Genomic DNA, 68,653 nt, shown 5'->3' on the forward strand with positions numbered 1-68,653 from the left:
GAGGATATTTAATATTTTATATTATAATATGGTACAGCCTGGACTTGTTGTAAATGGTGGGCAAAAACCATCTTTACGCAATTGGATACATTTTTATTTTTATTTTTGTACATTTTGATAAGATTTGAGTTTCAACTTTATATTTTTTATTCAAAATATATTTATATTGTGGTGAAAATTTTAACCAATACTTTGCAAGTTGACTGATGTAATATGCTCAAATTGGCAGAGTGATTGGGTAAGCAAATAGCAGTATAACACGTGGATTAATATTTACGGCCTAGATATTTGGCCAGCATAAACGGTTGAAAATAAAGTATGAAATCTCAAAAGAATTTGGAAAAATAAGGTATTGTTATTTGCTTTTAGCTTTTTTCACAAGTTTTTTTCAAAACTCAAATTAAATGTATTAATTATAAGTTGATCTATCTTCTAAAATATAAATTAAAGAAAGTGATTTTCAAAATAATAACGGAAATAATCTCCCAAAACTGAACCAGAATCTCGATCTTAATTGTATTTTTAGGCTATATTGGACTGAGTTGATCACATCACACCAAATCAGAGAAACAGTTTACAACTGTCCATGCACCCACTAAACGCATTATTTCATTTACAGTTTTTTTTTTTTGAATAATAATAATTCTATTACATTGTAATATATATTTTTATAGTTTTCTTTTTCTTCTTTTATATTTATCTATCATGTTCATATCTTATTCTTTTTAATTTATTGAAAATTTAGAATTAAGCAAGTCGAGGATCAACACCCAACCAGTTGGGCTGTTTCTCAGCCGCCCAAACTGACCGTCTCTTTCTCACAATCTTAACCTATCTCCAACTCTTCCACTTTTTTATATATTTTTATACACACCTTGGGTACACGTGGCTTCACACGTGTTGATTCCGTATCTCGCCACGTTTTGGCTCCCCATTGGTAGGTGCCCACTGTGGTGGTCCACGTATCTTCGCCCGGTCTCCGCGTCACATTGCTTATCTCTTTAGAAAGATTCCACGGCCAACCAGCGGGACCCACAAATAATTTGATTAGTCTAATCCTTAAAATTTGTTTTTGTTTTTGTTTTATTAATTCAAAAAATATTATACGCCACACGACATGCTTTTCCCTCCTATTTTATGTATATATTTAATCTGATTTATTTATTTTTTATTGAACAAATATTATATGTTTTAAATTTATAAAATAAAATAGTAAAAAATTTATGCATTTCCATATACACCACATAAAATTTCTGCTTTAATTTATTCGGCCATTGTTGGTTCTGTGGAAGGAGGTATTTATGTGGGGGGTCCATCCGGGGTGGGTCCTACTATTTCTACTTTTACTTCTTCCATAGCAAACATGCAATTTGCACAAATTGATAGTTTCAAATTCTATTCTCTTACTTTTACTTTCTAAAGTGACAAATAAAAATTGATTATTTTTATCATGTGACTCTACAAAAAAGTATTTACATCAAGAACATGTGAGATGGAGTAAAAATCATATCCAGATCAATAGGAGTTTCGTTTAACAAACAATGAGTTGTTTATAATGGTTTAGTCATTTATCAGGTAACGATTCATAAGAAAATTAAATTATAAAATGTGATTACTCAATTTTTACCACGGGTTTTGTGAGAATTGTGTGGTCTTGTTTCATGTAATGATTGGTTAATTTGACTGTAACGGTTTTAATGCGAGTAAAAAAAAAAAAAAAAGTGATACATTTATTGAGCAAGTAGCCCAACAGGAGACAGCCAACTAGTGTGATGAAAATGCATGTGGGAGGGGAGTTCACATTCACATGCTATATCCATCTTCATTTTACTACAAATTCATTGCATTTCTGCGGCTGTGACATTCAACAAAGCTGTCACCGTACTGCCTTCGTTCAATGTTACTGTCGTGGCCACCCCGGCAACAACTTGATCGATCAACTCGCTTAGCTTGCTTTCATCCATATATTATTATTTTATAATTAATCCCGGCCCATATATCACAGCTAAGAATTATAATTCGATGAAAAAAGAATCAATAGTTATGTCATGAGTAAATTATTGTGTGGACCAGTCCACACATCCACACAATGTTGTGTGAACTATAACAAAAAGCACATTTTTAATATACTAAATGTACATTATTTCTATATTGAATGTACATTATACAATATAATGTGACCCACACAACATCAATTGATTTCAGACATCATTCTACGGAATTTTCAGATAACTTAGTACAAAAATAATGTACATCCTCCGAGTACAATGTACATTTTTAATATACTAAAAGTACATTATTTTACAGTATACAAAATATGGTCCACACAATAATGATGGTATACCATGGACTTGGGTCTAAAATACACAATTTATGTAAAATTGTGAACATTCATTGTATAAATAGTAAACATTAAATATATAAATTGTGTATTTTTATATCTGAGTCCACCTTGCAAGGTGAACTCGGGCCCACAGAATAATTTACCAAAAAGAACAAGGTAAAAATATCGTAGGAATTCAAATTACAAATTATTAGGGATGAAGGGAAGAAGTGATATAAAGACTAAAATATCATTGCAAATAATAATAATAATAATAATAATAATAATAATAATAATAATAATAATAATAATAAAGGGCAAATATGTCAAAGATTATTTGAAGCAAATTTTGGATAAACAAACTGCTGGTATATTGGTGCCACTACATTCGAAGATGAAAGCACAAAAAGCCCAACAAGCCAGAGTACAGAGGACTTGAGATCAAACCAAAGTATAATCCCCACACCAACAACAAATAACATAGAATTCATTGATCACTAGATGCCATATCAAGCCTAGACTACCTTCTTTCTCTCACCATTCTAGGCATCTCATAAGTCACTACAGAGATATCACCGAAGCCACGATGGAAACGACAACTGGGATGGATATATAGGAGTTTGTGAACACTCACTGTGAAGTGAAGTCGCCTGGCTAGATCTTGTCGAGTTTTTCAGCCTTAACGACCGGGTTGGCTTTGGCTATTGTGTCCTGAGCTGCCTTGTGGTAGTCGAAAGGGCAGTCGTGCTTGTCTGAGTAACGATGGGCTGAACAGAAGAGATTTCCACAACGACAAGTGAAACCTGTTAAGCCAACACGCTTCCTGCAACTGCTGCATCTGCTTGGACCTTCCTTGGGCTTCTCCCCATTGACATTCTCCAACAACGGGGAGGATGTTTGGGTTGGTACCGCCAGGGTCTCTGTGGGACCATCCTGTGCAGCTAGGGTGACACCTACTGGCTTCGCACTGGAGCTGGAGTCGCCATTCATTATACTCTCGAGCGAAGAAGCAGCAAGTTTAGCTTGATCTTGTTTCAACATCGCATCTTTATAGCACTTGGAACACATGTTCATGTTTGATGGAGTTCCAAAGAATCCACAGTTATTGACGCAAAGCGTAGGAGCTTGAGGAGTTTGGCACCCAGCACCGTTTTGTTCCATGTTCTGGACTTTCCTGTATCACAATTGCCAAATGACAAAGATGGATTAAATCATACAAACCAGAATTGTGAACCAAAGCTTATACAGAACAGCCATATTGCAAATAGAGTAATCCAAGCAATTAAATGCACATCATATATGACATGCTTTAAAGCTAGTACAAACAAATTATACCACATGAAGGCCAGTTTGTGATGGTAAACCAGTGCCTTCATACACAGATGCCCTTTTAGGCCAAGGGCACAGTGCGCAGCATGTCCCTCATTGGACACACTCAGAGATGGCTAAGGCATGCCCATATTATTTTGGGCAGTCACGCAAGGGCACATGCTTATGTCCTCAATCCAGTGTTCAGGTCCCATGCTCTTGTTATTTTGTTGGAAAGATTTTTTTTTTTTCTCAATTTAGAGTGACCACAGGATTTTTTTTTTTTCACAAGTAATTTTTCGACAAAATATTTATGCCAACTTTCACAATTTCAGGTGACGCTAGCTTTCTAACATCAGAAGATTCAAGGCAGGGTAAATATTGACTTTCTAAGCAGTTCACTGCTAATGGAATGTTGATTGATCTATGGATGAACTTCTGTACTGTAGGGTTTGTATTTGATTACAGAGCACACATGAACCCAATTTCTAAAAGAATGCCATGAAATGATATTTCCAAGACATCTCTAAGTTTGCATCAGAGTAATTTTGATAGGAAAACAAAACTATGCAACCAAAACTGTGAAATACAATCCAATAAAAACATGCCTATAACAAGAAGAAGAACGATACACACTAAAAAGAAAAAAAAAAAAAAAATTAGCTCAAGTAAATCATTTATAATGATATCATTCCATAAACCAGATAATAGGAAAATCAATCGAATGACTCTGTTACAACAATATAACATATAGCTCAATAAGAAAAGTTTTTACCTTCTTGCTTGACCCATAGACACACCTAAAGATAAATATTAAAAAAAAATGCACTGCTAACACACTGAACAACTTTTAGGTTGCACAGGGACTTCCCATCCTTAACAGAGAGATGACATAAAGAATAAAAATGAAACTCATCAAAATCCTTAATAAGTCTATTTTTTCAGAGAATTGTAAGAATAATTTCAAATCAACAACTCTTCAGCCACTACATATCACTCGATCTCAGCAAAATGGTGTTATATCCTTTTAGCAGGCCACTAAATAGTAAACATACCTCATGAATTCATAAATAAACAAATACACACATGCATATGTATATGATGTTAAGGAGAACCATTACAAAGTGGTACATGAAAACTAAAGATGTGTAATTAACATAAATCTAAGCACAACCAGGATAAAAAAAATTGTAAAACATATGCAAAAAACTTTCTAATGCAAAATTCTCAAACAAACAAACAAACAAAAACACAAACCAAGAAACAGGAAAAAGAGAATAATTCTCATCTCAGTCGCAAAAACGACAGTAAGTACTATAATTCAGTTCCATCTATAAACAAATTCACTTAAACCAGAAATCGAAGAAAATACCAAGCTGACCTGTTCGCTGAGGAGATTAAAGATGATTTCTTTCAAGTGTTTGCTTCCTATCCCTTCAAAAAATAAAAATAAAAATTACTATTCAACAGCTCAAACAACCGCGCCTCAAATTCATACCATAAACTAGCAAAAATCGAAGAAAATTTTGAAATTCTTACCAAAATTTAAATTAACAAAAAAAATAAGAAACATAAAACCGAGCGCACCATAATTCGCATATATCTACGAACTATAGGTAACCATATACGGAGAATTCAGAGAGAAGAAAGAGACTAACCCTAGGAGCGAACAGGAAGGGATCCGGACAAGTTCAGAGGAACGAAACCGCAGAGAGAGAGATTTGAAGCTTTATTTATGTACTGTATAAATAAATAAAAAATAAAAATAAAACCCAGTGAGCGTATCAGATTTTATTTTTTAAGTATTATTATTTTTTTCCTTGGTGGGTGCATCAAGCCTGAGCTGTACTGTATATTTATTGAAGGTCCAATCAGGAAATAAAGATTTCATGATTTTTTTTATTGAGAATATATCTATAATAGCAAAAATAACTAAATAGAGCAATCAAATTGTATAACTGTGACTCTTCTAAATGGGAGGAGGTTACAAATTTGAATCACAATGAGATATTGACTCTTTTACATATTTTCAAAAAGATAATTTTAAAGTGCAACTGTTCATTTACCATATAAATACTTTCAAAAAGATAGTTTCTGCTCATTTTTTACCATATAAATACTTTCAAAATACTTTCAAAAAGATAGTTTCTGCTCATTTACCATACAGATTTCTCTAATTAACGTATTGTGTAAGTTTTGATTAATAATTCACTTTAATTTTTCATTAACTTTTTAAATTATAAAAAAAATGATATTAACTCAATTCAGCTTAACCCGACCTACCATATATATCTCGAGATATAACTCGATATATTCATATGTTCACGAGACTAACTAGTTATCCAATTTAAAACAAATTTGAGGAAGAGAATGTGGAGATGTTCAGGATTGGGGTAATGTGCAATCTTTTTTATACATTTTTACTTAAAGAAAGGAATCATGTACCAAAGAATATAAAAAGCAATCAAATTTTCATATTTTATAATTGAAAATAGGGAATTAAAAGATTATAAAATTTTTAAAAATTGATAAATATTCTTTGCAACTAAACAGGTTCTTACATCTCTTATTCTCTTCTATGGTAGATTGCTATATACCCTCTATGGCCAAATAAGAAGCTTCTTCAATGGCATAAAATACACTTTACAGGTTTATGTTTATACTATCTATACTAAGCAGTTGTTGGAACTTGGAAGCTTGAAATCCAGCATCTCCCTTACGTTTAATCAAATCGAAGGACCCATGGATGAACACACATGGGCACTTTTCCAGTACAACACTTTCGCGCCCAATGGCTTGTTTGATTCTACTGATTGCTGTGAATTAAAAGGAATGGAAAGCAAGTTGATTCACCATGATCATGTGGGAAGTAGTCTTGTGTTTCGATGAAGAAATTAAGGAATTGAGAAGGGAAAGAAGGCGATGATACATACCACTGCTGCAAGAAAGTTTTCGAGAAGGTCCTCCTCTGAGAACCTGACTTTTCCAAAAGGCATGTGTACAATCCCGGTTTTATCAGCCCGATATTCAACTTTGCCCTTTTTGAATTCCTCTATAGCCTGCAGAAAGGAGAAGATATCTGTTTTAATTGGTTTGATGGTGTATAGCAGCATATTATTGAAACTAGGAAAGAAGATTTCAATATGTAGGCTCATTTCTGTCTCCTATACCTGTATTTCTAAATTGTTGTGTTCCCGTCATGCATACATTTACATTCATACAATGCATATTCCCATGTTTTGGTCTCTTCATAGCGTATAACTAACTCAGTATCGAGGTTCAACATCCAGCCAGAATCTTGATATTCATTCCTTAAATAAGTAAATAGAAAGGTATGAGACATTACCTGGGGTATATTTGTCGTAACTGTACCCGCTTTTGGATTTGGCATTAGTCCTCGAGGCCCTAAAATTCTTCCTAGACTGGCAACCTGATGCAAGTAACACGTTGTATAAAAGCAAGTCCAACAGACTCGGGGCAAGAAGGTTCATTCACATTCCCACAAGCAACAGAACTAGCCACAAAATATATAAGATATCAGCAGTCTCAAGTGACCAAGACCAGGAAAAATAAAAAATAAAAAATAAAGAAGAAGCCAAAAGGGATATGGTAATAAGTTGCCAAAATATAGCACAAACACCTAAACTGATAGTTGGATTGTACGCCCCTACGCCCCTCACGTGTGCGGTGGGTTCCAAGCAACACGGTAGAGATTCGAACACATGACCTTTGGTTTGGCTCTTATAGCAAATTAAAGCATGTGCTCCATCTCAACTAAAAGCCTATGCTGATAGTTAGATTGCACATTAATGGTTATATGCTCAACAAATAGGTTCCAAACTAGATTGTCATCACTAAGTTATAAAATATTGGCTATGATTCCAGAAGTTGCAGGGTGATGATCAAGAAGAGGCTAAAGTTGAGGCAAATATAGGGAAGATGGTTGATAAAATTTGGAGGGGAGTGGTGTAATGACTAAGCAACAGCATTGACAATAGCACTCAGAACATGCTGCAGTATCTAAGTGTTCAGATTATCATATTTTGTCGGGTTTTCCAGAGGAGAAAAACTAAGCACAAAATCATGTTAAAGATAAAAGATCAGTCAGAACAATTGCAGAGAATGGAAGAGTAAAGAAAGCAACACCTTAGGCATCATATCTGGCGTTGCAATTAATTTATCAAAATCCATAAAACCTCCTTTAATTAGTTCTATCAAATCCTCTCCACCAATCAGATCAGCCCCTGCATTTTTGGCTTCATCAAAGTTCTCACCTGTGGACATTTAACTGCATCATGATTAGTCAACAAACAACCTACCAACTTTGCAGTAGTAATGTGGTATAATTCAGAGAAGTACACTGTATCTAGTGAAGGGAGATGGCATATTCCTAATACAAATAAAACACATAATGATAATCTAGGAAAGTACTTCAATTGACATTTCCAGTGTATGTAAGGTTGAAGTGAAGAGTCTGAAAACATATTTTACAGGGTGCAATACAAGAGATACTGCAAGCAAGGAGCTTCTTCCTTTGTGATGAAGGGGGAAAAAAACATGGTTTATATAATGCATATCTTTATGGCAGTATGTACCTTGGGTAATAACAGCCACTTTAACAGGCTGACCTGTTCCCTTGGGCAAATTTACCTGAAAATTCAGTCACAGAATCATGAAAGAAGGTGGAATTTGAACTGTCTTCTTCACTAACAATTAGCAATTAGCAATTAGAAAACTCACAGTTGCCCTTAGCTGCTTATCATTATATTTTGGGTCAAAATTCAATCGGAAATGAGCCTCAGCTGATTCAACAAACGTTGTGCAAGATGTTTGCTTGATGAGTGAAATCGCTGTTTTCAAGTCATACTCTTTCTTATTCTCCCTCAACTTTTGAATCTCCAAAAACCTCTTCGATCTCATCTGGTTAAAACAGTAACCAATAAGACCATGCAAACAAGTCGAGAGAGGCAGAAATTGGTTTCAAATAAAGGAAGCATTGTCGTAAGCAAAAAACAACCGCAATTCAATACAACACATTAATTAAAACAAAACATACTCCATCGTTCATGCGAAGAAATGCAGCCTTGCCTTTGTTGGGCTTTGTGGGAGTAGAGGCAGGTGAACCTTCCCCATCTATCTCTTCAACAACAGCTTTTGCGGCGGCTGAAATGGCTGATTTTGGGAGGGGTTCATGTTTAGGCGAGATGAAATGGGATAAGTTTCTGTCTTTACAGCGGATGACGAGTGGGTTAAGAGATGAATTATTGTCGGCGGGGAAGAAAAGAGGCTTGACGGAGGGGGAGTGAGTGATCGGATTGAATTCCTGGTGATGAAGAAATGAAGAGGAGATGGGGATAGTAGAAGGCGCGGCGGAAGAAGCCATAATTTTGGGTGATAAGGCTTTCATTTCATGTCGACCGCCATGCCAAGTGTTTGTCTATCGATTTGAAGGAGATGATAACTGATATGAGAGAGAAATTCACTCTTTATGGGCCTCGGGTCGATCAAGGAATTGCAGATGGGCTTCTCTTGATTGGGTGGGATGCTGGTAATCGTTATAAGGTGGACACTGGTCTTAAACGACGTAGTCCTCACTAGCATAAACATCATCCTCTGAGAACAAAGAACTTGTTACATTTTAATTTATGAAAAAGCTTATAGTCGTTATTTGAATGTGCGTATGAATGAAACTCGCATTGCTAATCACTTAAACCGAGACTATGATTGAGCCCAAGAACTTGTTACATTAATACGCCTACTAGCAATAATAAAACTTACTTCACTGTACCTCTTTTAAACGTCAATAACCGGGAACGAATATCTTAAGAATAGACAACTCAGTCTCAACGTCTTTATATGTAATTATTTTGTTAATAGTTTATATATAGTTTATATAATTTATAAAAAATACCAACTCCAAAAGGTACAAATTTGCGTTTTTAGATTATTTTTTTTTTGCATAATATTCTGTATCTGCATTTTCAAGATGAGACTAATTCAATTAAGTCTTCTCATTTCCAAGAATATTGCTACATACATATGAGTGCCAAAGACAAGTTCCTAGATTTTCAATATGTAGGATTCCAATAAGATATTGAACTGAACAAGTAGGTACTAATAATGCATCTCAACAGTTAATACACATGCACATGATATACAGCTCTGGAAATGCAAAGGTTGCATGGGTCAATCTGTTAATCTGTCAGCTTGAACAAATGACAATAAGTGGGATATATCAAGCGACAAAGCATTTGGAATGCGTCTCATGTTGTGCCGGAAGGATTACAAGATTCCATGAGAAAAAGAATGTTACTCGGTTGTGACACTCTTGGCGAGATTCCGAGGTTGATCGACATTGTATCCGCGGAGAACTGTCAGATGATACGCCAATAACTGTGTAATGCAGGAAGACACAGATGTTAGTTCTTGGATTCATGGTTTACGGTTCTTGTGAGCGGAAAAGGATTGTGTGCCCAAGGGAGTGAAGTTAGTAAGAGGGGAGTAGGAATATGTACCTGTAATGGAACTATGTTGATTACGGGCTGCAAACAGTCCTCAACCTGAGGAACTTCAATGACGCGGCATGATCCAACACGAACAGATGCTGCATCTCCTTGTGTGCACATCACTATTAATCTGCCTTTCCGGGCGTGAAGCTGCTGAATGACCGACTGCTGTTTGCTGCACGATGGATGGATGGATAATAGTTGGATGTGTCAGTGTAAATCAGATAAGAAGATATGCAAAGTGGTTGCTGTCGTTCTATGGTGGAAGATGTACCTGAAACAAGCATCGTGTGTGGCAATTACGAAAATCGGGAGAGTTTCATCGACTAAAGCTAAGGGACCGTGCTTCATTTCACCGGCAAGGATCCCTTCACTGTGCATAAGAGACACCTCCTTAACCTTCAGTGCACCTTCGAGTGCTGTCGCGTAGTTGTAACCTCGGCCAAAGACGAGGAGTGATTGCTCCGCAATCAGTTGCTCAGCGAGATCTCTCATTTCCTGGTCAAGCTTCAGAACCTCTTTCACTTTTGCTGCAATCAAAAGAAGGAACATAGATACAGGTGGCCTTAAGAATGATGTGCAATTTCAAAACATAACATGCATAAGATTATCGAAAGAGAATACGATTAATACATACTAGGCAAGTCAAATAGACCATCTATTATTGCTTCTCTTCTTGCTTGACTAGAAAGTGTGTCGCCTCCAATTACAAGTGCCAGCATAGCCATCACTACAATTTGGCTTGTGTACGCCTGTGGATCAGGATGATAAATGACAACTGAAATTGATACGGGATAAACTAAGCAAAAAGGATAATCTTATATACCTTGGTACTCGCCACGCCTATCTCACAGCCCGCGTTTATATGAACACCACAGTGTGTTTTTCTGGCAATTGCACTACCAACAGTATTTGTAATACCAACACATAATGCACCATTTTCTAAGGCATAATCTAGTGCTTGCAAAGTATCAGCAGTTTCTCCTGACTGACTAACAAAGACAGCTGTATCTTCCCTGTATATTGGCCCTTGCCTATCAACCAAATCGCTTGCAATCTCCATTGTGACAGGAATACCTGAAAGACAAAAACTTAATACACAAGTAAAAGAAATGCCAAATCCTTATAAATAATGCCCAATCAATTACTAACCAGAAAGTTCTTCAACAATTGATCTTGCAGCTAAAGCTGCATTATAGCTTGTGCCGCAACCAATGAAAACAATCCTTCTGCTTCTCCTTATAGTTTTGAGGTGATCCTTCAAGCCCCCTAACAGTACACTCTTGGCTTTACATGATCCTCCCCGTATCAGCCTCCCTCTCATTGTTGTTGTCAAAGATTCTGGCTGCTCATGGATTTCTTTCTGCATATAGTGCTCATATTTTCCTTTATTTATCTGCTCCACTTCCATCTCAAGAATGGACAAGGCACGTTGAACAGAACCAGACCTAGTAAGAGTACCACCATGCTGTTTCTTGGTCTGGTCAAACTTATAAATTGACACACCTCCATCCTGAAAAATCCATCATCAAAAGCTTTAAGGGTCCCATGCATTAAAAAATGATTTCCATGGAATTCGCACTTCACATCTATGTGAAGCAAGGGCAAAGTGAACAAGGTTTGAAGAAATTGACTAATAACAGCAGGTAGCACGAGCATAATATTAATGGATTGTCAAGGTTATCAAGACAAGAAAAACAGTTTTGAAGTTGAGATAACAATATGAATGCACCGAAACTGATGTTTGGTATGATATGGCATAGATATTTACCAGGACACTTACAATACAATGAATATATTGCACATTTTGTTTATATATATCTAGCAAAGCATGCATTTTGAGTATAAAAACTGGCATAAAGATTGTGGAAGCTTTTTGAAATTTGAATGAAGGGAGGGAAAATAGGCAGCTTAGGAAAAAGTAAAAGGAAAAGTCTCATTGGCACAATTATTTAAAACAAACAAAAAAAAGTTAAACAAAACAAAAGAGGGAAAAACAAGAAAAACAAAATAATAATAATAATAATAATAATAATAATAATAATAAGGCACACATTTTCTGAGCACCATGAAAATTAGGAATATCATAAAATATGTTTATGTATCTTCATTATATTCATCTCCCAAGTCCCAGGTAACATAATTTCCTCATTGTACTTGAAGAATAAACATAGAAATTGAATGGTTAGTTCTCTTACAATCCTTTTGGGTATCCTTTAGAAGAATTTTTACCAATAACCATAAAAAGAGAATGGAAAGAAACTGCATACCAAGTTGTGTAGGATTTTTATTGACATAAAGGAAGGGAAAAAAAAAAAAAAAAAGGAAAAGCTTTCCCCAAAAAGAATATTTGACCATGGTCAAGTGCACTTGCTATGTATATCAAGCGATCCCCCTAAATACTGAAATGATATTACAAGGAATGGTTTATTCATGGAATACAGCCTTCAATCACAAAGTCAAGATTCTACAAGTGCCATAAAGAGAATGCTAAATGATCATGAACACTAGCAAACTGCATCTAACAACTATATCCCCATCAGTGATTGACTACATAATTCTTATTCTCTACCTACTTTTGCATGTCCATATAATTTTATGAAGTAAATGAATCTATCTCATATGTGCCTTAACATGTTCTCCAAAAACTCCAACAATAGTATACTAAAAGAAACCAACTGGACCTTATCATTAGAAAGCTTCATAATAGATGGCTAGGTATGAAAAATTAAAACAAGAAAATCAGGATAACTATTTAAACAAAAAGGTGCCAGATAACTCATAATTCTATGATTTCTATCTTAAGTCAGTTTGGTTATCATAAGTTATTACCTTAGCTGCTCAAAGTTGATTAATTATCAGAAGACTAATATGACATATCAGCAGTAATTGAATAAGAGAGTACCTTAATATGAATGACTTCACCATCCTCAATTACCAAGACCTTCTTGGTGTGTTCAACTAAAGCATTGGCATCACTAGACAAGAATAACTCTTTTGGTTGCCCATTGCTTGAGGGAAATTTAGGATCACTAAATGATGCTCCAATGGCAGCCTCTTCTTCAAAGTCCTAGAGAAAAGAGTATTCATGTAGATTTGTATATACAATATGCACACAAGAACCTAGAATCTCCATAGGAAGAATCAAGTGAAAATCTAACTACCTTTATGTGGGAACACGTGCAAATTAATAGAGAAGATAATTGCTGGAAAATAAATTAAAACACTCTGAAACAGCAGTTGCATAATCTATGGTAAGGATGGAATAATTTCCTCTGGTGCTAAATGGCAGTGCATATTTTAAAATATCCAATAGCATCCTTATTTGGCAGGTGCATGAAATAATTTTTCTATAAACCTATAACATAGGTTCTTAAAATCTATTTCAGGATTTTCAGCAAGATATAACTTACTTTCACACCAAGAACAAGTGGACTACCACGTTTGCAGGCAATCAACTCATTTGGGTAATGCCGGCTTTTAAATATGAGAGCATAAGCTCCTTCTAGATGTCTCATTACTTCAAGCACAACTTGATTGAATGTCACACTTTCAGCACCTGTGAAAAAATCAGACCATCACTATGCTTCATTTTTCTTTTCTGCATGACTGGCAATTATTTTGCTCCTATAACATCAGGCAGTAAAATTTAGCTTTTAAAAATTTTAGTTTAGACCATTTAAAGTCATTCAATATATATCTGAACTTGTGTTGAGGTGAAGGACGTGAAACAATAAAATCAACAGGTATAATCACACTCTTGGTTTTCATGGTGTACCAACCTTCTTCATTAGCTTTATCAAATACAAACTTTGCAAGCTTTGGAATCACCTCTGTGTCTGTTTCTGATTCAAAGGTGAAATCATGTCGGATTAGGGTCTCTTTCAATGCCTGCAGAATAAATGCAAAGCTCACAAGGACTGAAATAGACAATTTTTGTGGGACCAATTTAGCAAAAATCGCATGCAGGATTATGGTATCTCATCAACCCACACTAAGAAATGACACAAGGCATTCCACTTTTACTTGATGAAGTAAGTATTTGCAAGAAAAATAATAAAAATAAAAATTAACCTCATAATTGGTGATAACACCATTGTGAACAACCAAGAAGTCATTTCCAGCACCAGAGGTTTGAGGATGACTATTCCTAGGAGCTGGCTCCCCATGGGTGGCCCATCGAGTATGTGCTATCCCAGCATGAACAGAAAATGATTGTTCCAAATTTAGATCTGTAGCTGCAACATCTGGAACAATAAAATAGACATTAGTTTCACACAACATTGATGTGAAATTAAACTCCTATGTCAACAATGAGGCAATCACTAGAAAGCACAATTAGAGTAGATTAATTTTGAAACAAAACACCAACTCCTCAGAAGATATGCCCCTACTTGGTTAAGCTTCATTTATCAGTGATTCCAGTAACTCATTCTTGACTAATACAAACAAATCGCATGACGCAGTGTATAGAGAATGCATGTACTTCACTAAGAATCCACTCCATTAATTAATACAACAATAACATAAAGACAAAAACGAAAAACGATGCAAAATTTCACAATAATATAAACTTTTAATTAATTCTACCATTCAAAAAACAAGCATGCCGAAACGCATGAAAATGAAAAGAATCGCAACAATTAACAAACAAGAGTAAGGAATTCAAAGTTCCGTAGAAATGCATTACCGTGGTAGACAGATTTGACGAGGGACTCAATATTGCCCGCCTGGCGGAAGACGAGAGGAGCAGGGGCAGAAGCGGAGCACGCATCAATGGAAATCCCGGCGGAATCGTAGCCGCGGTACTCCAAGCGTCGCAGGCCATTGAAGAGAACTTCTAGAATGTAGCGCCTCTCTCTGCTCACGTTGAAATTCAGGTAGGCGAATATTCCGCACATTTTGTAGGTTGAAGCCGCGGGGATTTCTCTTTCCAGGCGCGATCGGAGGGAAAATGAAGTCGCGGAATTTGAACTCCGAAGAGGAATCAGTACACGAATATATATGTATATAGATAGATGGGGAGAAAGGGAAAGGAGAAAGAAATATCCGGGAATGGCAAGGCGCCGGATTTGACTAATGACTTCTGACTTGTCGTATTGGGATTTTACAGATCACTTATCAGTGATGTAACGTGGGTGACATGTGTGCATATTATTGGCTGATGCAACTTGGGTGACATGTTAACATGATTACTCTCTTCTTTTATTAAACAAGAGATAAATTGCACATGATCTTTTTATAAATAAGAGATAAATTGCACATATTGACAGACTCGATCGAGATAGTGTTGAAAGAACATGTACAACATGCTTAACTATAACTTTTAAGTATGATGATCATACTACACTTACTCGACAACGACTGTCAAGACATATGCGTCTATTCTCAATTGGCATATAAAATAGGCTTTGCATATCAAGACTAAAGAGCATGTATACCAGTCTCTGCGTGGTGGAGACGTTGCTGCCCAGTCGGGTGCGTTTCTTCTTTACGTTTTTTTTTCTCTAATTCCGTGTCAAGCTTCTCCCATTTTTTATTTTTCTTTTTTTTTTCCTCCCTCTTCTCACTCCTATTTGGCACATAAAAAGCCACACAAAAAACATATACAATTGTGGATGCTCAAAGAGGGGTGGAGATTAAAAGGACAATGAAAAATGGTTGGGGAATGATGGCACAAGAAAATTCCTATAACCAATATCCATCAATCCAGCTCAGCAATCTGAGAATAGTATTAGGATTACAACATATGCTCCATAATTCCCAATTTAAGAGAGACGGAGTACATAGGAGGGACCAAAATACAATCATATAAGAGGTTGACTCAAAATTATTACACATCCAAATAAACAAAATTTTCAATTCAGAAGGAGATGTTCGTTTTGCATGATAACAAGATACAATTTCCCTGCAAGTGCAAAAATGTATAATCACAATGGCTCCTTGCACTTCAGTGGCTCACTTTACATCGACAATCACTGCGCCTTCTGTTCTGGTGGGCCGTTCTTTCCTTCTTCATTTACATGCCCAGAGCAACACCCACCACCGTGATGATGGTGATGGTGATGGTGATGGTGGTGGTGGTGTTGGTGATGTTTCTTACCCTTCAGTTGCTTCCGCATATCATAAGCATCTTCACCGTCTGCATAGTACTTTGCTTCGACATCATGAATCTTGTATCCTAATGTCTCCGTGTACAACTTGAATGCGGCCCTGTTACTTTTCCTTACATGTAGTGACACATATTCAGCCCCAAACACCTACTAGAGAGATGTGTGAGTTAGAAAGTGAACCAAAGATGAACCAGAAATTGGTTTGATATGACAGGAAAATATGTTCCAGCGCAATATAGAACACAGGCCATCTGCATGGTTTCACTTCTTGTTCTTCAGCTCCAAAATTATACAACCACAAAACAATAAGACTCAATATCTCACCAAGCTGTGAGTTACTGCTTCTATAAGCAAGTATATTGTTCATAGTTAATTTCTTACTTTAATCACACTTACAATAGGAAATTATGGCATAGTAGCCCACATAATCCTCTGCTGAAGACCAAAATCACTAACCCTACCTAAATCCTGTGCATCATAATCACCTCAAGGTGACCAAAATGCTCACTTTAAATCAAATCATTTGTTAAAAATATCAGCAATTGGCATAAAGACATGAGTTTTTTAATCTACTAAAACATGTCAATTAATGAATAAAGGAATGAGCTTTGTCTTGTGTGCACTACCCCTGATTGGGATGGAACTTGAACCTGAGACCTTCCTTATGGAAAGTAATAGTGATGCCAGCAGACCTATATTTAAATTTTAAATTCCTTAATTTCATTCTATGTGGTTGTAGCTTGTCAAGCAAATGTTAATAACGTGTCTATGATTCAAGCACTGACTCATTAAGAAGCATTATAAGACATTCCTAGCAATTCTACCATGCATTTTCACAAAGCCATAAGCCAAAATAATGCCAGCAACTAAAACAGAAGTTCAGGCAGAAGCAGATGAAACCAAAACACAGCAAGGAAATTTCAGCATTGTTAAAAAATATTAATTCCCACATCAAGTTCAGTTTAGTCGACAAACAATAGCTTCCTATGCCCAGTATTTCAACGGACAAAAACTAGAATAAACTTCCAAATCTCTATTAAACCACGGAACTTATATTAAAAAAAGAAGTAGAAGCACATGATCAGCAGCACACCGAAAATCTAACAGATTCCCATTTGACACTATTTGAGAGCCAATAGCATAATCAGTTTAACTGTTTGCCACATAAGTTCATTAAATGACATCCTCCACTTACCCTCTTACTCTCTCTATCATCCCATCAAACTCCTTAAATCACATCCTTTACTCACCCCTTCAATTTCTTCATCAAGCTCAAATTCCTAAAATGCTTGCTTTCATGTATGTCTAAGGGCTCTGGGGCATTCTATAGGTTTACCAATGGAAGTATCATTCTTAAATAGCAGAAAGTAATGAACACGCTTGTGTAAATTCTACTCTGAAATTTCTAACTATAGTTAAGTTCATTCTCAGAATGGACTCATAGTTGAGCTCAGCATTTTTCATGAGCTTGGAAGTCAATATAAACAACACAAACGAGCAGACCAAAATCAGAGGATCAAAGTAAAGTGAAATAGAAGTTTTGTAAAAGGCGAGATGACCTGTTCCATGGCGTTCTGAGCAGCGGTCATGAGCTTGGTGGCAATGCCGAGTTTGCGATGGGTGCGGAGGACGGCGAGGGAGGTGATGTGGCCGTGGCACTCGGAGGTCTCCTCCTCCATCTTGGCCAGGACGTAGCCAACGATCTTGCCGTTGTAGTCCTCCGCCACGTAGAGCAGCTGTGGCCATGACAGGATGTGGTAGAAGTAGTACTTCATCTGATAGTTCTCCGGCAAGCACATCAGATTGCACGCCTGCATCGCCAGCAAGTCGTCGATCGTCGCCTTGCGTATGCACACCATTGTTGCCTTCTAAACCTTCTTCTTCCTGCTTAGGGTTTGAGCAGAAATTGTGAGCAATTTCCTCTCCGTGGAATGGTAAATTGGTAATCGAGCAATGATAGATGCCGTAGATTCGATCCGACTGAGAAGTGTATCGTGCCCGATAAATGTGGGCTTTTGATCCAGTAACCATTTTGAGCCTACTTTGCTAGCATATGGGTCACCCCATTTCTTGTTGCCAAAAGTCAAAACAAAAATCATAAACAAAATCGAATAGACCCATGTGAAAGCCCAACTTATAACAGATGGCCCAACCCATTTGAATAGGCAAATTATGGTCCACACATTGTTATCTGTGGATCATAACAAAAAGTATATTTTTAATAGGAATAAGGTTCAAATTGGCCATTGAACGTAACCTGAAAATGCAATTAGACCACTGAACGAACAAAAAGTGCAATTAGACCACTGAACACTCCAAAAAGTGCAATTAGGTCACTGAACTTTCCAAACGTATGCAATTTCACCGGATAGTAGGTTACCATCAGTTTTAGCAGGTTACCTGCTTACGTGGCAGCTGAGTTGGCATTTTAAATAATTTTTAAATAATTTTTAATAATTTTTAATAATAAATTTTATAAAAAATTGAAAAAAATAAATAAATAATAAAATAAAATCGTTTTTATTTTTTTAAAATTTTTTAAATAAAAATTTATTAAAAATGATTTAAAATTTATTAAAAATGCCAACTCAGCTGCCACGTAAGCAAATAACCTGCTAAAATTGAGGGTAACCTGCTATCAGGTGAAATTGCACATTTTTGGAGTGTTCAGTGGCCTAATTGCACTTTTTTTTTTTTTTTTTTCGTTCAGTGGCCTAATTGCATTTTCAGGTTACGTTCAGTAGCCAATTTGAACCTTATTCCTTTTTAATATACTAAATGTACATTATTTTTGTACTAAATGTGCATTATTTTACACTATACAAAATATGGTCCATAATAGACCACACAATAATGATTGATTTCAATATAATATTTTGTCAGTTGAAGTCATAAAGTGAGTTTCATATAATGCACTTTCAGGCAACAATTGTAAGTTTTATTGTAAATCAATATATAAGTATAACTAGGGTAACCTCAGTCAATTTTGTCATCGGCTAATTTCATAACCATAAAATCATATTATAAGTTCAACTTTCTGTATGGGTGTTTTATTAACCTTCTTAACTTGAACTGACCAGTTATAAACTTATAATTACAAAGTTCACTCAATACACAATCTCAAACAGCAACGGTCGGTTTCTCTTTTCCTTAATCAGAAAGAAAAAATGTTTACAAGTATAACTAAACCATGGGCTACATATTTTAGAAATACATCATCATCATCAAGTGTCAACCTCATTTCAAGTACTCCTAAATAATATTGCGTGGGGAATACGTTGAAGTATATAAGTATGTAACCCCCAAGTGGGGCTCAACTCTCCAACCCTGAATCCCTGCAAAGGCGAGGCGTGTGGAATGGCAACGTAAGACAAAAACATGGCAACGGATAATAAGAACAATACATTTGACCCAAATATTTTTTGGTAATACCACATGATGTCTTGAGTATGTCCCTGTAGGAGACAGCTTTAATTAATTTTTATTTATATCGAGTCAGTTTAATTAAAGAGCAAAGTGTTGACCAGATTAATTGTTTCAAAAGGAGGTTCGAACTTCTGACCTGGACACTATACCTTTAACTAATTTCCGTTTATACTAAATCGGTCAAATTAAGGAGTAAAACGCTGACCAGATTAATTGTTCCAAGAGAGGTTCGAACTTTCGACCTCTCAAAGACAGCCAAGCTGGTTAATTTGACCGAAATATTCAATACTGCCCACGTTTTAGCTTATTGTAAACCAGTATTCGTCGCCAACTTGCCCACAACTTGATCGCATCTGTATATAAATCTCACCATCGTCCTTTTCTTGACCAAAATTAAAGCTTTGCATTTCGTCCTCTTTTGGGTTTTGTTATTGTGTGTTATGGTACTCTCGGTGCACAAGTTAAGCCAATATTTCTTGAAGAACCACTCCAAGCTGGACAACCACCACCGGAACCCAGATGCTGCCGCCGCCGATCACGAGGCTGCAGCTCTATGGGAGTTCCGGTCTGGGGTATCGAGTTTCTTGAACCAGATAGCGCTGCCGGGATCGGAGTTCTGGACTCTGGGCAGGATTGGATCGTGCTTGGAGGGGCTGGGGTCGATCCATACGGCGTTTGTGAAGACGGTGGCGGCTTTAAACCACCCTCTCCCCCTCTGGGGACCGGCGATCACTGAAGAATATCTCAGTTTCAGCTTTCATCTTCTGGGATTGTTGAATCAAGTCACCTCTTCCATCTCTCATCTCAATCAAGCCAGACTCTCGCTTTCCCACGCCTTGACCCAAGCCCACCACCATTCTCCGTCGCCGCCGTCGACGGCGGCGGCCAAGAATCTGAGAGGAATTCCGGCGCAGGATCTCCGGAAGGATTTGAAACTCGCAGAGATGAAGAACAGAGTTGACTACGAAGAAATCTCTGACAATAAAGAAAGGGCAATCCACCAATCCCTTCTGATCACGAAACGCGTTTCGTTCTGGATTCTGGGGGCCGTATTATCCGGGCTGTGCAGCGATCTGAAGCCCTTCATGGAACTGAGAAAATCGGTTCTTGGATCTGATCAAGAACCCTTACTGCTACGCCTGGATTCCGTGTTCATCAAGGAAGTTACAGAGAAGCAGCAGAGCGCGGTGAAGGAGGTGAAAGAGATAAACGAATCAGTAGCTAAGGTGGCAGCAGCCATGGAAGGAGATGATTCTGGTGCAAAAGAACTGGGAAAAAAATTAAAGAGATTTGAAGAACATCTGGAAGGGATGAGAAAGCAGACAGATCATCTGTTCAAAGAAGTTTTAGCAGCAAGAAGTGGACTTGTAGATGGGCTTCGATGCAGCAGCAGTGGCTAGCTAGCTAGGTCAAATCAATTAGATTAACTCTTTAATTTGTACATATACTTAATTAGTATATGTGTGTAATATTTACACTAAATAATACTGTATATTTTCAAACAAAGTGTAAAAGACATTAATTTACAGAAAACTTGCCATCACTATATGAGTGTGTGTTTTGTATAAAGTTCATTTCGTGATCTTAACTGTCATAGTCGGTCTAAACAATTGGGTCTATAACTCTCACAAAGAATCAAATTTAAAATTTTATATAGACTGATCTCTTATTTATTCGTGTCACTAGATCACAATATCTGTTAATAAGTTCATATGAGACACCCTCAGACTTGGTTACACGTATGATGTGTAACCATGCAAATTGTCTCTACGTGTCACGTCCCCAGGACAATATATACATCGCCTACGACCGCCATTGATGACTCTTAAAGAAGTATAAAAACCCAGAATCTCCAGGCATTGAGAGCTAGCTAGCCACTTTTCAGATCACTAGAAGATGCAGAGCCTGCGGGAAGAGAGAAGCCATAGCAGAAAGCTTGAAGAAGACGATGAGACGCCATCAATGGCGCTGAACCACGTGTCGAGGCTGTGCAGATCCGTGAAAGACTCGGTGGATTTCTACACCAAGGTTCTGGGGCTGGTGGAGGTGGAGCGGCCGCCGGCGTTCGACGGCTTCGACGGCGCGTGGCTCTTCAACTACGGCGTCGGGATTCACCTGGTTCAAGCTAAGGATGGAGATCAAGATCGTCTCCCCCATCCCACAGATCAACAATCTTTAGACCCCATGGATAACCACATCTCTTTCCAAGTACTTAACCTTCATTCCTTCCATTTACCATTTTTTTCTTTAAGTTATTCATCGGTTTCTATGGTTTCTGTTAGTGTGACGCCATGGAAGCCATGGAGAGAAGGCTGAAGGAGCTGAAGGTGAAATACATGAAAAGAACGGTGGGTGAAGGGGAAGGAGAAGCCATAGATCAGCTGTTCTTCAAGGACCCGGACGGATTCATGATCGAGATCTGCAACTGCGAGAATATCACGCTGGTTCCTCAGCCGTCGCTGGGCAAAATAAAGCTCCCTTCCGACCGTCACACGCCGCCGGTTCAGCCGCCGGAGAAATCATATTCATAGTTGAAATGGTGAACTTGTTGGGCCGGGGTTTATACTTTGATATATTGGGCTTAGCCCACATTACATAATGTGTACCGGCCCATTATGATACATTTGTACCTTGTAACATTTCACCTAGCTTTTAGATTAGGTACCACTAATTAGGCTAATGAGCTGTTCTATGAAATCTACTACTTATATTGTAAGAGAAGAGGCTGAATTATACTTAAATTATACTTTTGTAACTTCCTGTCTAACTACCTTCCAAGCTATTATTATATAAAATTTAATAATTATTATAATAATTAAACTAATTTATCTGCCAAGCACCTTGTGCTCAGATGGCATGTAGTGACCTCTCCCATGTGGGAAGTCATGAGATCGAGCCTCAGTGGAGGCGTTGTTGACTCTTTGTGCTTCATTAGGTTGAGAAAGTATATTTGAACAGATACTACAATGTAATAGAGTCAGTAGCATTCAAAAAAAAAAAAAACTAATTTATCTACCTCTATACTTCTATATATTACTAATAAAAACAAAATCATATTTCTGTAACTTTTCGCCTAAACTATCTTCTAAACTACTATTACTTTTAATCCATGGTAAGTGTATAGATGTTATACATCAGGAATGAAAAAATGTCACATCATAAAAAGAAAAAATGTAATATTAATCGAGTCATTTTTTATAAAATATTTGTTACTTTTAAATTATTTATTAAAAAATTCTTAATTTCTCATTAACATAATCTATCTAATTTCTTTAATATATTTATTATTATTACTCATTACCTGTCTAATTTTCAAAACATATTTGTTAAATAGTTTCTTTATATATTATATAATAAAAATAAATATTATGTATCATAAACATTATTGACTATTTAACTAAATCACATAGTTAATACTGATTAAGCAAATAAAAAATGATGATTGATAATTAATTATGTTATCAAATAGGATTGTCCATTAATATGAATTTTAACCTAATAAAATTTATACATAAACATTGATCTTATTTTCATTTGAATTTATAAATAACATGATTTACTATGTACTATAATCAAATAGAGTTGTAATTTCTCTTTGAAAAAGGGAAAAAATAAAATAAAATAAAATTGGTGTTGTTAACTGTTATTAAGCACTTAAGCATTGGGGAAGCGTGAATTACCGAATTCACCCTTTGGGCTTCTATCAAAACGCCTGCAAGGTGACGAAATCGAACTGAAGTAACAGAAGGAAAGAATGAATGAACACTAAAAAAGTTCCGATTCGTAACCAAACAATTCAATAACACACGCTCTCGATCTGTTGTCCCGCACTGTGAATTCTCCCCCAATTCTCAAACCCAACCCTAGATCCATTTCGCAATCTCTACAAACACAAGGGAGGACGCCTTCGTTGTTGGATTGATCGGTGAGCCATGGCGATTGTGAAGGCGGTGAACAGATCGGCGTCGGCGGCGTTCGCGCCCGACGCGCCGTACCTCGCGGCCGGGACCATGGCGGGTGCGGTCGATCTGTCATTCAGTTCCACGGCCAATCTCGACATCTTCGAGCTCGACTTCACATCAGATGATCGGGAGCTCATCTTGGCCGGCTCGGTGGCAAGCTCCGAGCGGTTCAACCGCTTGTCATGGGGGAAGGCTCTGCCCAATTCCGAAGAATTCTCTCTCGGCCTCATCGCCGGTGGTCTTGTTGATGGCACCATTGGGCTGTGGAATCCCAGGCGTTTGATCTCGTAATTTCCATACCATCATTTTCTTTATTTATGTTATTGAATTTTATTTTATTTGTCAATCAATTTAGTAGCTAAAGATGTGAACTTTTTACTTTATTGTGTTGAGTTATTGAATTGTACTCATTGCATGTGTCTGTGGCTGAGTGTAAACCATTATCAATTCGGACACTGGAAAAGAATTAGAGTTACCAGAATTTCATTGGATACGCAGTCATTTAGTGTGTTGTTAATCTATGCCACTATTTGATCTTTTTACTAGTGAATCGTGTGGAAAAGAAATTATTTTTGAAGTAAAAAATGGTTGACTTGTATTGAATAATTTGATTTATTGTTTTCAGATCAAGTAATAAGTTCTATTTTTCCATGCTAGTTATTGCTTTATTAGGCCATTTCTGGATACTTGCCATCTTTGTTTGCTAAGGACCTTGCTAATAAAAATTTTAAATTTCTAGTGACTATTCACAAATTTTAAATTCCTTTAAATATCTAATTGCATGCTTAGCTATGATTATCTATGTCAATATAATTTTGTTTTAATTTTTTCCACCAGCTCTGGCAAAAGTCGAGAAGGTCCTGAAGCCTCTGAAAATGCATTTGTTGGCCATCTTTCTAACCATAGTGGGCCTGTAAGTAGCATAATTGCATGTCCCATGCTTGATTTCCTTTATGACATTTGCTGTTTTGTTGGAAATCTGGTGATAACAGTGAGTATTATGCTGTTTCTAAATTTTCAGGTTCGTGGTTTGGAGTTTAATGTATTTACTTCAAATCTCCTTGCTTCTGGTGCTGATGAAGGCAAAATTTGCATATGGGATATTGCAAATCCGGTAGAACCTACCCATTATCCTCCTCTGAAGGTATGTAGCAACTTAAGATGTAAAAAATAGTCTGCAAGCCTTTGTAGTAACAACTTCTCTTAGAACCATGTTTATATCTCCTGCTTCCAACTTTCTGAAGACCAAAACAGCTAAAAGAAAATTAAATTTTAATAAAATCATTCGAAACAAAGCATTCAATTGTGCTGCAGAAATCTTTGCTAACTTATCTCCTGAACTGCTATAAATCTTTGCTGAAGGGAATCAAGTATTCTTTTCATCTAGACAACTCTCTAGTATTAGTTAGAGAATCTAGTGTAGTATATAAAAATGTGGTTAAAAATGCACAAAGAATATGTCCAACACCTGGAAGTGCATATATATCCTCCAAGTTTGGCTGTTGCCTTACTTGCACAAAGAGCATTGCAAAATTACAGAAAGCCTTTATTAGTACGTAAAAGGAGTTAATCCAGAGATGTATTACCCAGCTTATGGACTTTTTATATAATTTAGAAGGAGAAATTGAATGATGATTTAATTATAAAATGTCATTTCTTGCTTCTCTATCCTATTGTGTCATTCTGCCTAGATCCATCTTTGGGTGTATTTCTTCTAATGTAACTTTAAGTGGACAATCTGCTGAATGCGGACACAATAATTGTGAGATTTTTGTAGGGTAGTGGATCATCAGCCCAAAGTGAAATTTCATATGTATCCTGGAACAGCAAGGTTCAGCATGTATTGGCATCCACATCACTGAATGGAACAACTGGTGAGCAATATGATATGATAGTTAACTATCCACTTTAAGGTGGAACAATCAGCCACTTACTCTTTTCTTTTCCTTTTTAACTCAGTGGTTTGGGATCTTAGGAAGCAAAAGCCAGTCATAAGGTAAGAACTTTTTCCTTAATTGCAAAGAAAATTTATTTTAGTACATTATTGATTACTAGTTAACCTTTATTAGTTGGAAACATGCAGTTTCTCAGATTCCATTAGAAGGCGCTGTTCTGTTTTGCAGTGGCATCCTGATTTTGCCACTCAGCTTATTGTATCATCTGATGAAGATGGTTCACCTGCACTCATGGTATAGTTTGTCTGCCCTTTTCTGCTAATATAATGCATTTATCATGATGTAAGCTGCAACTGAGATATATATTGTTACAGATGTGGGATATGCGGAATGTAATGTCTCCAGTGAAAGAGTTTGTGGGGCATACTAAGGGTATGTGTACTTAACTGTTTGTTTTTTCCTTTTCTTTGAGTTGCTTGTGTTTAGCCTCTTGTCAAAAGCTTGATTTGGGCACTAGAAATAAGTTCTTAAAGCTGGACAGCTGCATCTATGTACTGCTTACATTTATTTTTAATAGCATGCTGATAGTACTTTGCAAATCTTTTAAGAGCTCCTCTGATAGTTTAATTTAGATGAAAGATTTAAGTTTATTCTAGCTCCTGCCTAAGCATTTAGCTGAGCCTTTGTATGATTTTATTTTAGTCCTGTCCCGAAGGCTTTCAAGAATACGTTTTTGTTTCTTGGTGCTAATTGTCATGAAAATCTCTCCCTCTTGTTTATGGGTTGAAAAATAGCACACATGAAGCGACTGATATGTTGCTTTGCACTTTTCTGAACCAAAGGCAGTAACTTGTGTCCTATTTACTTAATGCAGCATGCTTTTCTATACCCTTATTACTTTCTTAACTTCACTTTGATGCCCTATGTTTATGTTTTTATTTTTCCTGGATACCTTCATTACAATCTTTTAATTTTAATTCCTGATTTCTGCTGGTCAGGTGTCATTGCAATGTCCTGGTGTCCCATTGACAGTTCCTACCTACTTACTTGTGCAAAAGATAACCGCACTATATGCTGGGATGTTGTATCAGGAGAGGTGGGCAAATTTAGCATTTGTACTTGATATTTAATTTGTGTGGAATACCTGCTCTTTTTCTTTCCTCTGTGAGTTATAAATTCTCTGTAGAAACAGCCAAGAATTCGTCAGCTTTTTAAGAAAGTTTCAATTGCTTCTGCAGATTGTCTCTGAATTGCCATCAGGAACTAATTGGAATTTTGATGTACACTGGTATCCCAAGTGCCCGGGTGTCATATCAGCATCTTCATTTGATGGAAAGATTGGGATTTATAATATTGAGGTCTGTTCCTGTTTTGATTTTGCGTAACTACATCAATTAGCATTTGACTAATTCGAAGAGACAGACAGCTTTCTTCTTTTTAGATTTTTCCTCAATTACATGCTCTTCCTTTTTGGTTGTGATTTGACAAACTAAAGAAACTGTGTAGCATTTACAATAGCACACTCTATATTACAGTGTAATTATTTATATCTTTCAGTGATTTTTAAATTGTGGTTTCCAGTTTGTGGTGAATATTGATAAGTAGTGTGGCAACAGTTTGACTTTATTAATTATTAATCTTGGAGAATATTTCATTTCTTTTTTATTTTGCAGGGTTGTGATCGATATGTTGGTGAAGATGGCAATTTTGGAGCAGGTATGATAGTTTATTAACCTTTTGATTTTTCAAAAGTTACAGTCTATCACTGTAGCTAAATGCAATTATTTTGTACAGAGGTTAGTGTGGCTCTTTTAGGAATGACAATGGGTATCTTTCTTCATAGTGGTTATAATGTATGTCATTGTTTAAACATTGGCTCAAAGCACATAGAAATTAATTTTGTTAGGATAATTCTTATTCACAATAAGCCTTCATTTGATGCTTGCTAAGTTTTTAGTCAGGAAAAAACTTGGCACTTACATGATAGTTTATTTATTTTATATTGTATTTTCTTTCTTTTCTTTATTTTATCATTTCCATATTATAATATAGATTTTGATTTGACATTATTTCGAAAAATGTACAATGGAGCAGCTTCTTTGAAAGCTCCAAAATGGTACAAACGAGGAGGAGGAGTGTCATTTGGTTTTGGAGGGAAGCTGGTCTCATTTAACTCCACTAATGCCTCAGATAAACCATCAGAGGTGTGCTGAGTAGGTTTATGTTACTTTTTTCTCCTCATCTGTCTTTACTTTGTATAAGGTGTTCTCTTTTCCAGGTCTATGTGCGTACTGTGGTTACTGAACATGGTTTAGTCAGTCGTTCTTCCGATTTTGAGACTATGATCCAGGATGGGGAGAGATCCCAACTCAGGCTTCTGTGTGACAAGAAATCCCAAGATTTAGAGTATGGCATTTCCACGAGTTAATGAAAGGATTTTGTTTCATTCAATTATGCTTTCTAAATGTTTGCTTCATTCCTTTATTTGAACAGATCTAATGATGAAAGGGAGACATGGGGTTTTCTGAAGGTTATGTTTGAAGAGGATGGAGCTGCAAGGACAAAATTGCTTTCACACCTTGGTTTCAGTCTGCCTGTAGAAGAAAAAGTTGCCAAGCAGGATGATATTTCTGATCAAGTATCTGCTCTTGGCCTAGGTGAAAGTGTTACAAGTACAGAACAAAATACCATGAAGAAAGAAACCACAGGGCTACCATTTGATAATGGAGAAGATTTCTTTAACAATCTTCCCAGTCCGAAAACTGAAACTCCTGTGTCAACCTCTGGGAATAACTTTGATAATAATGAAGCTGCTTCAGGCTGGGAGGAATCTCCATCAGCGATAAATGGATTAGAGGAGAGTACTGACTCGTCTTCTGAAGATGCTATTCTGCGCGCTTTGGTTGTTGGGGATTACAAGACTGCTGTGGCACACTGCATATCTGCTAATAGAATGGCTGATGCATTAGTTATTGCCCATGTTGGTGGTACTTCCCTGTGGGAAAGCACTCGAAATCAATACCTTAAGACAAGTCAATTGCCTTACCTTAAGGTAATGAAGTTTTATGAGATTCTCTTACTGCATTGACATTTTTGTGACACTAACATCTTTTAATGTCAGGTTGTCTCTGCAATGGTTAGCAATGATCTCATGAGCCTTGTAAAAAGCAGGCCATTGAAATCGTGGAAGGAAACACTTGCTCTCCTTTGCACTGTAAGTCCAAACCCCAGATTTCATGTTTATGCTATACAAACCAATGGAGCAGACATGTTTTTACTTTTTAGGACTTCTATTACGCCAAATCTGGGCAGAGACCATCCTATTCATTTGATGCGGTTTTATATTTTGATCGTATTTTCCTTTTTCATACAGTTTGCTCAGCAAGACGAATGGACATTGTTGTGTGACACACTTGGTTCGAGACTTTTTGCTGCCGGTGAAACACTTCCAGCAACACTTTGTTTTATATGTGCTGGGAATATAGATAAAACAATAGAGATATGGTCGAGGACACTGTCAGATATTCATGATGGCATATCATATTTTGATCTCCTTCAGGTATTGTGCTGTCTGTGATGTTTTGGCAAACCTATGCTCTGGTCAGTTAAGCAGCTTTATGTTTGTTCTTTTTTCTATAGGATTTAATGGAAAAGACAATAGTATTTGCACTTGCAACGAGACAGAAGCGGTTTAGCGCTTCTCTATGCAAGCTTGTTGAGAAGTATGCTGAAATCTTAGCAAGTCAGGGGCAATTAAGTACAGCAATGAAGTACTTGAAGGTTTTGGGAACTGAGGAATTGTCTCCTGAGCTGACAATCTTACAAGATCGTATTGCCCTCTCAATTTCACCAGGTTAGACCCTTGACAGCAACTCTAGTTTTGGTAAATTAACTTGTCACTCTGCTAAATGAATCTGAATAATTGTTGCAACTTGAATTTTTCCTTCTTTGCAGACAAGGACACTAGGTCTATGGCTTTTGAGAACTCACAGTTGCAAACGGGACCTGGATACAGCTCTGAACAGCCAAGTTATGGCATGAATGGTGCATCTCAACACTATTATCCGGTAATAAATTCGCTAATATGTTGTGCCTTCTTCGAGACTTTACTGTTCATGCTACTAATTTTTTTCTTTTTCTTTTCCCTGCTCAGGAATCACCCATGCAAAACACACCAGGCACTCTTAATGGTCCATATGCTGAAAATTATCAGTCTACTCATGGTCCTTCGTTCAAGGGATATACTCCTCCTTCCTCTTATCAGCCTGCTCCTCCTTCCCCCTATATGCCTTCTCCTCCTTCCTATCAGCCCACTCCTCCTTCCTATCAGCCCACTCCCCCTTCCTTTCAGCCTGCTCCACAGCAGAATGTCCAACAACCTAACATGTTTCTTCCCACACCAGTTCATCATGTTCCCCAGGTATTCACATCATTTGGTTCACATTCTCTGAAAAGTAACGCTACAATGCTGAATTTGTGCTTGCATAGACTGTTAGTGAAAAAGGTGTTGCTTGCAGCATAATTATTTTAGATTGTTCAATATGATTTGCACTGAATTAGACGTCTGAAATCATCGTGCTCCGTCCTTGGCAGCTATAATCTAATCAATTAGTATAAATGCAAAGTTTAATTAGTAGGACAATATTTTAATGCAAGTTTCTTGACTTGTTTTGCCTTTTTTTATTCAACTTCTCAAATTAAACTTGTATTTCTGTTTTAGCCACCTTTGCAGGGAAATATTGCTGCACCACCTGCTGCCGGTCAGTCTACTATAAAACCTTTTGTTCCAACTAACCCCCCGGCTCTGAGAAATGTGGAGCAATATCAACAGCCCACTTTGGGTTCCCAGTTGTATCCTGTACGTTATGCCGTTTTGTTATTAGGATGAATAAAACATAACTAATTTGAAGCCTTTAAACATAACTAATTTTCTCAAGCATGTTTTCAGGGGCAGGCTAACCCTAGTTTTCCAACCGGTCCTCATGTGCCTGGTGGTGCATATGACCCTAACGTGTCACAAGTCAATCCGCCTCTCGGACAAAGGATGCCTCAAGTGGTTTCACCTTCTCCAAATGTTAGGGGATTCGCCCCGGTTACAAATCCGGGAGTTCAAAGACCTAATGTGAGTGCCATGCAACCTCCCAGCCCCACTCAAGCAGCACCTGTCCAACCACCTGTAACTCCTGCTGTTCCCCCACCGACAGTGCAGACAGTCGATACCTCTAATGTGCCTGGTATTTTCCACTTTCACTTCTTTCCATATGCTCGTTTCAGTCAGCAACTACTCTTGAATCCTTCCCAGTGTTGCAAAAATCGGGTCTAGGCGCCGATTTTCGGCGCCTAGGCGCTAGGTGGTCGGCCACCTAGGCGCCCTAGATGCCTGCCTGCCTAGGCGCTCTAGGCGCCCTAGGCGGTCCCCAGGCGCCTAGCGATTTTTTCAACCTTGATCCTTCCTACGAACAAAAAACCTATCTGAGAATTAATGAAGTTGTCTGCGTTTTAATTGTCTTTCGCCATCTCGTTTAACTTGGTTGTGGATTCCATGCTACAGCTGAACAAAAACCTGTCATAGCAACATTGACTAGGCTCTTCAACGAGACATCAGAAGCATTAGGAGGGCCACGGGCAAATCCAGCTAAGAAACGTGAGATTGATGATAATTCAAAGAAGCTAGGTGCGTTGTTTGCTAAACTCAATGGTGGAGATATATCTAAGAACGCTTCAGAAAAGCTCGTCCAGCTTTGTCGGGCTTTGGACAACGGTGACTTCAGTACTGCCCTTCAGATCCAGGTATCCTTCTGGAGGGTCCTCTCCTTTAAAGTTACACAGGTTGGACATGAAACTAACCTTTGTCGATTTCTCATTCACGTAGGTGCTCTTGACGACAAGTGATTGGGACGAGTGCAACTTTTGGCTAGCGACGCTGAAGCGAATGATCAAGACGAGGCAGAACTTTAGATAAACACGGTAAACTTCCCCAGACAAAATTTAGATTCTCTTACTTGAGTGTTTTCCAATCGTGGGTTCAATGGCCTCCGGCATACACGAGGATCATCCAAACAGTTGAGAATTATATGGAATTCAGGTTTCTTTTTCTGTCAAACCATCTCCCCTAATTCCCATAGAGGCAAAAGAGAATATAGTTCTCATAGACTATGCAAGACAGATTGGTCTTTCCTTTAAACTTTGTAATGTTGAAATATAGACATTTTTGTTTCAAATAGATATAACACTTTTTAGCTGTAATTCTTTTAGAACTCCATTTCACAAGCAAAGCTTCACTTAAAGAATTCTTAACTTGGTTATGTTCAATTTTGGCCATCAATAACCAAATTGGTCGAACAGAGCTATCTATTGACCTTCTTAATTTGAGACGATCATCTATGGACAACCTGGTTTATTCCTCCTATGTGATTTGCAGATTATTTTACAAGAGCGGAATTTATTAGTGCATGCTCTAAAATAGTAGGGATTAGGGATTGAAGTTGTTAAAAATCTATGATTTTGTAAACCTAGGGAGTGTGGTTGAGTGAAAAGGACTCATTCATCCTTAACCAAAGGTCAAGGGTTCGATCATTGACTATGGGTATGAAGCAGCCTTAAATCTCCAGAAAAAGGTGTTTACAATTCAGCAAGAACCCAAAAAAAAAAAATAATAAAAAATCTATGATTCTATGTATTATGAATTTCACATCTTTACAACTATGTGGTTCTGGGAGATTGAATACCAATCCTAAATGCAAAACAATCACCATCTACATCACAAGCAAATTATTTACTTGGAAGACCATTGCCTTGGAATGGAAGGTTAAGGTATGAGCCAAACCTTTTCCAGAAAGAGAAGTTGGATCCATAGAACTGTACATTTACTGGTTTTCTCAATCCCTCTCGAACGAATTCCAGCTCTTTAAAAACGTCCAATGCAGCGCTTTCCGGGCTATCAACAAGCGGCAATGCAACCGAGCCCTTCGACTCCAAGCTTGTGATCCACCCGCGTAGTAGAAAATTCACAACCTGCACACCAGGAAAGCTCGGTTATCTGTCTATTGCATCTGTATTTATACATCGAAGTGTCCACACAGAGAGATGAGGATCAAAACGCATGTTTTACACCTAATAAAGGGCGGAGGCCAGGACAGGGCTTAGGGCCAAGTCCAGCACGTGGTATCAGAGCCTTTTCTTCCTAATTCTATCTCCTAATATTTCTTTAGACTTCTCGGCAGTGTTGCAAAAATCGCGCCTAGGCGCTAGGCGGTCCCCAGGCCTAGCGATTTTTTCAACATTGCTTCTCGGTATTAAGCAGTATACCTCTGGGACTTCGTCGTGGGGGCAGTGACCAGCAGGGCTAATCTCGTAATATGGAGCTTCAGGCACTCGCCTCTTCACCTGTGCGCCCCAGATAGGCTTCACCCACGGATCATCCTTCCCATATACGAGACAGATCGGTATGTTGTTCGCTCGACACCTACATTTTGTCAAGTAGAATTTTCATTACTTCGAGCTAGTAATGTAAAAATTTAAAAAGAATCAAGCGCATAGCAGCTTAACCGTGTTCTATACCCACCCAGAAAGAGCCTCGTCGAATGATAATTGGCTCTGAGGAGCAAACATTATTGAAGTAAACACTGCTGCTGCAGCCGGATGCTTCGTCGTCTCAAGTATACGGGAAAAGACTCCATCAACGTTCGTAGAGTGATCCGCATAAACCTGTTTAAGAACCTCCGTGATACTATCAGGATCGCTAATTTTCTGCCATCTGATATAAATAGTAAACAAATTAAGATCGTGATAAAGCACATAAAAGAAGAGAACGGATGAAGTTTAGTGCGTACACAAGTTCTGTCATCTTTCTAACGGGTGCTGGAATAGGAAATGTTCCCGGCATTGGGAATATTCGGGATAATCTTGGAGACTTGATAGGATTAGGAAGAAAACCCCAAAAAGGCGTTGCGTTTAGCAAAGTTACGCCTTTCACCAAATGAGGATTGCGTGCTGCAAAGTAGAGTGCAACGTAGCCTCCAAGTGAATTTCCCACAATGTAAACCGGTTCTTTTATTACCTGCAGTTATCAAAATACCAACTTTATTCATTTCTCTACCCCGTAAAAATGATCCTAGGATAAACGCTCTCAACTGTTCTTTTAAGGTAGTTCTTAAATAGTAAAAAAATCAGTCATAAAGTACCTCTTCGATAAAAGAGCGAACTTGGTCTCTCCACAAGTCCATAGAATAAACGAGTTCTTTTGCCCAAGGTTGAGCTTCATCTCCAAAACCCCAAACGAGATCCTCTTCTCCGGACTGCAAAGTTGGATCGTCGCTCGGCATTGACAAACCCTGCCCTAGAAAGTCTAACGCCCAAGCTCTGAAATCACGGCCAAGATCCTTCAGCTGTTTTTCATAGTGGAAGGACCCAACGCCAAAGCCCGGGAGAAAAAGTATTGGCGGGGAATTCACATTTTCAGACCCTGATTTTTCGTAATGAACGTTCAGTTTAGGCTTCCATTCCCAGAAGCAACTGCTAATTGGAGCTACGTATTCACCCTTGGATTCATCTGGCAAACCCGGTATCAAAATTTCTCGTACTTTCCCAGTATCAGTTATGCTACGGGCACCCTCTTCCCGATCGAGTATATAAGAGTTATAGGTTCCCCCGACGAGACTGGAACCAGAATTTTGTTGTAATCCCTTAAAACCACCGATAGTCAGACAATGTTGACTCCTGCAAAATTTGTTCGATCTAAAATGATCCAAGGGGGACGATCTCATATGGCTAGGTTTGAAAACAATGCAACACAAACTTCTCTGTTGTAAAATGGAATGCCTACACAGTCCAGAATGGCACGAAAGAATTTCCATCCCACGAATACGCTCCCTGAAATTAGATTCAACAGTTCAACAAACTTTGAACTCATGACTTTTGACATGGCTCTGATACCAAATTGAAGCATATGCTCCATCTCAACTAAAAGTTATAGTTGAATTGCACATTTATGTTTATATATATTATATGCTCATAACTTAAGCTCATTAAGGATTGTCACAAATCTTGTCACTACCCGAGAGTGTGTATTGGTAAACCCCTCGCTCATGTATAATAGCCCGCAAACTACTGGGAGATAAATCGGTAAAATCACACAGGAAGGATAAACCGCACTAACCCACAAATCACGTCCCATAAACCACACAGGAAAAGTAAACCACGATAGGAAGTATGCAATACTCAAAGTTAAGCATCATCCCTAAAACTGAACATAAGCAAACAAGAAGAACCAATAAACTACTTCATAAGGGTGTCTGATTATTTGATTAATCAATCATCATAATGCTAAACCTTAGCTGTGTGCTTAGAATCTCAACCTGAGGCATTCACCCACTACCATATCCTAATTCAACTGCAAAATTTCATGAAATTTTGCATTATCTCTGAATGAAAGAAGGTTATTGAGGTTATTCTATCAGAATTCTTGAACACCCAGAGACTAAAGATCACTAAAAATTAGTTCTTTGAAGCTAAAATTGACACCAGAACACAAAAGAAAACTGTTAAAATTACAAAACTGAGAGAAGAGAGTGGATAGTGAGTGTTAGCAAGAAGGAGGGAGGGAAAATGGATATCACCTTTAAACAACTGAGCAAGATTTCATTAGCAGCGCATCTGAGATTCTGGGAGAGGAAGACAGAGGCTTTTTAGATATTCCCTTCTGAAAAACAGGCAAGAAATTGCAAAAGCAGCAGTCTTTGTATAGACACTCCACTACAATCCAAAGGGGGGGAGAGATTTTGGGAGTTGCTTAAAAGCCTGAAAGGCATGGGTTTTGTTTAGAAGCCAGGAAAAATCAAGAAATAATAATACCTGTAATTTAACTTTTTATTTGGCATATTCTTTTCTTCTCCAAAAAAATTGAATCACCACCTCCGAGGACCCTCACATCTTAGTCGATTGACAAATTATTGTGTGGACTACGGTTCAAAACTATGTCATTTTGGTATTTAAAAAACTTGTATGTTAGAATAATAAACGCTCTGGATAAGATAATGTATTTTATGAGTCAAAATAATATACTTTATATGTGTTAGAATAATTGAATTTTTAAGGTAAACTAATGTATTTTATAAGTTAGAATAATATATTTTGTGAATTAAAATAATGTACTTTATATGTTAGAATAATATTTTTTATGAGTTAAAATAATATATAATGAACTTTATGTCTTAAATAATAAAATTTTTGAGGTAAGATAATTATTTTATAAGTTAAAATAATTTATTTATATGTTTAAATAATATATTTCCTGAGTTAGAATAATGTACTTGGAGTTGAAATTGGGCTGCTCATTTCTAAATATGATATTGGGCTATGATTACGGGCCAGCTTTGAAACCAATTCAAATCCTATGGGCTTCAATTTCTCCAATCTAGACTTCATATATTATTCAATTCTTTCTTCTTTTTTTCCCTTGCAAGATTCGATATTTTCACTGCTATCAAACTAATCTGAAATCGTGCTGCAGAGTTTTTTTTTTTTTTTTTTTTTTTTTGAAAAATTCAATGTATTTGAAGTTATTCAAAAAATTAAAATTTCATCTCTAATTATTAACTTTCTGTTTTAACAAATTTCAACTTATACTCTAAAAATTGTTTTATATTTCGTTCGAAAATCGATACACAATAAATGTATACAATGTCATATATTTGATAAAATTATACTATGTTAGTAAAATAAAATAATAATAATTTTATTAAAAACAAACATGAAAATAACATTGATACGATTAATTCCCGGAGATAGGACTAGGGTTGGACCCTTTCGGGTCAACTACATTGCACTCGGGTTTATGGATGAGGTATATCTGGACTAGGAACTGAATTAGTTCAATCGAATAGGTCTTAGGTAGTTGAGAAAGCAAATGTCCCCTCTAAGGCAATAAATGTGCCTTATACAGGTGAGCATCGGGACACATGTCAGGGTTCGACGGTCATAGAGGTCATGTCAATGCTCTAATATAAAGGAAAATGGTGATGCGAAGTTATTTGACTATTCCTTGTGTGTATAACATATTGGCGGGGCGGAATATTTACTATCCCGATCTCGAAAACTGGATTTTCGACCCTAGATAACCGACATGAAATGCTCTGGAGAGTCCTTGCTTTCTTCAGCTCCATGTGGTTCAGGTCAGTTCATCTCACATATATCCGGTCATGCACATATAAGTCCTATCAAACACTTTTCATCCTTGAATTGTAGAAAAATAATTCATAACACTTTTTATCTCTCAATTATATTATCGTTACTTTTTGCACCTCAACTATTGTGAAGTGACTTTTTCGTTTATCAATTATTTATGATGTAAATTTTTAACTCAACACCAATAGAACTCATAAATTAAAAAGTCACTTATCAGTTGAGGCTGATATTGGCCTTCTAAATAGGTTTACCTCTTTGTAGTAATCTTAATCTAGATTACAATTTCGAATAATATGTAAATCAAAATAAAATATAAAATATGGGAGGGCGAGTGAGACCGTGAGAGAATCCAAAGCTGCAAGTACAGTAATAAAAGCATTACTGCCATCAAGCCCTACACGTGTACACATCCTGCTTTACTCATTGCCTCGTGCATATCAACTTTCAAGTTTCACTTTTCAGACCAAAATTTAAAAAAAAAAAAAAAAAAAAATTACGGTCAGAACAAAATTTCAACTTTAGTCAACCTTTCTAAAATCTAGCTGTTCGGTACTCTCAATCTCTCATTTCATTCACCAACCAACCCTATATTAAATCTTTTCTAATTTTTATAAAGATTTTCTGCTATGCCAATTAATATAGTGCCAATAATATCACATGCATTTAAATGTACTACACTTACTTGTACAAAGTATTATCGACATGATATTAGCACTATCCAATACAACTATACAAATCGATCCTCCGACTTTACAATTAAATTATCAATTATCTCATACTTTTGAGTTAGTTTAAATTTTACGATTTGTTTTTTAATGAAACGTGACACCAAACAATATATAAATCATACATTATAAAAAACCTTTTTATGACAATATTCCTTAACCGGCATTCTTACGGCAAAGGGGTGGTTAGTTTACAAACTCCCATGCGAGAACTCTGCGTTGTTAGGTGAGCCTCAGAACTACCAAGAATCCACAGTCAAAAGACTCAAAACCCCATTGGCTCAACTCCCCAAAGATTCTCACTCTCCCTACTTTCTTGTCTCTTCCCCATCTCACAAACAATTTTCAACATATTTCTTCTCTCAAAAATATTAAATTAAATATAATCTGAAAGGTCTACGTTTCAGTCCGACAGAATATTTGAGAAGGTATAAACTATGATGACTAAATGACTCAACAGACAAGACTAAATATCTGTACACACAAGAGATCTATCCCACTTTAATTTCATATTGTCATTATAAACATTAATCTCTTTCTCTAAATACTACCTACCTACTGAACTACTGAGTTAAGCGTGTAAGAAATGATCCCGATATATTTGATCCGACGAGAAAATGTATTAAAAATCACATTTTTAATTTTTACTAATATTCTTTATTAGTCAAACCTACTGAATCGAATCAAAATGTTTTAAGACGATTCACCTCTCAAGGGTAATTTCGAATAACAAAATAACTCTTAACCATTATCTGAAAGTGTACACTAAATTCACCTATTCTTTGAATTTAAATAAAATATTAACAAAAATTAAACTCATAACTTTTACTCATTCTTAAGATCAACGTTGCGGGAAAATGTCCATATGGACAGCTCAACTGGTCATAGAAATGAAGTTTGAAAAGACTGTTGGGGAGGAAAGGGGCAAAAAGGAGATTTCATGTGGGAGAGGAAAGGAAGGTACAATGAGATGAGTACAGTGTACAACCCAGAGAGAGAGAGTGAGTCAGGCAAGTGGATAATCACTTGGGGTGTTTGGTGGGTAGGGCCCAGAAACCATAACACTGCATAAATAAGTTGTGGGCCCCATGGTGTCAGCCACCCATGTGATTGTATGCCCGTGAAAGGCAGAAAAGGACAGGGCCCCACACCCCCACCCCACAATCATAAAAGCAGACAAAAACTGGGACACACTGACAAATTCCTAAAAGACAATTATAAAAACCACCCCCCACCCCCACTCTTATAAATTATATATATATAATACACCCCTAATCAAACATATATGTATGTATATATTATTATATATAAAGCTTTCAACTTTTGGTGAAATTTACCTTTTTGCCTCTCCCTATTACAGTCCTTTTTCTTGTTTTGACATCATCCATTTACCATAATACATTAAAAAAAAAAAAAATTTACAACAAAAGATGGCAGAAAAAACTACCATTTTCTTTTCTTTCTTCTTCCCTTTAGGCTACTAAGTAAAAAAGATTAAATTTTTAATAACATACTAATTACCTTTCTTCTTTTTTTTCCTCCTTTTTACCCACAGGCACATAAAATTACATCAAACCCCTTCTTGGCATACAAAATCTGCCTTTCATCTTCATCAAATCTTCTTCTTCTTCTTCACTGCATCTTCTTCTGCACAGGTAATTTTCCTAACAAGAACATAAACTAACACTTTTGGCTACATTTGAATCTTCTTGATTATACATTGGTGGGGGGCAAGGGGGGGAGAAAAATTACAGTCCAAATACAATGAACAAAGACTCAGTTTTTTTACTTTTCTTGGTACCCCTTGCCTCTTGTAATTTTTTTTTTTTTTTTTAACCTCATGGTTTTTCACCTATGGCTAATATTCTTTTTTCCTTTCTCTACCTGTGGTCCAACCAAGAACCTCAACTACAGAGAGATGTGAGAGAGACTGGAGAATACAACACAAGAAAACAAGGGAAAATGGAAAATGGCTGTCCCACTTCTTTTTTTACTATGTATGCATATTTGTATTGGTAGTAAATAGTAATATATGTGTTGTCTGATGATGTTACTTAGTCACAAGGCGAAGGCGGTGGCAGTGGTTGTGGTGGTGGTGGTGGTTATACTTGTACATACTCTTCTTACTTCCTGAACAAAGAACATAACACACAAACCGAAAACCGAGGTTAGGATGTTTGTTGGTTGGTTTGGTTCGGTTATGTTAAGGCGGGACTCGCGAGTTGTGAATGCTTACCTAAACTAAGGAAGCCTAATTGTGTCACGGGCTGGTTTAGGCTTACATTCCAATTGCACCGGATCCCGAAGGGAACCTGTCATGAAGCGTTTATTCGTTGTCATCAAGAAATGGAAATTGCGGGATTGATAGTTTAATGTATGTATATATATATGTAATGTACCTAGCAACTTCAAGGTAACATGATTTCAATGGGGTCATATCGAGTGAAGCATTGGCGGGGAACAAGGGCGAGGCGGCGATGAGGTTGTTGGTGCCCGAAGATGGTTTCTCGCCTTCTCCAACGTCGTTCAAGAAAGCAGACGACATCGAGTCTCCAGCGGCTTTAGGCGATGCAAACGGGCTATCGGGGAGATTGTGTTCCACACTGCACTTATAACACATTTGTCATTACAGATATCGGGTTTTGGTTTCTTAATAATTTAGCCTTTTAAGTACTACTATTTACCTTTCGGGTAACTCGTTTTCTCCCTTGTTTTCTTTGCCATTACCATTCTCATCCTTCCCTTTGGATGGTTCTTTCTCCCTTTCTTGCACCTCCTTTTCGGTCCCAATACTTGCTTGGTTTACCATTTTAGGCGCAAAACCGTTCTCGGGAACTATAAAAAGAAAGATTTCAATGTTTTATTTAAGATTACCTAAAGGAAGCAAACATGATTGAATTATTAATAGTGAAAGTTAAGACCTTTGCTGCAATCTTGACTAGTCGGGAAAACAACATTGTTGTGGCCAATGAATCCCGGGGAGTGAACCGGGGACGAGATAACGGCTCCCGTGGAAAAGGCACGATGATGATTGCTCCTCTTCACATCGAGAAGCTGTAGATTCATCAGCCTCCGGCTCTGAAGCTCGATGGCTTGCTGCAAATCCGCCTGCTCCTCGAGTTTTCTCCTCCATAACATGTCCTGAGAGTTGTAGAGCATCCTCGCACCTATAATCAAGACAAATAGATACATACAATTCATGGATTCATGGAAAAACATCGAATGCCAACATCGGGTTTTAAGGTTTTAACCTTAACTACTTACCGAGCTGGATATCATAAGGATCTCGAGACTCTAAACCGGAAGGGCTAACGCACCCCGGAAACTCGCCCCTCTCCATCTCCTGCTGTTGATGTTGCTTCCTATAGTCTCACAAATTAGCACTATAGAGTATAAAATGCACAAATTACACCGACATTGTTAACTAAACCGACCTGAATTTCTCCGGGACTTTGCCTTTTTCCTTATACGGCTTCACGAGAACCCGAGCATCACAAACGAAATGAGGATTCCCTTTGGCAAGAATTATTTTCACAGTCTCGGGATAAACGAATGTCACGAATCCAAACATCCTCTTCTGCTGATACGGAATCCTCACATCCTGCACCGGTCCATAATTGCTACTCCGGGGAATAAAGAAACACATTAATTAACAATAGCAGAAACAAAAACAGAAGATTAAACATGGTTAAAAGCAATAAGTACCTAAAATAGTTGGAAACATCTTCTTCCTTAAAAGTACTGTCAGCTGGGAATGTCAAGTAAATCTGTCTCGAACTCGAATTGTTAGCTCCAAGATTCATCCCGAAATCTCCCCTCTCGAACCGGGTTCGACTAAACTTATGAACCTCGTCTCCCAGCATCAATGCCGCCGCAGCTCTGCAACCATGAAAAACATGAAATGATGGATAATACTTACATAATACTTACATAATTAAGAACAGAAAGATTGAGATTTTGATAAGACTGAGAAAATGGTTTATGCCTTGGGCTCTCAGCCTGTAAGTGTTGTTGCTGGAGAAGAAAGTTCATGCATTTATTGGCAGAAACTGGGGAGTAAGGGAAGGTGGAAGAAGCCGCCATGAGCTGAGAAGCGGCGGCCAATCTTTGCTGCTGAGAGGATTTGGATCTGAGAATCTCCTGGCACTGTTCCATCATCTCAAATTTGCTCGGAGAGCCCACCATTTCGCCGTCGCCGGAGCCGCCGCCGTGGAGAAACCGGCAGCTGTTGCCGTTTTTACAGTAGCCTCTAGCGTAGTACAGACACGGCTTCCACCCGAATCCACCGTTCGGGTCGTCATTCCCGCCCAAGCAGATGTCACTGACGGAGCAGCTCCTCCGGTGAGGGAACCCGCCGCCGCCCCATCCGGCGGAGTAAGAGGAGAAAAGCGCGGAGTCTCCGGTGGGACTGGACGCCAAATCTTGGTGGTTTGGGTAGAAAATGTCGGGGTTTTTGGCCCCCAAAGTCGGCGACCCATCGTTGAGAAACGAGAGCTGGTCCTGCAGCTGAAACTCGTCGATCAAATCCACCTCCCCGCCGCCGTAAAACGGCGGCGCGGCGGAGTTCATGGAAGACGACAGAGAACTAACTCCATTAGCAGTAGGACTGGGACTAACCATCCCCTCCGGGCTCTGAAACTCCGAGAAGCTGGAATTAGCCCAAGAAGAAGAAGCATTCGACTGGGTATTTATGCTGAGCGGAGAAGGAAGATTAACGCCGCCATGAATCCTCCCAGAGCCGCCGGAAGAAGCAGAGTTCTGCCGGGAAAAAGGAACAGAAATCGAATTCCCAAACGGAGAAGGCGACGAAGGAGTGGACGGAGAGTTGGGAGACAACCCAAGCTCTATCTTCGTCTTCACAATCACAGATTGAAGCAATGACTCCGGCCCAAAAGCCAGCCGGATCATCTCCTTCTCCCCATGATCCTGTATCAGCAAAAGCCCCATGATTTTAGACGCATTTTCTGGGTCAAGACTTTGGATCCTCTGAAAAACCACCTTTGTTGCTTCATATGCATCCATTTTCTTTCTGGGTTGGTAGCAATATTCCACTCCAACCCTCCAAACCCTTCTCTCTCTCTCTCTTTCTTCCTCGCAAGAACTAAGCAAAGCTAAGTTACCCTTTAACCTCTCCCTGCAAAAAACAGCCCAGAAAACTAAAAATATAAAAGTAGGTAAAACTTAAAAGTAGCAGTAAGCAAAAACTAGAAGGAAAAAGAAAAAAAAAAAAAGATTTGATTTTGAAGGTTCCCTCTGCAGAAAGGAAGCTAAATATGGAGGTGGGTGTACTTCTCTAGTCTTTACACAAAGCTGAAAGCAAGAAGCTGATGAAGAAATAAAGCCAACAAGAAAAGCTAAAACTGGAAGCACACCACACTGGAATCTCTCACTCCTCCCTACTCTCTTATTACCATGTTTTTCCAAATTGAAATACCCATAAACAAAAAGTTAACAATCAAAACAAGTACAGATTACCCATTGAAGATCTGCACACAAAATCTTACACCTTTGACCAGAAAAGAAACAATTTTTTTTTTCTCTCAAGATAAACAGAAGAAGCTGCAGACCATAACCCCTTCTTTTTCTTTCCCAAACACCCCTATAATTTGCAGGTTTCTTTCAATTCCCAACGAGAGAGAGAGAGAGAGGGAGGCTATGGAACTTACTACAAAAGCCAAACCACCGCCTCCTCCTTTGTATGCAGTGGTGGTAGCAGAAGCAGCAGCCTGCACAAGTAGCAGTTTGACAGCAACAGCAGCAGCACAACCCCCATCAATTGCTTATTTACTATACCCCCACCCCACACCCCACATACCTCCCCACCCCACCCCACCCCCACCACCCACCCTGAACTTGAAAATTTTGAATACCCTTTGTTTTTTGAGTCACAAAGACACCAACTTTAAGCTTCTCTCACTATATCACTCTCTCTCTCTCTCTCTCTCTATCTACCCCGGGCTATACATATAGAAAATGATCAGAGAGTGGGTGGGAGGCGAGTGCGTAGGAGAGTGAAAGAGATTTATTTAGTGGATCCAGATCTGCTTGGAATAGTGCACGTTCTCTCTTGGTGGCTCAAGCGTCTGACAGACATTGTTTTTTGTTTTTTTTTTTCTTTCTTATTTTTTGAGAAAGTTTAAGCGCTAGATTGGTTTGAATGTATAGTACTGTAATGAATACGGAGTATGTAATTGTTTATGTAACACCAAAATTCAAGAATAATTGTGCGACTCCCAATTTACTTCCTCTTACATCTTTAGATATGAATTCTGAATGTTTAGAAATGAAGAATTTTATTTGCACCATACTTATTGATATTTACACCCCTTTTAATAAGTGTGATAGTTTTATAGGTGGTATAAATAGACCAGTTTACTATTTGCACTACTTTTATTGCCTTCTCCGATGGGAAGGCAGCTCCTCGCCTTCTCACCGGATAAGGCGAGTGAATTTTTTTTCTAATGTTTTAATTTTTAATTAAAAAACTGACTAACAGCATCCACATCAGGGAAGAAATGAGGGATAATGTAGGTCATCCAAATAATTTGTCAATTAATTCTTCCCCACACTTGTTATTGACAAATTATTTGACCTGCAAAGGGTTGGGAGAATGTCAGGACAAAAATTTAAAAAAAAAAAAAAAAAAAAGGGGACACAGGCTGTGCGCGAACCATACGGGTGCGTGCAAACGCGTCAGTGCCCCTGACGCACTAATTTTTTTTATTGTTTTTGTTTTTAAAATTCAGTTTTCTCTTCTTCTTTTTTTTTCTCTCCCCTTCCACATTATCTTTTCTTAATCACTCTTACAATAACCCCATAATATCCCCGATTGATAATGTTGCTCTAATGGAATCTCGTAAATTACATTTGACCATATGTAAATAGTCATATTTACACCCTTATTGCTATTTACACCACCTATATGTACTTGTTGAAATTTTTCACCTTTTTACAATTCAAAGGGTATTTACACCCACTTTTACTAGGGGGTGTACAAATAGCAACACCTGAAAGAAATATGAAAATACTTGAACACTTGGTCACTTGGTGTACTTCCCTTTTATATTCTCAATTTTTATTTCCTCTCACAAGTTATTAACGTAGACACTTTTCTTAGACCCACGTGATGAAAATAGCATATCATTATTTACTTAATGAGGGACTAAAATTTAAAAGTAGGCATATAATACAATAAAAATGAACATATAATACATTACATGTTTTTTTTTTTTTTTTGATTCGTTATATTTTGATATATGTTCATATTAAAATGTTTGATTAATAACTTTAAAGTTTGATTAAAATGTTTTAAAGATGTCTTGTCCCCGACCCTTTTAAGTCAAACGATCATTAACAAAAATTTATTAATTAAATAGGCCAAAAAATGCTATCTAACCTAAATCTAATGAGTTGAGTAATTACAAACTAATTAGATAAATTACAACTAATGATTCAATTAGTTAGTCTTAACTAGTTGGATAATTAAAACTTAATTAGATGAATTACAACTAATGTAATTCAATTAGTTAGTTTTATCTAGTTGAGTAATTACAAATTAATTAGATATATCACACCCAATTAATTAGTGAAGTGTAAATATTACTGCTTTATTGTTAAAAAAATAACCATACAATAATATTGCAGGTCAACTTTAGTCGAATTGACTGTATTGTTAATTTAGTAACTACGAGGTTCAAAGCAATCTAAACTAATTTATCACCCACGATTACAAACTTAAGCATTATAAAATTTTTAAATCAAATTATTAGTATTTATATATTTATCAAACACAACTAAAAACTTAATTATATATAACCATGCAAAGCATATATCTTGTAAGAATTTTGAAGATAGATGGATAAGCTAATGAGCTGGGGTTGTCCATATATCCATATAATAAAATCAAATCATTAATCCAAACATGTGACTAATCCATTAATTTCATTAAAATATTCAATTTGATTAACAATAATTACGTTATATATAAATTTACTTTTTATGTCAATGCATTTTATATTAATGCAAATGATATTTAAAAAAATTTAATGGTCAAACTTAGGTTTGTATCAAGGACTTCAAATTATGAAGAAATATTCCCTCATGAGTTTTAATTTAATAAAATTTTAATTTGTCGATCAGTACCCACCAATATCAATTGCGGTAGGTATAACAAAGAATAAATGTAAAATTTTTTGATGTTTGTATCTAGAGTAAAATGAACATTATCTTCATTGCATCAGATACAATCCAAGTTTTTTTTTTTTTTTTTTAATTATACTCGGTGCAATATGCACTCGCACAATAACTTTTCCCATTAATTTAGCTTAAGAGAATAAACAAGTTAAAAATGATAATTATTAAACCTTGTGAAGAACCTTATGGGGTGCCAATTTAAGAATGAGGCAAACAAATATTGACACATTTGAGTGTATAGTTTGGGTAAATCTCAACACTGAAGAAATTCGGTTTACATTAGTTATATTCTCATGGGTCTAGGGGTATGATCATGGAATTCAATAATTTAGTCCGACAAAACTGGAATACTTACGCATCAATATTAATACATCTGAACAAGTATTATTATTTTTAAGTACTAATTACTCTGTTATAATGTAGTATTGTCTCATTTAAGAGAACCACAGTCATATCGCTCAATCACAAAGTCTTTGACATATATAGTTTGATTATAAATTAGTTAAAATTTGGCATAATAATTACTATACATGTGGAGCCCAAAACACTCCACACACACAAAATGTCAAATTATATTCATGTCTAAGGGGCAAAAGGGCAATAAGAAAGCATCTTCAAGCTAATTAATTCTCTTTGCAATATTTTAATTAAGCAACAAAAACTAATGTCCTATAGAAGCATGATTATTTGGTATCACTAGGGGGTCATGTTCCAATGTGACATGGGCCCCACTCCTTTCACTTTCACTCACTTCAGATGTGTGTGTATATAAATACATGGAAGAAAAAGTGGGGAAGGGGGGAGTAGTCACTTACTCAATCTGGCTGAATTATTGATACTACTTTGATGATGATGATGATGATTATGATTAGTATAATATAAGGTCTAAAACATATACATACACATTATGTATCTATTATGCACAAGAGAGAGAGAAAATGAAAGGGCTTCCATGATAAGGTAGCATAGCATAGATAATGTACTGTACTAGTAATTAGAATTCATTATATTCAAAAAATTATTAAATTATCAAAATGGTCTACGACTATACTGATTCACTATTTTAGTTATCGACTTTTAATTTTATCCAATAATATTACCGATTACTATATTTGTACATATTGTAGTCATTTGAAAGTATTGTCTCGTGACTCTCGTTCAAATATATACATATTTTATTTACTCAGATGAGTAAAATACGCACAAATTTGATAACCAAGAACATATATTATTGAACGAAATTAAATATCGAGGATTGAGATAATGAAATTGATATCATATTTCATCTAATAGCGTATATTTTTACTATTTGATTTTGTCCATATTTTTGTGATTCATAGGCATTAGTCTGTTCAAAATTTTACATGTTTTAGTCATTCAAACGACTAAAATATCTACAAATTTGATAATCAACAATATTATTGGACAAAATTAAAGATCGAGAATTAAAATAATTAAACCGGCCACTATCAAATTCTATCGAATATCATTCGTTACTATCAGATTTTTACATATTTTAGTGATTCATAGGTATTGTTTCTTAAAATATTGTCTAAAATATTTGCAAATTTAATAATTAATAACACTTTTAAATGAAAATAAATGTTGCGATAACTTCTTTTTGAATATAACTCATTATGTTATAATATAATACATATTTATTTTTGAGTTTGAACCCATAATCTCCTATTTGAAAAAAAAAATTTATGCGAGATCACAATGTCATTGGCATAAATGATGATAACTAAAACAATGAAATTAGTATAGTTGTGGGGCCATTTCAACGATTTAAGTAAAGAAAAACAAATAAACAAAATGAAGGGTATGGAGGGAGGGGCATGGCTCTCCTGTTCCTACTTTGTCATTTAATTTGTCCTTTTTATTAATATTTGTATAGGCACTGTCCCACCTTCAAATTAAATGATATGTAGTTGGAACAACAATTTTTTTAAAAAATCATCTATTCAAGTCTACATGTGTTAAAAAGACCATCCAACTCATACATGTATATTAATGGTACTACTGTACTAGGGCCATAAGTTTTCAATTTCATGTGTATATACAGGAAAAAAAATCTCAAAATCTTATAGTACAATATGATGTTGTGTATCAAACAAAATATAAAGGTGTTTAGGTTATTAATTCAAGTCAAACAAACAATCATCAATGTTATTTTGATATTGGGGTGTTTGTTAAATAATTGTTAGACTGTTAGTTGATTGGGTTAGTGCGTTTGAGTAGTTGATATCATTAGCTGATTGTATAAAGATATATTTCTCAAAAAGCTGGTCGAAAAAAATTGATTTTTGAATTTTAACATTTTGGAGCAATAAACGGTTACAAAAAGCTAAATAATTAAACACTCATATTGAATGTTTAACTAAGTCAAACATCTAATAGTGATCAAATAAACCAAAATTGACTGACTATGTTACCAAACATGACCATTATTTGATTGATGAAAAATAACTTTATTTTTTATCTTTCAAATCAGCTGGGAAGGTATAGTCAACTTCAGAATTCAAGAATCATTAAACTGTAATTACAACATATCAATTTATAAGAGTTTACAAAGTTATCGAGACTCAACTCAATTAGTTTATCAATTAAAAAATAAATTCATAAATTTTATTTTGCTACCAATTATGACGTGTAAAAATACATCTCGCAATTTATTTCATTCACCGGATATGAGTGGTAAAATGGCACACTAGTGCATCCATGAAAGTTTGAAAACATTTGTCCTTGAAAATGAATGAAAGGTATCCATTTTAAAGAAAAAAAAAAAAGGGTTTCTTTTTAGGCAATTGAAATGCAACAAATAGTGGGACATGCCAGCTTAAGAATATTTTTCGGTATTATTATTTAAAAAATACATGTGGGCCCAGATATACATACACTTCACACACAATATAGACACTTGGGCAATAATAAATTTGAAATGGTACAAGTATAAAAGCAACACTCTTTAAGTTATTGCAAACAATAGTGCATTTATGCAAAGAAGTAAGGAGTAGTTTGTATTCCAAAAAGGGGGAAATGTACATATAAGCTTTTAATTTCTATTTGTATATTCAAATATAAGTTTGAAGGAAATATAGTGGAGAAGAAATTGAAGGAGATGAATAAAATTTCATATTATCAAAATATAGGGCAATAAGAGGTCTCGATTTTTTGAATGCAAAATCCTACATGACAGGAACACTATTAGTTTTTTTTTTTTTTTTTTTGAATGCGAACACTATTAGTTTAAGTGTGTGATCTTAATTGACTGATTGAAGAAACATGTGACCAGGTAAAAAATAAAAATAAAATATCAGGTAGTCATTCAACTAGTTCAAATTTGGGATCATGCTTAATTATCTCTCCACTCAAAATTGGCTCTAGACTTCTGCATAGTTCGAGTTAAGATCCGTATTTAGTGAAAGCCTAGTTAGAATATATTAAATGTTTCCATTTGGTTTGAAAGTGAAATGACGACAGAATTAATACTTCGACTCCTTATTACTTGTAATATAATTTAGATTGTTCGAGTTAAGATCCTTATTTAGTGAAAGCCTATTTACAATATAATTTCTTTTTTAGTACTACTGACTCTGTTTGAATTCATGATCTTTCATTTGGGAGAGTCAGTTCAAGCCATTTGACCACAAGATCATTGACACTAATGATCTAAACACAATTATATATATATATTTAAATAATTTCCTTATAGGCTTATTTTCTTTTTCTATCACTTTCCACCCAGCTAAACAATCATTAATTGGTTCAAAGGTATACACATTTTGATAGCTGCATGCTAATTCGTCAAAAGCACCTATATAATTCTCAAGCACTTTTTGAAAAAAAATGTGTCTTTCTTTGACATTATTTGTTCAAAAGATTTCGGTGTTTCTTTTATTCTCGTTTTTAAAAATGCTAATTTATATACCTACAATTTTTAAATTCCAAATAAAAATAATTTTGGATTTTCCAAAATAAATAATTACATTTCCATTAAATTATGACATTGTGCATAGAAAATAAAATTAATATTAACTTTTGAGATCTATACTAACAAATCGTAACGTGTTAAATAGTTTTGAAGGTAGTCTTATTATTATTGTTTTTATTTTTCTTCTTTCTTTTTTATAGCTGGTTGGTATATGTCCAATGATAAAGTAATTAACTCATAAACGAAATAATAAAAAATAACGAGAAAGAATTATAATACTTCTTAATAAAAAATTGGTACAATAAAGTGACAATAGTAGATTTTAAAGATCACATTCCTCAAATGCTATCCATTTACTTATACCCTATCCTCGACACTTTAATAGTTAGACTGTCATAAATATGTAAATCGATTCACAATTTAGACGTATATCATCCACTATTTACACGTGATCATCAATAAAAGCGTCCATCGTGTTCCCACAATATCTTTCACGTACTCTCATTGTCCAGTCAGGTTGTGAGAACTGGACTGAAACTATTTCTCGGATTGGTTTTCATTGACTATAACCAAAAACTAATCGAAAGTATTTCGTTTAGGGCTTGAATATAAATTATACTAATGTTTTTTAGATTACACCATGAGAATTCATTTGAACATTACCCCACATTAGTATCATAGGTAGGAGACTTAGGAGTATATACTCTCAAAAAAGTATAGGTAGTAAATTAATAATTACTCCATTATTAAACTTTGTAGCATATAAAAAATAAAAAAAAAAAAACACAAAGAAAAAGAGTGAAAAATGGTTGAAAAAGATTGGGTCTTTAGCAGTGGATGACAATGAAAATGGACTTTAACAGAAAAAGTGACGGGCCTGACGGCCGGCCAGCCCATCATCATGGCTAAAAAAAATAAAATAAAAATACTTAAAGAGCTTTTCCACATGGTGTGCAGACAACACCCATGATTTTTCCTTTTCGTAATCCCCGTCCCCTGGCCCACGGCAATCTTCGTGGTGGGGGCCACCAGTGATCCTGCACGTGCGTGTCCTTCACGTGCCCAGCATGCACGTGGGACTTACCCTATCGCCTGTCCGCGTTGCTGTCGGACCGTATGCCGATGCGGCCTTTTGTGTCGCCGTTCGACGGAAAAGGAAACCCCCGTTTGTCCGTTCCGTTTTACTTCTGCTGTTTGTACTTTTGGGCTTTGCCTGTTGCACGCTTACTTTTAACAACATTAATGTGTTTTTTTTTTTTTAAATTTTTAGTGACTCTGTTATAATATAGTTTCTGTTCATAATTACTTTTTTAATTTACTAAGACAGACAAACGCATTTGGTATAATATTTTACAAATTAATAAATTATATATGACTGGTTTATAGTCTTCATCAATAAATATCATAATTTTCTTACTCAATCACAATAATTTATTTTTTAAGTGTATTCAGAGTTTATATCGTCAGACACAACGATTAATTCCCACATGCTGAATTATAGGCACATTTATTTGATGTCCACCATAATTTATAATTTTGATATTATAAGGTCTAAATTGAGTATTTTTTTTCTTTTTGAAAACAATTGACTAAATCATTTAAAAGAAAGAAAAGATTTGAAATAAAGACCTTTTATAGGGTTTTCCATGATCCATAATAGATATATACTTTATATAACGAAGCTGGCAAACCAGACGTTACATGCCGGAGCAAATTTCCTCCAGAAAGCCCATACGCCATCTCTCCGGCGGAGGAGATCGACGGCGAAAGATGACAGTGAAAAGTTGGGATTTCATCTGTCAATTGTCAGTTCACCATGTGTTCAATCCATTCCGAGATTACGCTTTTTGGTAACTGCCCCTTCTCTATCCATTGCGATTCATCTTCAACACTTTTTTGTTTGCGGAATTTGGTTTTGTCCATTGCCTGCACTTTATCCTTCTCATCCGTTATATAATCCCTAAAGTTTTCAACTTTCAACTTTTCCAGGCAAGTTGAACTGTTTGCAGCCTGTGAATGAATTCCCCATTGCCATTAGTAGTCATAGTATAGTATTAGCAGCCTTTGTTGATTATGGGAATTGTGAAGCAATCGGCAAAGGCTCTTGTTTCCTGAATCCAATTTCGATCTTGCGTCTAAGAAATTTAGATGGAATAGAAATTTTTAGTAGTATCAAGTAGGATTGTAGAGTTGATTAGAACTATCAATGTTGTTATAAAGCATACTCCACTACATGAAGGTTTGCACCGAATAAATCTCGCCTTGTGACCTTAGCTGGTAAATGACCAAAAGAAGTTAAACCAGTCTAGGTTGTCATAACTTATGAGCTGATGTCAATAAGCTGCCCGTTGGAGTCGAACTTGTAACCTTGTGGTTACTAAATCAACATGGTTGGATGGGGTTTGCCCCTCTTTTAGCCTTTTCTTGTTCATAGTGTTACAGGCTAAAGCATATTGAATGGGTGAAACATCACTAACATGGCTGTTATTTGATGATCATACTGCAATTGAGGCGTGGATTGATATGATTGTGGATGCTGTTTTTGGAGACGAGGAATGTGCAGGAGCTTGAGACACTGATGCAAAATGGAGTGAAAAGCTCTGAGCTTTCTGAATCAGGTATGCAATTGGAGTTTTGATGATAACTAGTCAAAGATTAAGATCTAGTTGACAAGTTGGAATACATTTCAAAGTGGAAGGATTGTTTTGGTTTATAAGTAGTGGAAAATCTGGGCATGAAAAAATATATCGGTTTCCAAGTACTGCATTGCTACTAGAATCCCATGTTTATGGAAGAAATGTAGAAAGGAACTAATCGAATTCTCGAGGGCTGCTGCTGAAAGGAGTAGCTTGCTCAGATTGTCTACAATGACAAAAGAATTGAAGAAGCTTTTGATGACATCATTTCAGTGTTATGAATATGACAAACAGACAAAGGCTCCAATTGAGCTAGCCATTACTTCAAAGTCGTTTGAAACATGTAGTGAACAAAAAGAATTACTTAATTGTTTTGGATCATATTTGGATTGAAAACTATGGGCATTGAATGATCTACTGATCCCTTTCGTGGTTGGGGCTCCAGTTATGAATGCACATTCACCTCACAAACTGACAGAAAGGACGGGCTACTCTTTCATTATGCCTTTGGAGCTCACAACTCCAAAGGTTACTCTAGTTGAATAAACGGATAGAGTGATGGCATAGAGGATTGTCTTTAGCTGTTAAGACACTAGGAGGTCTCTCAGAGTCTCAGCCACTAAACTGGATGTTGGTTATTGGAATGAAGTATCGAATAGCACCTTATGGAATTGTTGCCCAAGAAAGATTATGTTCTATGTCTTGAAAATTGAGTTACCGTCATCTCCCTTTGAATCTAAAAAGGCGGTTTGCTTATTGTTCTGTATTTCCAAAATGCTATGGGCTAACCTGGGAAGAGCTGGTCCAGGAGAATGTGTCAACAGAATTGAAACATTTGCTCCATCTCAACTAAAAGCCTAAACTGATAGTTAGATTGCACATTAATGGTTATATGCTCAACAAACAGGTGGAGGATAAATAGAAAAGACTTGCCATTTCTCATGCTTTTGCTGCAAATATGGCTGTCTTAAAAAAATTTGAGTTGCTTCATGAAATGAATTCTCTTTGTGGTTCTTACCGTAGGCCTCAGTTGTTGAAGCGGAACTTTACTGCTTCTAGCATCTTTCTTTTTGACTTGGTTTGGTTTTCAATCCATATTCTCCTGTTGAGCTCATACCAGTGTTTGCTGGAGAGGACGCAAATCTTTATATTGACAATTCCAATGAATGCTCATTTTCTCCCACTAAAACGGGTTTTCAAACGATTGAAACAAACTGGATGCTTACAATTTCGGGGGATTATATATACTACGATTTTGTTGGTAATTGAATTCCTGAGTTGTTAGGAATAACCAGACAAGTGAAACAACCAGGATATGCTGTGTAAACTTCAAAATGTAGGTGTTGTCTGTTCTGGGTCATATTTTCATCTGTACTACGCTAAGAATCTTGATCATACATGCATACTTTTCATTTATTTAGATCACTTACTTTTGATGGCTGGTTGGAAATTTTGACTGCCCTAGATGGTGTTCAGAAAAGTTGAGAAAATCGCTAATCTCTATCTATGTATTTTAGCTGGTCGAAAACGAGTAATTGATAACTGGTAATTTTCCAACCATGAATATGAGATCTTTAGCAAGAGTACTGAAACACGAATACGCGTAAGGTGGTACACATAATGTACATTAACAAATTAGGCCTATGATAAGATCAATGTGGGGTTAGGAATCAAAATATATGAGCACAAATAATGTCTGTTTTGGGCCATATTTTCATCTGTACTCTCATCTTAGGACTCTGCTAAGAATCTTGAGCATACAACAAGGTTGCCATTCAGTGGTCAAAGGTGACTCCACCATCTTGTTTTCATTCTCAACTTCATCACATCCATATATGCACATTATCATGTGTTTAACAAAAAAAGACAGTAAATATTGAGGAGTTCTTTTCTTGGGGTATATTAGAGGGGTCACAAACTGAGCTGTTATATTCGTGGTTTGAAAATTCGAGATTTTCATCGACCATAGAAAGTGGTTGGAAACTTAGAATTTGCTGTTAAAAATGACTTTTCAACCACTCTAGAGATTCAAAAAATCTTTCGTCCCACTGAAAGTGGTCGGTAACACTGATCATCGACAAAAGTTGTGGGATATATTTATGTAATTTAGATCACCTACTTTTGATGGCTAGTCGGACTTTTTGACTGCTCTAGATGATGTTCATAACAGTTGAAAAAAAAAACAGCTAATCTCTATTCATTTTTTAGATGGTCGAAGTGAGGTGATTTTCCAACTATGAATACGTACGGGATCTTTAACAAGAGTATTGAAACATAGATACGCGTAAGGTGTTACACATTAACAAATTAGGCCTATGATAAGATCAATGTGGGGTTTGGAATCAAAATTTTTAGAACAAATAATATTAACCAAACAAATGGGGCACACCACCCATCCACAATCCATCTAAGCCACAATATCTAAATCAAAGTCTCAATCCCATTCCAATTAAGCATGTGAGCATTGATGGAATGGATTTAGGGGCCATAGCCATTCTCACCAAAAAAAAAAAAAAAACCCTAATTTCAGATCAATTGGTGGATTCACATGCATGTTAAGTCAAGTGATGCTAAAACAAGCAATGAATCCACTCCCCAATTGAATTGGCAGTGTCTAAGGATTAGGGGCAACCAGACAGAGACCACATGCTTTGATTCTCACTACAACAACCTAACATGGGAATCAATGAATTTTACTAATAAATTTTGCCTCTCATCTTTGCTACACAACATGTTAGTTTTCTGTCACTTCTTCCCCATTTTCCCTTTCCTTCTCTTTTTTTGGGTGTTTCTCTTTGGGAATGTCTCTGCCAAGTCTGCAGTCCTGTGGGCATTCATTGTATAAGCACATAATCATGAGTCGAGTAACTTTTTAAATTTATTTGTTGTGCGTGATGATTGTCATAACTTTTTATGTTTTATATATTATGCGTGATTTGTATTAGATAAGTAATTAATTTGACTTATAAACTTATTTGAGGGTTTGCGGCTCAACGAAGTTAATAGATTTACTTTGTTAACATGCACACGATGCAATATTTGATTTTTATAACGGGTTGTGGGTTATAGGGACTACAAGTTTTTTATTTTTTCTCTGTCAAGACTTTATGATTAGGACGATAGTGTAAGAAATTTTCATATGGTATAAATGTATAATATTATTTATATGTTATTTAAGTGTTTGTGGTGCAAGTATATGACTTAGTCAAATAATATAACTTAGATATTTAGTTTAATTTTAACTGACTATCTATCTATAATGATGACACATATGCTTCTAAGCAAAACGGTCCTTCCCGATTTCTGTAGTTGGAATATATACTACACCATCTAGTATTTATGAGAGAAATGATAGACAAAATGTTTCTTTATATGTTTATCATTCTGAAGGCAACACGAATGGTGATATCAACTCGGTAAGATATACATTCTGATCGTTCTAAAGCTTCTGTTTCTGTTACGAGGTTAGATTACTTGTATTTTATATCTAACAGATATAATTATTAGAAGTTTGGTTCTAAGATTCTTATCACTTAGACGAGGGTTTTGGGATTTGGATGTGATTTAACAGCAGCAAGATGTTAAACAGGCTGTTACAGCATTACGGCGGCTGCGAGCGAAGCGACAGGAGAGTAGGTAGAGTGTGACAGTGAAGGGGCCAACACTGCAATGGTCCACAGTAGAGTTTTTGTATGCAAATGTGCACATAGGAACCAACCAAACCTCAGTCAACCCAAAGTCTTAGAAACCCAGCATCTATTCGTTTGGCCATTTGGGTAAAAACCTAAATCCTATCGACCACCAATACCATTAATTAAGAAGTAAAAAAGAGGTCGGCATGGGCAACTCAACTGGTAATAGGGATTAAGTTTGAGAAAAATGACCAGGGATCAAGTCTCACTAGCCACAATGTGGCGGCAGTGTGGGAGCAACCTCCCCTTATGTGCAATAAGCAAAGGTCTAGTCTCTGTGGTTCAGTTGGATTACCATGATTTACATTCTCTCATATGCTCTGTTGGACCGGGGTTGGGTCTTCAACCTTTTGGGAAGAAGAAGCCAAAAAGAAAGATATGCTCGAGGCACTGCTGGTCTAGTGAATGAGCAGCTACACTTAAAAAAAAAATTAGTAATAGAGTTAATTATCGAAATGGTCCCTTGACTATAGCGAAATTATCAATTTGGTCCTTGACTATTTTTTTGACCAATTAATCCCTCAACTTTAAAAATCTTAACCAATTTGGTCCTCTGTTTGTTTGACCGTTAGTCAACCGTTAACTTAGGACCAAATTGGTAATTCGCTATAGTCAAGGGACCATTTTGGTAATTAACTTTAAAGGTCGGCAATTCGGTTCAGTTTTCTCGAACCGTACCGTACCAAACTAGTTAGATTCGGTAATATACCGAACAACCGAACGGTAATAGATTCTTGTATACCGAATTGTACAGTAAAAACTCGAACCGAACTGAATTGTTCGGTAAAAATTGAACCGAATTGAATACCGTTTGAACTTGGGATTGTTATTTTGTTATATATTAGACTTTGGATATGGACTATGTAAACACCATAACACATAATATAGAACTATTATTATTATTATATTGTTTTAAACAAAATCAAACGGTATTCGGTTCGGTTCAATTTTTTACTGAACAATTCGGATCGGCTCGGATCGGTTTTTTATCGAACCGTTCGGTATACAAGAATCCAATACCGTTCGGTTGTTCTGTATATTACCGAACCAAACTAGTTCGGTACGGTTCGATTCGAGAAAATTAAATCGAATTGCCTACCCCTAAAGTTAATTACCAAAATGGTCTCTTGACTATAGCAGAATTACCAATTTGGTCCCAAGTTAACGATTGACTAACAGTCAAACTAACAGAGGACAAAAATTGGTTACAATTTTTAAAGTTGAGGGACTTAATTGGTTTAAAAAAAATAGTCAATGATCAAATTGGTAATTTTGCTATAGTCAAGGGACCATTTTGGTAATTAACTCTTAGTAATAGGATGGGGTTTGAACTCCTACTTCAAATGACCTGAAGTTGAGCTTCAACAATTTGATTTAGAGTTAGTTTGGACTCTTTGTGATCAAAAGAGTACGGTTTGGTGTAGGTCTCAAAATTAGATAGACTCAATTTATCTCCTCATAGAACTAGAGTGAATTTTTAAGGTTCAGAATATAATTCAACAAAGTTATAAAATTTGAGGTAGATTTAAAAAAAAAAAAAGAAAAGAAAATAAAAAAAGAAGACATTATGCCCCATGGAAGTGCATTGGTGGAAGAGCATCCACATTCAAAACTCTTTTTCAATAGTAATGCTGGGAGTTTGAATACCATCTTATATGATCTGAAGATAAATTTTATCGATTTTGTCTATGTTTGAGGTTGGGTTAGTTTTTTGTGCCCATAAAAATAAATTCTGATGTGAATTTTAATGTTAAATATATTTATTTTTTTTTATATAGATATGAAAACAAGTTCATAAGATTTATAATATAGTTAGACCAAGACATAATATTTAGGATAAGAAAAAAAATACACTATTGATTAAAGTGAGAACCTTTAGTATAGTTCACACTTTTTTTTTAGGTGAAAAGCAAATGGGATGCCAAAGTCATGAACAGAGTTGTGGTCCTTGTAGATGATGCATCATTGCAATCATTTTTTTAAATAATAAGTGAAAAGTTATTATTCCATTTTGACCTCTTTTTCCACATCTTTTCACCCTTTCCAAGATTGAATACTTTTAACTAGGCATCTTGTGTCATTCCCCTTGTTTGGTAGAGGTATCAATTTTTGTGTTTGACTGTTGGTTGATTAGTCATTTAGTCAACTTTATACCCAAAAAAAAAAAAAAATAGTGATCAAAACAATTACATAAACTGCAATAAAGTCACATTAATCAAATTAATTGTCCAAAAGAGATAAATAACCTCTAGAAAAATTTTAATATTATAAAACTTGAAATTTCCGATTTTTATTCTTTCCAAAAGGTTGAACTCCGATCCTAAGGGCCCCCATTACTCCGGTCCGGCAGAGCATTTAGGAGAATGTAAATCATGGTAACTCAACTGAACATGAACCACAGATGCTAGACCTTTACTTACTGTGCACAATGAGCTCCTCACTAGTCTACATACGAATAATAGGCTATAGCTAGTATACAACTTTGAGTATGTCGAAAGTTAAATTTTAATGATTTTTAGTGTGAATAAAAATTTATACAAAAGTAAGTTATTATATACTTCAGTAAATAAACACGCTTGGTACTAATTTTTGTATTCAACATATTGATCATATATTATATTATATTTTTTATAGCCTTAATTTTCATAAACAAAAGTTTTGATGAAACTTAGCTTGTTACATTGTGTAAAAGTTAGTATTTGACTTTTTTTAAAAAATAATATATAATTTTGCCGTTTTGCTCATCCAACTATTACATGGCTAAACTGAACAAGTTGAACATTGTTAAATTATTTCTACAAATCCATTTTTTACTCAGTTGAAAAGCCATCAACTTGTCAATTATATTTGACCCATGACTCTATAAGGTTATGTATGAGATGACACGAATATCGGTCTTCAACTTAATAAGAGGTATCAAGTTCAAACTTTATAAATATAATTATTTTAAAATCTCGAATAAGATTAATCTCGATGTATGATTCCAGCTAAATATTTAATAAGATATGTGCTCAAATAAAACAAAAACATCAACTTTGACGCATGACTCTATGAAGATATGTATGAAATGACGTTGATATCTTTAAACTTAATAAGAAGTATTAAGTTCGAACTCTGGGAATACAACTATGTTAAAACTTTGAATAAAATTAATGTCAATGTATGAATATTGTTGGTTTCATGGCCACGGGGTAGCCAGACGGTGGGCCAACACAACCGTAAAATAATAAGTAAAAATTAAGTGAGAAAGTTGATAGAGTAATTGCACTATAATTGAATTCATAACCCCTTTCGTAATGTTGAAAAAGGAAATCCCGTGCCAAATCCGGAAGAAATCTCAGCCAGATCCCTCTAACCGCCTTTGTGTATAGCATCCGATCAAAAATCCGAATTGGCTGCCTTCATTGGTCAACCCACCGGGCCGGGGCGAATGGGTTGTACGCCTTGACTAGGGCCCAGCCTTATGGATTCCTCTCGTCCTCCAAAAACATAGTCAAACTGTGAACCTTGACTGCCAAGGTACAATCTTGATTGGGTACCTTACTTGGGAGTATCCATCAAATATAGTTCACTAATTAATAAAATATGTGATCAAATAAAAATAAGCCATCAATTTGTCAAATTGCCACTTAACTTATTAATGCTAACTCTATAAATTTAGTAAATTACTACGTGTAGATAGCTAGCTACTTGTTGGTTAATATATTCCAAATTGTTCCTTTAATTAATTTATTGTTAATTGGATTAATAATTTAATATATTATTCCATAGTCCATAGGATTGGTGCTGCCTTGTGGAAGCAACATTAGTATACTAGCTAGGTTGCTTCTATCAACGATAAAACACAACTTTATTAGACCAATTAACACCTCAAATTTAATATCATCTGTAATATTGTTACTAAAAAGGTTGAATCCCAAACCACAAGAATGACCCAGCCCGACATACAATATGTGAAGATGTAAATCACGATAACTCAATTGAACATATATGCGGGTAACTCATGACTCATATGAACACAGAGACTAGACATTGGTTTACTGCGCATAAGGAATTCCTCACTTTCTCACTTTGAGAGGTTGCTCCCACACTGGTATTGGTGAGACTTGATCACAAACTTCATCTATGTGACCAACTAAACTGACAATGCGGGGATCATTTGTAATATAATAATACATAACAATGAAAGTTTCATCCATAACACACATTCAAGCAATTGTTGTGATATTTCCCGTAAATTAAATAATAAATCAAAACCTACGATACATACCCATTTTGTTTAAAAAAATATTATATATATATATATATATATATATATATATATATATATATATATATATATATATATATATATATATTTTAACTCAAGTTTTTATCAAATTTTATACATACCTGATTTTTTCTATATCATAACCTCTTTTAATATGGACTCAAATTTCAGTTAGATCTTATACAGAGAAATACTTACTATTCTATTAACGAAATTTATAATAAAAACTTTATTTGGAGAATCGAATTCTGATAATTTCATTTGGATCATAAGCTAATTGATTATTATTGTTATTATCATTATTATAGGTTATTATTTTAATTTGATAAGAAATCACATCACATGTGCAAATTATTACTCATTGGAGTGGACATGATTACATGTTTAGTTAATTGGTCAAATGAATACCCTCCTTAATCAAATGAATACTTTTCTTAATCAAATCTAAATCATATGATTAGGGACAATTAACGACTATAAAGTTTATAATAATAATGATAATAATAATAATACCTAAAAAGGAGTGACTAAGTGAGTAGAACATGAATATATATGAATGTCACACACGTTTAGTGTTCATTGTATTTTTATTTAAGTTTATACTAAAAGCTAATAAAATTATATGTCGTTATATTCCATAAAATAATAATTTTTGATATATATTCAAAGAACTATAATTTAATTAAGTGATTTTATAACCAAGTCATTTGATAGGTAATATATCTCACTTTACTTGAATTAGGTTTGATAATCGCCCCCAAGATTCATACTAATCGAGCCCCGATCGGCATCAGATCGGGAAGTCTACGATTCCAATTTGGGAAGAGTGAAATAGGCATCCAAAAGCCATACGATGATCATAATCCGATCAGAAAGTGTTGTTACATCATAATCATGTGAATGGTTAACACCTTGTCGTAATAAAATCGCCGCGGAATCCACTTTTGGCACGTGACAAGTATTAGGACTCAAATCCTAGAGTCTCATACTCCTAGTTACTATATGACTCAAATACATAGTCCTAATAACAAGTGAGAACCCAACATGTGTTCCCCATCTTCACCTATATAACGCACATTAAATGCACGTGAGAGGGGACTTTTGACCATTAATTCTATCAAATTATACTTGTAATTATCCGACCAGACATTAACATTAACATTTAACCCTAAACCCGTATATTAAATTCAGATATTTTAGTACAAACTATTTAAGAGTATCCCCATTAATTCTCAACAAGTAGCCAAGTAGGTATGATATTGATATTTATTTATTTTTAATTTTTTATAATTTTGAGGATTGGATGTGTTACCTTATTATTAGAAGAGCACATAAGAGTAAGATAGGTGGGCATACAGCATATGATTACTCAGCATTAAGTACGGATTAGTTATTTAATCGTCTCCGACACGATTAAGGTAAGCTCCATAATTTCCTTGGTTGTTTGTTTTTCACTTTCCCGCGAGCGACACAACCCAGAATCTACTCATGACTGCACTTTTGCCCTTTTAGAGAGAGATAGAGAGAGAAGGAGAGAACAAACAAAGCAAAAGTCTCTTTCTTCTTCTTCTCTTCTCCCAGACAGAGGAGAGAGAGAGAGAGAGAAGGGGGTGGGTGGCCTAGAAACCTAGAAGAAAGGAAAACGACGCCGTTGCACCACCGACGATGAAGCTCACCGGAAACTGTGCCGCCGCGGAATGTACTGCTAACAGTGGTAGCAATGGCGGGGCGGTGGTGGTGGTGGGAGTGAAAATGGATTCTCGGAGCAAAGAGCTTCTGACTTGGGCGTTGGTTAAGGTAGCCCAGACCGGAGATCGCATCATTGCTCTCCACGTTCTTGATCCCGACACCGGTGCGAACCTCTCTCCCATAAAAAAAAAACATCATCTTTATTCGTTTCTTAGTATTCGGAGTACCATTTTAATTTCATGACACAACCGCCTGTCGGCCAAATCCTCTAATTCTTACTGTTTCTTCTCGGCGACAGATAAATCGGAGATGCTAAGACTGGTGAAGACATTTGATTCCGTTCTGGCTGCTTATGAAGGCTTCTGCAACTTGAAGCAGGTGCTCATTTTCTTATAAAGATTGTTTTTTTTTTTTTTTTTTTTTTAACCATTTTCTTTCACTGACTACACTTGTCCCCAGCCAATCTCTGTTGGGTAATGGGTATGTCTCACAATTAATAAAAGAAGGTTCTAAATCTTGTCTTTTTTACTGTCTGTCCCATAATCTCAACAGTCTCTGTATCTTAGCCTTAATGGGCACTCAAAGTTTTCATCTTTTTCCCAAATCTTGAATTACAGGTTGATCTGAAGCTCCGGGTGTGCAGAGGGTCTCCGGCCCGGAAAATTCTTGCCCGGGAGGCAAAGACTTACAGAGCTACGGATCTGATAGTGGGCACTTCCGGCAGCCGCCACGCCGTCCGATCACCGGTGTCAGTTGCAAAGTACTGTGCCAGGAATGTTGACAAGAGCATCTCAGTTCTTGCTGTTAATAATGGGAAAGTGGCTTTCCAAAGTGAACCCAATGTTTCAATTGGCCATGAATTTTGCCCTCAGGAAATGCCAGAATCATCAAGGTTTAAGAGGAGGAAGATGTTCACTAAAAGCCCTTTGGGTGCTGAGTCTAATTCTCTGGCTTTGGTTCCTGTGAGGGTTGTGAATGTGCCTGAAACAAAGTCTGGGTGGACATTGCTTAGAAGGGTTTTTCTTCAAACCCAGAAAGATTCTGGAAATTCTCCTGCAAAAAAGTTGTCTGTAGTACAATGGGTTCTGAAACTACGAGGAGGGCGACAATCTTTCCCGGCTATCTACCCCGATCAGAAGCAAATTATATCGGGAGATCCCGAGTGCCATTCTGATGAAAACAATGGTGCAATTGTACCCGTCCCGAGTCACGCTGGCTCTCTAATTTCCAAGGAATTGGAGGGCGTTTGTGCAAAGTATTCGTCGGTTTGCAGATTGTTTAGCTACCAAGAACTTCTGTCTGCAACGTCTAATTTCATGTCTGGTGTGTGGTTTAGCTTTAATTTATCGAACTTTTGGTTGTTGCAACGTGCTTTATTTATTGCTTTCTCGGGCTGATGATTATTACTTTCAGAGAATTTGATTGGCAAAGGGGGCAGCAGTAACGTTTACAAAGGATGCCTTCCCGACGGGAAGGAACTGGCAGTGAAAATTTTGAAGCCCTCGGAAGATTTGGAGAAGCAATTCTGCTCCGAGATAGAGACTCTTACAGCTTTGCATCACGAAAACATTATTTCACTTTTCGGGTTCTGCCTTGAAGAAAACAATCTTCTGTTGGTTTACGATCTGTTATCCCGAGGAAGCCTCGAAGATAACCTCCATGGTATTCATAGTATTGATGCTTTGTTTCTTTGAGGATGCATTTTGGTTTATACTATGCTGATTTACTATGATGTTTTGAACTAGGTACTCGAAACGTCGGGGGTTCGTTTGGTTGGCAGGATAGATACAAGGTTGCCTTGGGTGTTGCAAAGGCGTTGGACCATTTGCACAATTCGACTAATGGACCCGTGATTCATAGGGATGTAAAATCGTCGAATATTCTCCTTTCAAACGATTTCGAGCCAAAGGTGCTGCCTTTTTTCTTTGGAGGAGTTATTTGTTCGACATTGAGGAGATATTAACGTTTATTTTTGGTCTTTCAGCTGTCCGATTTTGGGCTTGCAACATCGGCTTCGAGTTCTTCGTTCCACTTAGATGGTGTTGATGTTGCTGGAACGTTTGGGTAAGTTTATTCTCGTCTCTTCAATTTCAAATCCATTACGAATCTGGTTAATAAGTAATAACCCTTTCCCGCTTTGCAGATACTTAGCTCCTGAATATTTTGTGCATGGAAAAATAAACGAGAAAATTGATGTATACGCGTTAGGTGTTGTCCTGCTCGAACTTTTATCGGGTAAAAAGCCGATTGATAACACAAATGCCAAGGGCCAAGAAAGCTTGGTGCTGTGGGTGAGTTCCTTTTCTCATTGAATTGGAAATCGGATCCAATTGATTTATCTTTATGTCTTTCGGGAAATTAGGTTTTTATTTACTTCTAACTTCTGATAGGCAAAACAAATTCTGAAGAATGGAAAAGCTACAGAATTGCTAGATGCGAGCTTGCTTAATGCATATGACCACGATGAGTTTGACCGAATGGTTTTGGCTGCGACGCTTTGCATAAGAAGAGAACCTATTTTTCGTCCTAAAATTGACATTGTAAGTGAACTACTTAGGTTAAATACTGAGTTTTCATCGGTTTTTCACCCGATGTATTGCTAAGTAGATCGTCTTTGCTTGCATGTGCAAACTCAAACAGGTTGTGAAACTTCTCGAAGGTGAGCCCGAAACAATTCAATGGGCGAGGCAAAACCTCAATAGTGGCGATGAAGTAGATGAAGTTGGCGGTGAACAGCCTGCATCGAGCATCCAATCTTTTATTAATCTTGCATTGTTAAATTTGGAGGATGATTCCCTCTCGATTACTAGCTCCGACCAAAACATATCTGTAGATGATTATTTGCGGGGCAGATGGAGCCGATCTTCGAGCTTCGATTAGAGACATTCTTAAAGCGGATTTTCCTTGTAAATACACCCATTTGGTCTTGGATGAGAGGTAAGCAAGCTAATGACCTCCTCCTTGCCGGTTCCAATTTGAAGTCCTCGGGTTTTAAAGTTTTGGTACACTTTGTACTGTTTCATTTGGATCCCGGATTTCGTCCAAGTGTAAAGCATGTTTGAATGAGCATGATGAACCAATGCCCATGTGATTGTGAAATAGTTTAATTCAAGAGCTACCCAGAATCTTGTTCCTTTCTTGGCTTGTTGAAAAGACTCCCTTGTAGAATCTTGGCTTTTTATGGTGATTTCTTGAAGAGATGATTGCCTGTGTAAAAACTAAAAGACAATGTTGCTTCATCCATCCCCAACACATTAAAAGCCAAAGAAAGGTGGAAAAAAAAGGAGAGGGCTTTGAGCAAAAGCCCCAATCTTTATGTGAAAACAAGTATGAGAGATAAATTCATTAGTATTTTGTTCTTATATTTGAATAGTTATGAGTTTAATTTTTATGAATTTATTTTGTCGAATAAGTTTGGAAAGAATGATCAGAGAGCTAAGGTCTAGCCTCTGTGGTTCATATTCAGTTGAGTTACCATGATTTACATCCTCTCCGATGCTCTGTCGGGCCGTCCCAGATATTCTGTCGGGTTGGAGTTCAACCTTTTCGAAAGAATGAATGGATAAAAACAAAGAATAAATGATATATATTGCATCATTGTATAATTATTGTCCGCCTAAATTAAACAAAGAAATTGGACAATTTTATGCACCTGAACATAAAACATCGTATCTGATCAGTCAAATCACTTTAACTTAACCAATATTTTACGGCTGTGAATTAATAACATGTGCGCTGTTACTCCCGTGGAAAAGTAATTCTCAATATTACACGTTCTAAATTTTGATTTGATTTACCAGAGTTATGTGGTCCAATGGTACCCGAGTTAGACTTTCATTTGGAAGGTTGTGAGGTCGAGAAGGTTGAGAAAGTATATGAACAGATACTATAATATATAATAGAGCTAGTAGCATTCAAAAAAATAATTTATTAATAAAATCACTATGTGTGGAATTTTAATGATGTACGAATAATTTTGTCAGATAATAATACAATATTTGTAAAATATGTAATGTAAAATTGTACCGTTATAGAAATATAGACAAAAAAATATATTAATACCATTGATGGATTATATGAACCCGGGGGTTCGGATTATACAACCCGTATATATGATTGAATATGATGAACAAATAATAAAATGATAAATATTGTATTAAAATCGAGTGTATAATGCTATTACAGAGATTCAGAACGTGTAATAATGATACAAGTGTTGTTAGAAAAGTAGAAGATAGAAATCAAGTGTCCCTTGTTAGGACAAGGTGAGGGGTTTTTATATACTACATACCTCTAACCGCTCCCCCTAAACTGGGGATGGTTGGATCTGGCGCTTTGACCGCGTCCTAGCTCAGGATCGGGTCCAAAGCGTGGCCTGGGGTACGCGGGAGGAGTCGCAACTGCCGCAGCACGACTCGGACAACGCGGGGACCCCGTCCCAGCCGAGCCCGGAGCTCAGCCGGGCCGACCCCAAAGGGTGGCCGACCCCGCGTAGGCCGACCCGGGGTGCGCCGGGCGACCCTGTGGTGGCCGGGCCTACGTAGGCCGACCCCAGGGTGCCGAGCCCATGTTGGCCGACCCCGGGGTGGTTCGTCACTCCGTGTGCACAGTAGCCGGGGACCCCGTGATAGTAGTCGAGGACCCCGTGGTAGTAATCGAGGACCCCGGGGAGGTAGACCCCTCCATGGTCTGTCCAGCTGCGTGCGTAGTCCACTCGGTGCCGGGTGTGATCCGCTCCATATTTCTTCGCTCCAGGTCCGCTCTGTAATTATTCCATCAACCATAATAACCTAAATCATTCTAATAATGCAAAAACATAATTAAAATATTGAGTCTTGTCAAGATTAATTAATCAGGAAAAAAAACCTAATTTTTTTTTTAAATACAAGAAAATGATTTTCAAGATTTCTTATTTGTAACTTTTGATGCTCAAGTTTGAATACTCTGTATATAGTCTAATTAATTAATTGATTATAATTTATGTTGAATTTTATATTGTATTTTTTTTTTTTTATAATACATCTAACATATTCATAATATACTTTCAATGTACTTTCCTACCTCCACATTTATTGTAATAGGGTTTTGAAGATCCAATTGATAGAACCAAGAATTGTTTTTTACTGGAACAGAATACGTTTGCATCCGTACTAGAATTGAATTTTTCCAAAAGTTGCTTTTGAGATTGTTAGCTCCATTAGTAGTTGAATGAAACTTAGGGGCAAACTTTCTTTAATGTTGAATTGATCCTTTTACTTGATTATGTCTAACTTCCTCTATAGATGGTTTCAGAATTAGAAGATTTTTTTGGCAAATTTAAACATTCTCTTTTTCTTTTTGATAGAGAATACTTTCAACAATTATATCAATGAAGGTTCATTCCAATGGAAATGAGAATTAGTTACTTTTTATTTTTTATTTGTTCTGAGGGTTCATCCCAATTGGAGAGTATACATTGATGGTTATGAGTCCCCATATTTATAGCAATTTCACCTCTTTAACTGATGGTGAATATTTACTAGATCCTACGGCCCGAAATTAATCTTTAGAACTCTCCATAAATCTTTACACTAACCTATGAGTTCTATAAATTTTAGAATATTCCATAGATCTCTATTACCTACATGCTTCTAGAAAATTTTACAAAGAATGAAAGCTATATACCCATTTGTTCCTCATTGGCGTTTCAATTTGAAGTGTAAAACATGTTTCAATGAGCATGATGAACCAATGCCCATGTAATCGTGAAATAGTTTCAATGAGCATGTTCCAATTTGAAGTCCTTAGGTTTTTCATTTGGATCCCGGATTTCGTAAAGTGTAAAGCATGTTTCGATGAGCATGATGAACCAATGCCCATGTGATTGTGGAATAGTTTAATTCAAGAACTACCCAGAATCTTGTTCCTTTCTTCTTGTCCCAGTCAGATTCTTGGCTTGTTCAAAAGATTCCCTTGTAGAATCTTGGCTTTTATGGTGATTTCTTGCAGAGATGATTGCCTGTGTAAAAACTAAAAGACAATGTTGCTTGATCCATCCCCAACAAATCCTGTAGCCATGTGCAGATGTGCTGCTTCATTAAAAGCCAAAGAAAGGTACAAAAAGGAGAGGGCTTTTGAGCAAAAGCCTCAATCTTTATGTGACAACAAGTATGAGAGATAAATAGTATAAAATTGTGTGGCTATTCCATCTCAATCCTACAATACTTGTATTCTAGAGAAGTTGTAGGCAAGAAAATACCATTCTTGAAAACAACCATAAATCCATAATGCTTCAGTTCAGGCTTCTGAATCCCTTACCAAGACTACATGAACCTAGACCAAACAACGCGGAGCAATGCCATTTGGCGGTCGTAGAGGCCAAGTTGGATGTTGTCGAACTTGGAAGCCATCCAATTTTCGCACCCGTAAACATATTTGCAAAGAACACATTCAATAGAAGTGAAGTGTGTTCTATAGTGTGGATCTCAACTCTCAAGCACGCATTTCATGGACTATCTGATTGTTACCTCCTATAAGGCTTCAAATGATATCCTTCAAACTCTGAGCCAAAACTTATGGATTCCTCATCAAGTCTTTTCTTTAATCTTCTCCAAGTTCTCAACATATCAGACTGTATTAACCCTGCATACAACATTTCAAATGTAACCTTCTGTGGAAGAAACCCCTTCTCTATCATTTCCATGAACAACTCACAAGCATCTCTCCACCTCTTCTTCTTACAAAGCCCATGAATCATCAAGGTGTAAGAATCCAAATCCGGCCCTATGGGGCCGCCTTTCATGTCGTCCCAAATCTCC

At 36.4% G+C, this 68,653-nt stretch overlaps 10 protein-coding genes and 1 long non-coding RNA gene across 19 annotated transcripts in view; 4 read left to right on the top strand and 7 right to left on the bottom strand.

The window, feature by feature from the left end:
- Positions 1-2,656: 2,656 nt before the first annotated feature.
- LOC109155730 (zinc finger A20 and AN1 domain-containing stress-associated protein 8-like) lies at positions 2,657-5,395 on the bottom strand. The gene is made up of 3 exons (XM_019303368.1): positions 5,290-5,395; positions 5,013-5,065; positions 2,657-3,497 (listed from the first exon to the last, which is right to left on the bottom strand). The coding sequence occupies exon 3, from the start codon at positions 3,482-3,484 to the stop codon at positions 2,978-2,980; it is 507 nt and encodes a 168-aa protein (XP_019158913.1). The 5' UTR covers positions 3,485-3,497; positions 5,013-5,065; positions 5,290-5,395; the 3' UTR covers positions 2,657-2,977.
- A 751-nt stretch (positions 5,396-6,146) lies between these two features.
- LOC109155593 (50S ribosomal protein L1, chloroplastic-like) lies at positions 6,147-9,165 on the bottom strand. The gene is made up of 7 exons (XM_019303209.1): positions 8,688-9,165; positions 8,372-8,551; positions 8,227-8,281; positions 7,778-7,905; positions 6,978-7,061; positions 6,565-6,690; positions 6,147-6,447 (listed from the first exon to the last, which is right to left on the bottom strand). Exons 1-7 carry the CDS (start codon positions 9,036-9,038, stop codon positions 6,358-6,360), a joined length of 1,014 nt encoding a protein of 337 aa, XP_019158754.1. The 5' UTR covers positions 9,039-9,165; the 3' UTR covers positions 6,147-6,357.
- Positions 9,166-9,671: 506 nt separating this feature from the next.
- Positions 9,672-15,256, bottom strand: LOC109156094 (glutamine--fructose-6-phosphate aminotransferase [isomerizing] 2). The gene is made up of 11 exons (XM_019303923.1): positions 14,828-15,256; positions 14,212-14,384; positions 13,920-14,028; positions 13,551-13,696; positions 13,043-13,207; positions 11,290-11,650; positions 10,964-11,214; positions 10,775-10,889; positions 10,412-10,667; positions 10,147-10,312; positions 9,672-10,024 (listed from the first exon to the last, which is right to left on the bottom strand). Exons 1-11 carry the CDS (start codon positions 15,036-15,038, stop codon positions 9,941-9,943), a joined length of 2,037 nt encoding a protein of 678 aa, XP_019159468.1. The 5' UTR covers positions 15,039-15,256; the 3' UTR covers positions 9,672-9,940.
- Positions 15,257-15,806: 550 nt separating this feature from the next.
- LOC109156175 (N-alpha-acetyltransferase daf-31-like) lies at positions 15,807-18,231 on the bottom strand. Its single transcript, XM_019304044.1, has 2 exons — positions 17,810-18,231; positions 15,807-16,397 (listed from the first exon to the last, which is right to left on the bottom strand). Exons 1-2 carry the CDS (start codon positions 18,107-18,109, stop codon positions 16,113-16,115), a joined length of 585 nt encoding a protein of 194 aa, XP_019159589.1. The 5' UTR covers positions 18,110-18,231; the 3' UTR covers positions 15,807-16,112.
- Positions 18,232-21,378: 3,147 nt separating this feature from the next.
- On the top strand, positions 21,379-22,421 carry LOC109155788 (lactoylglutathione lyase). The gene is made up of 2 exons (XM_019303437.1): positions 21,379-21,884; positions 21,959-22,421. The coding sequence occupies exons 1-2, from the start codon at positions 21,573-21,575 to the stop codon at positions 22,205-22,207; spliced, it is 561 nt and encodes a 186-aa protein (XP_019158982.1). The 5' UTR covers positions 21,379-21,572; the 3' UTR covers positions 22,208-22,421.
- Positions 22,422-23,402: 981 nt separating this feature from the next.
- LOC109155846 (protein transport protein SEC31 homolog B-like) lies at positions 23,403-31,838 on the top strand. The gene is made up of 22 exons (XM_019303515.1): positions 23,403-23,925; positions 24,476-24,551; positions 24,660-24,782; positions 25,416-25,512; positions 25,598-25,634; positions 25,722-25,827; positions 25,908-25,965; positions 26,532-26,629; positions 26,772-26,891; positions 27,207-27,249; positions 27,628-27,737; positions 27,812-27,939; positions 28,027-28,585; positions 28,655-28,747; positions 28,907-29,092; positions 29,173-29,386; positions 29,488-29,600; positions 29,687-29,953; positions 30,254-30,391; positions 30,482-30,767; positions 31,085-31,323; positions 31,406-31,838. Exons 1-22 carry the CDS (start codon positions 23,609-23,611, stop codon positions 31,493-31,495), a joined length of 3,498 nt encoding a protein of 1,165 aa, XP_019159060.1. The 5' UTR covers positions 23,403-23,608; the 3' UTR covers positions 31,496-31,838.
- LOC109155850 (pheophytinase, chloroplastic-like) lies at positions 30,914-35,349 on the bottom strand. 2 transcript variants are annotated; one of them, XM_019303526.1, is made up of 6 exons: positions 35,151-35,349; positions 33,717-34,404; positions 33,366-33,592; positions 33,098-33,289; positions 32,798-32,998; positions 30,914-30,958 (listed from the first exon to the last, which is right to left on the bottom strand). In XM_019303526.1, exons 2-6 carry the CDS (start codon positions 34,386-34,388, stop codon positions 30,940-30,942), a joined length of 1,311 nt encoding a protein of 436 aa, XP_019159071.1. In that variant the 5' UTR covers positions 34,389-34,404; positions 35,151-35,349; the 3' UTR covers positions 30,914-30,939. The 2 variants fall into 2 exon arrangements, with proteins under 2 accessions (XP_019159071.1, XP_019159070.1); XM_019303525.1 differs by lacking the exon at positions 30,914-30,958 and adding an exon at positions 32,171-32,547 and having other exon boundaries at positions 32,842-32,998.
- Positions 35,350-38,763: 3,414 nt separating this feature from the next.
- On the bottom strand, positions 38,764-43,518 carry LOC109155847 (zinc finger CCCH domain-containing protein 53-like). Of its 7 annotated transcripts, none has more exons than XM_019303521.1 (10): positions 43,368-43,518; positions 41,428-42,529; positions 41,148-41,321; positions 40,877-41,062; positions 40,707-40,804; positions 40,364-40,609; positions 40,127-40,277; positions 39,842-40,045; positions 39,679-39,754; positions 38,764-39,572 (listed from the first exon to the last, which is right to left on the bottom strand). In XM_019303521.1, exons 2-9 carry the CDS (start codon positions 42,462-42,464, stop codon positions 39,721-39,723), a joined length of 2,130 nt encoding a protein of 709 aa, XP_019159066.1. In that variant the 5' UTR covers positions 42,465-42,529; positions 43,368-43,518; the 3' UTR covers positions 38,764-39,572; positions 39,679-39,720. The 7 variants fall into 7 exon arrangements, with proteins under 7 accessions (XP_019159066.1, XP_019159065.1, XP_019159067.1 ...); XM_019303520.1 differs by having other exon boundaries at positions 41,428-42,533; XM_019303522.1 differs by having other exon boundaries at positions 41,428-42,515; positions 43,360-43,518.
- An 8,547-nt stretch (positions 43,519-52,065) lies between these two features.
- LOC109155851 lies at positions 52,066-53,219 on the top strand. Its single transcript, XR_002049944.1, has 2 exons — positions 52,066-52,187; positions 52,651-53,219. It is a non-coding gene; the product is annotated as an uncharacterized LOC109155851 (long non-coding RNA).
- An 8,369-nt stretch (positions 53,220-61,588) lies between these two features.
- On the top strand, positions 61,589-65,097 carry LOC109155848 (probable receptor-like serine/threonine-protein kinase At5g57670). The gene is made up of 9 exons (XM_019303523.1): positions 61,589-62,019; positions 62,155-62,234; positions 62,474-63,179; positions 63,270-63,518; positions 63,602-63,765; positions 63,841-63,920; positions 64,000-64,147; positions 64,247-64,396; positions 64,497-65,097. Exons 1-9 carry the CDS (start codon positions 61,833-61,835, stop codon positions 64,734-64,736), a joined length of 2,004 nt encoding a protein of 667 aa, XP_019159068.1. The 5' UTR covers positions 61,589-61,832; the 3' UTR covers positions 64,737-65,097.
- A 2,793-nt stretch (positions 65,098-67,890) lies between these two features.
- Positions 67,891-68,653, bottom strand: part of LOC109155849 (pentatricopeptide repeat-containing protein At2g13420, mitochondrial-like) — a 2,209-nt gene continuing 1,446 nt past the window's right edge. The window contains exons 1-2 of one of the 2 annotated variants that reach the window (XM_019303524.1): positions 68,326-68,653; positions 67,891-68,050 (exon numbers count right to left, since the gene is read on the bottom strand). The exon at positions 68,326-68,653 is cut by the window's right edge and continues 1,446 nt beyond it. In XM_019303524.1, the coding sequence (XP_019159069.1) occupies positions 68,359-68,653 (295 nt within the window). In that variant the 3' untranslated portion in view covers positions 67,891-68,050; positions 68,326-68,358. Of the gene's footprint in view, positions 68,269-68,301 lie in introns of both variants that reach the window. The other variant, XR_002049943.1, reaches the window with a different exon arrangement.

Source organism: Ipomoea nil, unplaced genomic scaffold (genome assembly GCF_001879475.1).
Source record: "Ipomoea nil cultivar Tokyo-kokei standard unplaced genomic scaffold, Asagao_1.1 scaffold2704, whole genome shotgun sequence".
NCBI classification, from domain to species: domain Eukaryota; kingdom Viridiplantae; phylum Streptophyta; class Magnoliopsida; order Solanales; family Convolvulaceae; genus Ipomoea; species Ipomoea nil.

What these genes read in the sequence shown, in the direction of transcription:
- LOC109155850 (XM_019303525.1), bottom strand. Translation starts at nt 34,388, where the DNA reads ATGGAAATTCTTTCGTGCCATTCTGGACTGTGTAGGCATTCCATTTTA. An exon ending in AGAAAGATGACAGAACTTGT is followed by an intron (nt 33,290 to 33,365) that starts GTACGCACTAAA and finishes TATTTATATCAG; the next exon opens with ATGGCAGAAAATTAGCGATC. An exon ending in TTCGACGAGGCTCTTTCTGG is followed by an intron (nt 32,999 to 33,097) that starts GTGGGTATAGAA and finishes GACAAAATGTAG; the next exon opens with GTGTCGAGCGAACAACATAC.
- LOC109155848 (XM_019303523.1), top strand. Translation starts at nt 61,833, where the DNA reads ATGAAGCTCACCGGAAACTGTGCCGCCGCGGAATGTACTGCTAACAGT. An exon ending in AACGTCTAATTTCATGTCTG is followed by an intron (nt 63,180 to 63,269) that starts GTGTGTGGTTTA and finishes TATTACTTTCAG; the next exon opens with AGAATTTGATTGGCAAAGGG. An exon ending in GATGTTGCTGGAACGTTTGG is followed by an intron (nt 63,921 to 63,999) that starts GTAAGTTTATTC and finishes CCCGCTTTGCAG; the next exon opens with ATACTTAGCTCCTGAATATT.
- LOC109155730 (XM_019303368.1), bottom strand. Translation starts at nt 3,484, where the DNA reads ATGGAACAAAACGGTGCTGGGTGCCAAACTCCTCAAGCTCCTACGCTT.
- LOC109155846 (XM_019303515.1), top strand. Translation starts at nt 23,609, where the DNA reads ATGGCGATTGTGAAGGCGGTGAACAGATCGGCGTCGGCGGCGTTCGCG. An exon ending in ATGGTTCACCTGCACTCATG is followed by an intron (nt 25,828 to 25,907) that starts GTATAGTTTGTC and finishes ATATTGTTACAG; the next exon opens with ATGTGGGATATGCGGAATGT. An exon ending in TTGGGATTTATAATATTGAG is followed by an intron (nt 26,892 to 27,206) that starts GTCTGTTCCTGT and finishes TTTATTTTGCAG; the next exon opens with GGTTGTGATCGATATGTTGG.
- LOC109156175 (XM_019304044.1), bottom strand. Translation starts at nt 18,109, where the DNA reads ATGGTGTGCATACGCAAGGCGACGATCGACGACTTGCTGGCGATGCAG. An exon ending in CTCAGAACGCCATGGAACAG is followed by an intron (nt 16,398 to 17,809) that starts GTCATCTCGCCT and finishes TCTCTCTAGTAG; the next exon opens with GTGTTTGGGGCTGAATATGT.
- LOC109156094 (XM_019303923.1), bottom strand. Translation starts at nt 15,038, where the DNA reads ATGTGCGGAATATTCGCCTACCTGAATTTCAACGTGAGCAGAGAGAGG. An exon ending in TGATAAAGCTAATGAAGAAG is followed by an intron (nt 13,697 to 13,919) that starts GTTGGTACACCA and finishes ATTTTTTCACAG; the next exon opens with GTGCTGAAAGTGTGACATTC. An exon ending in TAGGCGTGGCGAGTACCAAG is followed by an intron (nt 10,890 to 10,963) that starts GTATATAAGATT and finishes CCTGATCCACAG; the next exon opens with GCGTACACAAGCCAAATTGT.
- LOC109155788 (XM_019303437.1), top strand. Translation starts at nt 21,573, where the DNA reads ATGCAGAGCCTGCGGGAAGAGAGAAGCCATAGCAGAAAGCTTGAAGAA. An exon ending in ATAACCACATCTCTTTCCAA is followed by an intron (nt 21,885 to 21,958) that starts GTACTTAACCTT and finishes GGTTTCTGTTAG; the next exon opens with TGTGACGCCATGGAAGCCAT.
- LOC109155847 (XM_019303521.1), bottom strand. Translation starts at nt 42,464, where the DNA reads ATGGATGCATATGAAGCAACAAAGGTGGTTTTTCAGAGGATCCAAAGT. An exon ending in GATGTTTCCAACTATTTTAG is followed by an intron (nt 41,063 to 41,147) that starts GTACTTATTGCT and finishes TCCCCGGAGTAG; the next exon opens with CAATTATGGACCGGTGCAGG. An exon ending in GAAAACGAGTTACCCGAAAG is followed by an intron (nt 40,046 to 40,126) that starts GTAAATAGTAGT and finishes TTATAAGTGCAG; the next exon opens with TGTGGAACACAATCTCCCCG.
- LOC109155593 (XM_019303209.1), bottom strand. Translation starts at nt 9,038, where the DNA reads ATGAAAGCCTTATCACCCAAAATTATGGCTTCTTCCGCCGCGCCTTCT. An exon ending in TTCTTCGCATGAACGATGGA is followed by an intron (nt 8,552 to 8,687) that starts GTATGTTTTGTT and finishes TGTTTTAACCAG; the next exon opens with ATGAGATCGAAGAGGTTTTT. An exon ending in ATAAGCAGCTAAGGGCAACT is followed by an intron (nt 8,282 to 8,371) that starts GTGAGTTTTCTA and finishes CTGAATTTTCAG; the next exon opens with GTAAATTTGCCCAAGGGAAC.